This window comes from Hemibagrus wyckioides, linkage group LG11 (assembly GCF_019097595.1).
Source record: "Hemibagrus wyckioides isolate EC202008001 linkage group LG11, SWU_Hwy_1.0, whole genome shotgun sequence".
Classification (NCBI taxonomy): domain Eukaryota; kingdom Metazoa; phylum Chordata; class Actinopteri; order Siluriformes; family Bagridae; genus Hemibagrus; species Hemibagrus wyckioides.
Window position 1 is genome coordinate 26,867,545 of NC_080720.1, and position 72,089 is coordinate 26,939,633.

The 72,089-nt window shown below is 38.7% G+C and overlaps 4 protein-coding genes across 7 annotated transcripts; 3 read left to right on the forward strand and 1 right to left on the reverse strand.

The window, feature by feature from the left end:
• The first annotated feature begins 3,320 nt into the window (after positions 1-3,320).
• On the forward strand, positions 3,321-16,132 carry mylkb (myosin light chain kinase b). The gene is made up of 17 exons (XM_058403528.1): positions 3,321-4,265; positions 5,039-5,155; positions 5,327-5,392; positions 6,797-6,847; positions 7,036-7,163; positions 7,728-7,884; positions 8,839-9,144; positions 9,264-9,305; positions 9,487-9,577; positions 9,666-9,869; positions 11,158-11,375; positions 11,614-11,737; positions 11,971-12,123; positions 12,281-12,404; positions 12,508-12,598; positions 12,710-12,844; positions 14,635-16,132. Exons 1-17 carry the CDS (start codon positions 3,563-3,565, stop codon positions 14,904-14,906), a joined length of 2,982 nt encoding a protein of 993 aa, XP_058259511.1. The 5' UTR covers positions 3,321-3,562; the 3' UTR covers positions 14,907-16,132.
• Positions 16,133-24,050: 7,918 nt separating this feature from the next.
• fmnl2b (formin-like 2b) lies at positions 24,051-49,430 on the forward strand. Of its 4 annotated transcripts, XM_058404133.1 has the most exons (28): positions 24,052-24,706; positions 27,903-27,986; positions 31,536-31,616; positions 32,664-32,740; positions 34,477-34,560; positions 34,673-34,822; positions 34,904-35,012; positions 35,109-35,185; positions 36,917-37,010; positions 37,158-37,232; positions 37,316-37,426; positions 37,924-38,073; positions 38,697-38,798; positions 39,398-39,755; positions 39,978-40,163; positions 40,420-40,440; positions 40,607-40,731; positions 40,909-41,111; positions 41,412-41,646; positions 42,563-42,631; positions 42,712-42,792; positions 43,470-43,599; positions 43,890-44,053; positions 44,672-44,773; positions 45,040-45,141; positions 45,397-45,520; positions 47,627-47,741; positions 48,280-49,430. In XM_058404133.1, the coding sequence occupies exons 1-27, from the start codon at positions 24,590-24,592 to the stop codon at positions 47,716-47,718; spliced, it is 3,303 nt and encodes a 1,100-aa protein (XP_058260116.1). In that variant the 5' UTR covers positions 24,052-24,589; the 3' UTR covers positions 47,719-47,741; positions 48,280-49,430. The 4 variants fall into 4 exon arrangements, with proteins under 4 accessions (XP_058260115.1, XP_058260116.1, XP_058260119.1 ...); XM_058404132.1 differs by lacking the exon at positions 47,627-47,741 and having other exon boundaries at positions 24,051-24,706; XM_058404136.1 differs by lacking the exon at positions 40,420-40,440.
• Positions 49,431-54,219: 4,789 nt separating this feature from the next.
• Positions 54,220-62,223, forward strand: arl6ip6 (ADP-ribosylation factor-like 6 interacting protein 6). The gene is made up of 4 exons (XM_058404160.1): positions 54,220-54,719; positions 55,570-55,623; positions 56,177-56,309; positions 60,580-62,223. Exons 1-4 carry the CDS (start codon positions 54,449-54,451, stop codon positions 60,671-60,673), a joined length of 552 nt encoding a protein of 183 aa, XP_058260143.1. The 5' UTR covers positions 54,220-54,448; the 3' UTR covers positions 60,674-62,223.
• Positions 62,224-63,203: 980 nt separating this feature from the next.
• On the reverse strand, positions 63,204-67,088 carry rprmb (reprimo, TP53 dependent G2 arrest mediator candidate b). The gene has a single exon (XM_058402252.1). The coding sequence runs from the start codon at positions 66,325-66,327 to the stop codon at positions 66,016-66,018; it is 312 nt and encodes a 103-aa protein (XP_058258235.1). The 5' UTR covers positions 66,328-67,088; the 3' UTR covers positions 63,204-66,015.
• Positions 67,089-72,089: the final 5,001 nt, after the last annotated feature.

Sequence of the window (72,089 nt, forward strand, 5' to 3'; positions counted from 1 at the left end):
TAAGGAGATGAAGAGCATGGGTCAGGGATGAATGAACTGCAGCCTGTCACAGCCAAAGCTTTGCTTTTTATTTGAGACGTTTTATTATTTGAGTCTGTTTAAAATAGTGTTATATACTGAACACTGCATGGAAATAAAAGTGCGCTTGTGTGTGCTTAGATCACTGGCCAAGAGGGATGCGAACGGCAAAGTGGCTCCGCATAAAAGCGGAGGAAAAGGTGTATTGTCTGACAGAGAAAAATGAGACACACACTGTCTGTTTACTCCCTTATGTCTGGTTAATGTTCTGCACTACGGCACCAATATACTCTTCTAAAAGGAGACTCACTTGGAGAAATCTTTAACAATGGAAACTTTATGGATTCCCAGGTCCTGGGTAATTCAGGCCATGTTTTTATACTGTACGTACCTGATAATTTACGGTAACTAACAGTACACAACTGGCTAATAAACTCATTTTGTATATGCTTGAGATGCCATAAATTTGAAGACTGAAATGGCCTGGCGATGATGAATGTGGTTTCTATTAAAAAAATCAGGAATATAATATGAAACAGTAGCCAAAACCAGGGCCTATAAATCCTTTCTAACTTATACATAATGTTAATTGAAAGCAAAATCCATTTACACACACACACACACACACTTTAAATAGAACCAGTGCTTTTTTATTGAGGTAACAGAGCCATTTGTATTCCTGTGTTGTTTCCTTGGCTTGAACTTGAATTTTCCTGTTTATCATTTTAAGAATTACCTTTTTATAATTTTGAGAATTACTTTCTCTTTTTTTTTTTGTTCCAGTCCACAGCAAAGTGAAACCTGCCCTTGTGTCTGCCTGTCCATCTTAAATAGCAACTAAAACACAAAACCATTCACACACAGTCAGTGTTTTCAAATTTCATGTGACATATTAGGAAAATGTTGAACAGATTTGCTTCAAATTCTGGTACAAAACATATAGCAAATATACAAAAGAACACAAGTGTTAATTAGGTTTCTAAGTCTCTAGTTATACAGTGTCTTTTTTTGAATAGCAGGCAACGGTAAAAAGAAAGGCTACACTTGCTGTTACCCAGCGTGTTCTTCACACCAGATAGGAAATCTTAAAACTGCATTATACAAAGACAAAGACTTTCTAAACATCTGTGTGCTTCAAACTTTGTTGCAACAGTTTGGGGAAGCAGGGAAGAAGACAGGTGTCCACATGCTTTTGGCTATGTAATGTACCAGAGCAACTTACATTTTATACAACTGAGAAATTGAAGGGTTAAGGGCCTTGCTCAGAGGTCCTGACCTCAACCCGATAGAACACCTTTGGGATGAATTAGAGCGGAGACTGTGAGCCAGGCCAAAACTGGGACGTCTGCCGTTACATGCACATGAATGTAATATGGAGTTGGCCCACCCTTTGCAGCTATAACAGCTTCAACTCTTCTGGGAAGGTTTTCCACAAGTTTTAGGAGTGTGTTTATGGAAATTTTTGACCATTCCACTAAAAGAGCATTTGTGTGGTCAGGCACTGATGCTGGACGAGAAGACTTGGCTCTCAGTCTCCGCTCTAATTCATCCCAAATTTCTCCACACCAAACTCACTCATTCATGTCTATATGGAGCTTGCTTTGTGCACTGGTGTGCAGTCATGTTGGAACAGGAAGGGGTCATCCTCAAACTGTTCCCATAAAGTTGGGCGCATGAAATTGTCCAAAATGTCTTGGTATGCTGAAGCATTAAGAGTTCCTTTCACTGGAACTAAGGGGCCAAGTCCAACCCCTGAAAAACAACACTGATTTGGAGGGGTGTCCCAAAACATTTGGAAATATAGTGTATTAGATAGATAGATAGATAGATAGATAGATAGATAGATAGATAGATAGATAGATAGATAGATAGGTAGATAGATAGATAGATAGATAGATAGATAGATAGATAGATAGATAGATAGATAGATAGATAGATAGATAGATAGATAGATAGATAGATCATATCTAGATATATTCTTTATACCTCATTTGTTTAGATAGATAGATAAATGCCGAAATGCCCAAAATGGTATATGGCGTATTATTTGTGAGAAACTAAACAAAAAGTTTACAATCATTGCTGATCTTCTCTAAATCTGGGTACTTCTAACCAGACAACGAAAGAAATGAGATGAGATTATAGTGTATATAATAAAAATGATCTGCAGCTATAAAAGAGAGCTGTACTTGAGAGCTAGATGCTTTTAAATCCCTGACATTTACCGTGTGATTAATGAGGCATTCCTTTTCTTTTTTGCAATAGTGCAAATTTACTAACAGCTTGTCAAAGTAATAACACTGTTGACCCGAGACATTAACTCTCGCAAATGATCTTTTAGTGTCCTCCCTTAACCAGTCTTCGAGTACGCACACACACACTCAAACACTTAGGCACACACACTCGAGCGCGCACACACACTCAAGCGTGCGCACACACCAAGCAGTGTAACACAGATGTTTATGACCATATAAGGCAGCCGATGCAACATTTTAACATAAACTGTGGGAGACATGTGACGCAGTTCTGATTGGTGGAATGCCTCGCCGACTAGTCCAATAAGGCTCCCGTTTTTGGAGAGGTCAACAGGTTAGGCACATCCAAACAAATACCCATGGAAAATCCAGAACACTTCTCTTCTGGTTCCTGTCCAAGTTTAGAGAGAACAGGGAATCAAATCATTCTATCTTCCTTATCTCTTTCTTTCTCTTCATTGCCAATGAGATATTGTTTCAGTAACTCTCTCTCCAAACTATGTCTCCATATTTAACTATGTCTCAATTTTTCAACATTTTTTTTGCTGCGTTCCCAGTGCTCTAGCTTGCACAAGAATGTCCATATCAGTGTTCATATCTCAGTGCTGAAGGATTATGTTGATTCTCATCTCTCTCGTAAACATCAACCACACTTTCTTCTTGTGTCTCAGTGGTTCCTCAGGCTCCACCTTTAAATCCCCCCATCCAAGTTCACCCCTGATCTTTGGCCAGACAGAGAAACTTTACCCCTGACCCACATCACTTCCCATCACCTCAGAGATGCCGATCCTGAGTCAGTAGCTTATGCTCATTGTGGTGTTTATCTCCCATTGCTGTCCTGCTGTGTGGGTTTCTTTGCACTGGAAGTGTTTTCCTAATATGGCAAAAGAGGTCCCCACTGATGCCATCAAAAAAAAAAATGTCCCTGTCTCCAATTAACCTATTATAGAATGGAGACTAAGTCTTCAAACAATCTATTTCCCCCCCTCCAACACTCCTCCCTCTGTATATCCCCCTTGCTCAATATCCATCTCTCTCTTTTGTCCTCTCTCTCTCTCCTCCCTCACTCTATTCCAGGGCATTTGAGCCAGCAGTGGCTCGAACAGAGCAGCAGGGAGCCACGGACGGATCAGGACCTCCACACAGTTATTTAATAACAGGATCTCCCCAGAACCCATTGCAAAAGAGGATACGAGTGTGGACATTCCTGGAAACTCTAGCTCTAAAAAGCAAACATCCAGAAGTTCCTGAAGATACTTGCTTCAAAGAATAGTGGCTAAGGAGGACAGATGGACTTCAGGGCAGCCCTTAAGCCTCGTTCGGGGCCTAAGCTTGGGTCAGAGATCAAGACAAACACCCCAACCAAAGTAGACTTTAGGTCAGTGTTGGGGAAGAAAGAGGGAGCCTCACCAAAACCACCTCCACCAGAGCCGGATAACAGCAGTGCACCTGCAGACTTCAGGTCCGTCCTAAACAAGAAGAAGAACATAGAATCAGAGAAACCTAGTGAAAAAGACCCAGCTCCTACACCAGCAATCACTAAGGACAAACAAACAAGCATTAATGGTGTGAATGTAGCTACAGATAAAAGCAAAAAGGACAATTTAGTAGAAAAAGAAGAGACAGACAAAAAGAACGATGCAGGGACTACAAAAAAGGAGATCATTCCAAGCACAGAAAAGAAAACTGATGGTGCGATAGTGGAACCCAAGAACAAAAATGGGAGCATCAGTCAGAAGAAAGGTAACGACTTGAACAAGAGTTTAGCTGAAAAGAAGAGCGTGGTCAATTCAGTGGATGGAGAGGACGGGAAGAAGAAGGGCACGGGCAAAGCACCTGTGTTCACACAGCCTCTGAGTGATTTGACTGTTCTCGATGGAGAGCGGCTGAGGTTAGAGTGCACGGTGACCTCTGACCCTCAGGCTGTCATCACCTGGACACTTGATGGGAAGGTTGTGAAGCCGTCAAAGTTTATTATCTTATCCAATGAAGGTATGAGGCAACGAATCACGACTTCTTAATACATTGCTCTTTAATTGTATGGATTCAACTGTAATTAATTATACAGCATGTGTGTAATTTAGAAGCATTGGTTATGGGGCATGTCAGGAGACACACAAGTTCCTCTGGCTTTATGATGCTGATCTGGTGAGTTTGTGAATGAAGCTAGAAAAGCCCGGTGAAGCTTAAACTGTGTTTTCAGACACTCCTAACAGGCTGTAAATCCCTGGGCTCATAAATCAGGGATTGTGATTCACATGGGTGACTTCAAGTTAGTGCTGCTATTTCAGCTCCTTTAGCTCATCTCTATTGAGCCATCTGATATGGGGGCTCAAAAACGACTGACCCTCTGTACAAACACAAAGCAGCTAATGTTCTCAGCCACTCTGGCATAGTTAGAATGTTCAGAAATAGAAGTGCAGGATTCCCCAAGTCTGGGTCATGCCAAAAGATTAGCGATATCCTGCATTGTTTCTTTATCCAATAGCTAGGAAAGACCTTTGTTTTTACCCAACTCTATCTATAAATATTATGTCTATTTTTGGACTGTGTTTCTTCTGAACAAGCATCAACTTAGCAGGAAGATCCCAGTAAACATCTATTACCAGTTAAGACCAGCAAACTCATATTTGTCAGAGTTCTTCCGTCCAACTCACCAGAAAATGTTCTTAATAATGATTCATTTCCTTACCAGATTTGTAGATTATCTATATCATAAATCATGTTTAATTTATTTATTTATTTATTTATTTATTTTACATTAGGGGGCAAGTGTTCACTTACCATAGACAAAGCACTTCCTGAGGATGAAGGGCGCTATTTGTGCAAAGCGGAGAATGCCGAAGGAAAGGCTGAATGCTCCTGCATGGTTCACGTTGATGGTCAGTGTCTTAAAAATATTCCTATTTTTATTTTCATATTTGTTTTGGACAAATTAACCAATTAACCATTACCAAGTCTGATCGTATATAAAGTATTGCCATTAATTTTACAGCTTCTGCACTACCAATGGCAGATATATTAACTTCCTTTGATTGTACATCTTTTTATAGATCCATCAGATCCATCAGCAGAAAAGAAAAACAAGAAAAGCTCCTCATCAACACCTACAACAGAGAGTAGGTCAAAAACACTGTTGTTTTTATTGGTTTGTCTAATTTGTCAGTGTGGGAGTTTTCAGATGGCCATGACTATAACGCTTCATGGTCACATATCTAGAAAATTCCATATACACTTGATTTTCCTCCATTGTGGGACTTATCATGAAGCAGGAGGAACATAAATATAATAAAATGTACTTTTTTAATTCGTATACCATTGAAGCCAGAAAAGTGACAATGACATGGCAGGTCAACGTTGCTGGATGGTGGCATCGAAAGAGGGATTTTGTCTGTGTCATTTAACTGTTGGTAAATTTCAGGTTACTTGTCTAGAGGGGACGGCATTGGAAATCTGTCTGATTTATGTGACTTTTATCAGCTGTTTTCCTTCTGAGTTCATTGATGAGTTTCAGATTAAAGAAAAAGAAATAAAGCCAGGCCACATTTATCCAGCTACTCCTTCACACCCAGTGCTGATCTAATAATAACGATTAATAACAGGTATATCAGCGATGGTATTAAATCCATATAAATGTGGTTATAACCACAAGAGGAATCTCACTCTAGAAATATAAGAAGCATATGTTATTGGAAAGTTTGCCCATGAGTTATATAGTTTACAAGCCTTACAAGCATCTAGGATTTCACAAGCCCAGCAAGCACTGCCTGTCACAACACAGTAACCTTATTATATGGAAAATGATAATAGGGGAATGTGAGAAGTGCTTTAAACAAAGCAGAAAAGAATGCCCTAAAATGGATTAGAGCATTTTACTCTTTGCTCACGGACCCTTTAAATGCTTCCTCACACTGCGCCTAAGCATTAGTGAGGTTTATATGTTGCATTGTTTCTTGACGGCTATCAAAGCTAGAATAAATATTGGGGAGAGAGCCAGCACCATTTCCTGGATCCTGGGGCCCCTATTTTTAGCATGCCTATAAAAGGAGAATTCCAGCAGGCGGTATCCTTAAGGCAAGCCTTCTCTGTGGGATGCTAAACGGTCGAGGCAAGCCTTCCGCGGAACTCCCGCGAACTCTCCCAGGCACTCCAGAATAAATGCTGACTATACATATACAGCACGAGTATACATACTCCAAAACGACCTTCAGAATGGGAAGATTTTTCCATTAGCGCACATTGTTTAGAAGCAAGTTCTGCACAGAGGACACCCTTATAAAGAATGTTTTTATGTGATTTTTCCTGTTGATGTCTCCTTGATGGATGATTTTTTTCCTTTGCTTTTAAAACCAATTGACCGGCTGCATGCTGTGAGGTGATACACACACACAAACACACATATTTTATATATATGTATATATATATAATTTATAATATATTTATATTATATGTACATGTACATATAAAAAGTAATCATTTGTAGTACTTTGTCTGACCAACATGACACTGTGTGTATTATCCAGATGAAGCCAGGATAAAGAAGAAACCAGCGCCAAAGTCTCCCACCAAACAAGGTAAACACCTCATTAAATCCAACACATTTCTCTGAACAAGATTTACGCAAAATATAAAGCAGAACGTTACGATATACCAGATGCAGACTATATACACCTAGTGTAAGTGTATAAACAGGGTATGTAATATGCTCAGATCGGGAATGGTTGAATTTAATGGAACTCCACATTCCTCCCCACCCCTGCAGGTTCTCCTCCTCAGGTTCTTCAGTTCCCTGGGGATGTCAAGATCAGAGCAGGAGAGAAAGTGGAGCTACTGTGTAACTTTGGAGGCACCGCACCCATTACCTGCAACTGGCTGAAGTTCAAAAAGCCGGTGAGAAGAACTAGATGACGTTAAGGAGAAAAGTAGGAGTAAGGAATGAATAGGGCCAATGTAAAGTTGTGTTGGAAAAGCTCTGGGTAACTGATTGGCTGTTCAGGGGTTCGAGTCCCATCACCACCAAACGTCCACTGTTTGGTGCTTGAGCAAGGCCCTTAACCTTATTTGCTCGACGTGTGCTGTATCTAAGTCACAGTCACCCAACATCCTAAGCTGGGATATGTGAAAAACAGAATTAATGTATATGTGACAAATAAAGACTTCTTCTTCTTAAATGAGAGAAGATAAACATAAGAATGAGTGCTGTGGGGTCTATACTGGGACATTTCAACTAGACGAATTAGCTCTTTTTATCCAGTAGTCCTGATCTAACACAAAAGATCCATGAAATTACAATTTCCTATTAAATATTTAGAACTCCGGTTACAGTGGATCATCATTCACTTTAGTAACTTCCTACAGACTTTTGCATGATTAATAGTTGCACAGAGTAGTAGCTTAAAAATACTTAACACACTGTTGTTTCATCTCTCAATTCTGGCCACTTTTTTACTCTAGATACAAACAGGAAGTGGCGGCATCACTATAGAGACCTCTGAGAACAGCAGTCAGCTGACAATAGCAGCAAGCGACCAGGACCACTGTGGCTGCTACACGCTGGAGCTACAGAACAAATATGGCACCAAGCAAGCCTCGCTCAACCTTACTGTCGTAGGTATGACACTTAGATGTGTGTGAGGCCGGAGGAGGACTGAGAGCTGAGGAGCTGGATCAGATTCCCTATGCCCTACAGTCTGTAAACTAAAATAAAGTGATTTGGTATATACTCTGAATCATACTTTGTAGTAAATGTACTATATGTTAGCTATATAGCATATACTGTCACTATAGTGTAGGTGTAAATGAACTCCAAGATTTCCAGAATTTCCTCCTAAAATCAAGCCAATAAGAAGATTTGTCACTAGAACTATACACTTGGTGGGAATAAATATTCACTTCAAACCTGTTGTTCCCAAAATTCTTGGTCCTGGGTCCACTGTGACCTGGATCAGAATAATGATGATGAATGAACAGTGTTTAGAAACCTGGGTATAATTCTGATGCTCTCAAATTGTTAAGTTAATTTCAGAACATAACTGGTCATTATTAAGAATTGTCTCTGACATGTCACTGAATCAAGAGTAAGACAAACAGCCTTAAACCATTTTTAGACTTCTTTCTCAAGAGTCCTCTTGCAGTAATTTGGTCTATGTAACAGAAATAACCTTGATGTGCGCATGATGACGCACCTATTACGCACCAAACACTACATCCCTTAAAATCCTTAATTTAATTTATGATTTTTTTTCCCATCGTGCCGAATGTGCAAGAATGTTTTTTGCTAATGTCGCCCAGGGCAGTATTAGCAGAGTTCATCAAAGCAAAGCTGACAGTATTTGAGAGAGGACAAATAAGTAAGGGCATGTGTAAATTCTGAGATTAGAAAGCAGCGCAATATGTAAAGCAATAGATAGATAGATAGATAGATAGATAGATAGATAGATAGATAGATAGATAGATAGATAGATAGATAGATAGATAGATAGATAGATAGATAGATAGATAGACGCAGAGTCACATGATGTGTCATTTCTCTTTCACTACTCATTGTTCATAACCTCTGTGTTAGACAAGCCTGATCCACCAGCGGGTGTCCCGGCTGCTTCAGATGTCCGCCGTTCCTCACTCACCCTCTCCTGGTATGGACCCACGTATGATGGTGGCAGTATTGTCAAGTCATACAACTTGGAGATCTGGAACTCCCTGGACAACACATGGAGTGACCTCACTTCCTGCAACAGCACCTCTTACCATGTCCAGCAGCTGCTCCCTGACCGTCAGTACAAGTTCCGTGTGCGTGCTGTTAACATGTATGGCATTGGTGAACCCAGTGCCGAGTCAGAACCCGTCACTGTGGGAGAACCAGAGGTGCCAGGTGAGAGGGAGAGAGAGCTAACGTGTTTGTTTTAGTTTAATGCTGATATTAGAGCATTGAATTACAGATTACTAACAAGGGGAAATTGAATGTGCACTAAAGTTTATTTTTTTCCATAGAAAAAAAAGAAGAAGAAGCGGAGGCAGCTGCTTCCGATGATGGTATGTAATCCAGTCTTGCCAGCCCTTTTTCAGTAAACTTTTAACTCTTTCACTCACCCATCCATCTCTCCTTCCATATATTCTTCCTACCCATGAATTTGCTCAACTCTATAATTTATTGATCGCTCTCTTGCTCTCAAAAAGCAAATCTCAGCTGTTCCTTCTTCTCCCTATTGTTTAGATTCAGATAAAGAGCCTGAGTACAGGGATGTGGTCATAAAGAAAGACAGCACTGTTAAAGAATTCTATGATGTAGAGGATCGCTTGGGAACGTAAGACACTATTGTACTCATCTCCAATCTCTTATCATATATCCTCTGCACTTCTTTCAACCTTCTTTCTCTGCCTTGTCTCTACCAGTGGCAAATTTGGTCAGGTCTTCAAACTAGTGGAGAAGTCAACCAAAAAGGTTTGGGCTGGGAAGTTCATCAAAGCCTTCTCGCAGAAAGAGAAGGAGAACGTGCGACAGGAGATTGGCATCATGAACAGCCTCCACCATCCTAAACTTGTGCAGTGTGTGGATGCCTTTGAGGGCAAATCAGACATTGTGATGGTTTTGGAAATGTAAGTACACCAGTACAACTTTAAAACAGGGGTTGGGTTGTTTCTTTTTTTTGTTGTTGTTCTTGTTATTTACAGACATTCATGTAAAAGTAATAAGGCTTGTGGTAATAGAGACTAGCTGTGGTAGTAATCATGCTGCCCTCTTGCTCAATCTATGAGCATTTTTAGTGCAGGAGGAACATCAGATTGGGCACCAAGATCTTGATTTACAGCTTGAAAGTGAATTAAAACTAACACATTTCTGCAAACAAAGGCAAAGTGTAAATGCAGACAGTCTGTCTATGATGTACAGAAAGATTTGCATTGTAAGATAGCTTGCAAAGAGGTGTGTATTCTGGCTACATAACTGTAAATTGCCCATAGTATGTGTGTGTGTGTGTGTGTGTGTGTGTGTGTGTACGTACCCTGCTATGGGTTGGTATCCTTTTCAGGGTATTTCCTGCCTTGTGCCCCAAGTCCCCTGGGATAGACTACAGACTCCTCATGACGTTTTGTAGGAAGAGTGATACAAAAAATGGATGGATACATAGAAAGATGGATGGATGGATGATAGGAAAGATGCAAAGATTAGAAATAAGCATGTTCCATGGTGACCTTGTTGTGAATCCATTTTCCAATTCTCAGTTTTGGGCTAGTTTAGCTGTTGTTTGGCTTTTGATATATACTGAAGAATTTAATCAAACCTGACAAATTCACCTGCTCTACTGAACAAACTTAAACAAAGGTGCTAGACTGTATGCTGGAAGACTGTATGTGATGTCACCTCTCAGCTGTCTGTTATAGGATTACTCTCAAACATTATAGACCCTAGACATAATTTGTTTGCTCAGTCTTTATTAATGTTGTTCTGAGCCCCTCCTGGTTCTCATAGTGTTCTCATCTCAGACACTTCTGAAAGCACAAGCATGTCTGATAGCCTTATTCTCTCCCCAACACCTTTAAATCACCAGTTTGGCTTTTTATGGAGAGAGCAGCAGAGACAGTAGTGTGTGATTGGAGAAGTGCTTGTCACTTGTCCTTATATAGTGTTAATGTGCCTGAGTGAGGGAGGAGTGAAAGCGCAATATCCACAACCTTAGCTTGGCAGCCATGATGGAAAAAAGGCCCAGATTTGAATCTGGATTGAGTGTGGGATTTGTTTACGGTACCATAAGCAGAAATAAGTCTTGCTTGTTTAATGGAACGTGCCGATAAAGTGCATTAATGCTGATTAAGTCCTGCGCAGTCTCTTCCACTTTCAGTCATGTTGTTTGTGTTCTCTGATTGGTGATGTCCCTTTCCGTTGCAGGATCTCCGGTGGTGAGCTGTTTGAGCGAATCGTAGATGAAGATTTCGAGCTGTCCGAACGTGAGGTCATTAAGTATATGCTCCAGATTATCGACGGTGTTCAGTTCATTCACAAACAGGGCATTGTGCACCTTGATCTCAAGCCGGAGAACATCATGTGCGTCAACAAGACAGGCAGCAAGATAAAGCTCATCGACTTTGGCCTCGCACGAAGGCTAGGTATTCGTCTGCTTTCTAACCCAGTGGAAATGTGACATCTCTGATAATAAACAGACATAGCTTGGAATTTGCTCCGTGAGAATGCTGTTTCAATGCTTCAGTCAGTCTCAGACTGTGTGAAATGGCATAGGATTGATTCGTTAAACATCTATCAATCCATATGGTGTATAATTTTCAGGCAAACATCAACATTGTCATTTTAGACAAGCTGGTTATGGTTGTTTTCTTCTGTCCACAGTGGACTCCGGTTCCCTCAAGGTTCTTTTTGGAACCCCTGAGTTTGTAGCTCCTGAGGTTATTAACTACGAAGCGATTGGCTATGCAACAGATATGTGGAGCATCGGGGTGATCTGCTACATCCTGTATGTTATACAACCTTCTTCTGTCTTTTGAACTACATATATTTAATAGAAACTGTGTGCTGTGTACTGAATGGGAATAAGTGACAACAACAACAGCCTACTAGATATTCAGCCATCTAGAAGATTGTTTTTTGTTTGGTCCGATATCTCTGTTCACTATTTATTAAGTGGAAGGTTAAATTCTAAACTATGCTACATGTACTCAACTCTCTCTTTCTTCATTTTATCCTTAGCCTCAGTGGGCTCTCTCCGTTCATGGGGGACAACGATAATGAAACACTTGCAAATGTTACCTCAGCAACCTGGGACTTTGAGGATGAGGCTTTTGATGAGATCTCTGAGCAGGCCAAGGACTTCATCAGCAACCTACTGAAGAAAAATATGAAGTAAAATCAAAAAGCTAGGCTCTTTAGTTAAACATGCTGTAATGGTGGCAAGGTTTTCTTTTAATCATCTAGTTTCATAATGCTGAGATTAACGAAAAGCACTTTCGCGAGTGCAGAATATAAAAGCAGTCTGATCAAAATAGCTTTCATCCTGCAGAGCCAGACTGACCTGTGCACAGTGTCTGGAAAACCAATGGCTTAAACAGGACACCAAGAACATGGAAGCCAAGCAGCTCTCCAAAGAACGCATGAAGAAGTACATCCTGAGACGCCGATGGCAGGTTAGAAGTCTCAGTTCCCTCATGTTACTTTTGTATGGGTGAAACAGAGACAAGGTCAGAAAGTTGGTCAAGAAATACACACATTTGTACCTCTGTTCTACAGAAAACCGGAAACGCAGTGCGAGCCATCTCCAGATTCAGCTCCATGGGAATGTTAGGAGGAATCGGGCTTAAGAAAAGCTCGCCAACCGAAGGTAATGAACCGAGCTAGCATAACCTTCAATATTTATACTGTTTATACTGTGTAAGAACTATAAACAAATAACAAGGAGCATGCTACTATGTCTGTGCATGTGTGCTATCAGAAGCACCGCCTGCACCATTCCTAGAGACAACAGAAGAAGAAAACCACACCCCTGCTCCTCCCAGCTTCACCCTCATCATCCAGGATGTGGAGGTGGTGGAAGGTAGCGCCGCCCGCTTCGACTGCAAGATCGAGGGTAATTAAAACTCAGCCAATAATATTCTCCAAAGATCTGAGTCTACTAGGAATTGTTTCAATTTAATTACTTTCATGGGTGATTTCACAGTTGGGGTGCCATGTAGCTCTTAAAATCCTCTTTAGTTAAAGGGTTTATTCTTAAAATTTACTCTTAAAACTTACTTTAAATTGAATTTAACCATTTAGAAATCCATTCACAGATAACATCTCATTTCGTTCATTGCATCATTTAAGTGAGTTGCCAGATTGAGGCAATTTTTTAAAGCATTCGTAATTTAATTTAAGTAGTTAGGACATTTTATTTGAAGATTTATTTAAAATAGCATTTAAAGTATTTGTTTGATTTGTTTGATTTGGGAAACAGGATTTGTGACCTCATCAGTCAGTATCATAATATCATCAGTCAGTATCATAATATCACTGAAAAAGAAAGGATTTACAAAAGATATTTTCTTCTTCCTATGAGCTTCAGGATGTTTGGGTGATTTCTGCTTTCTGCTGAACATGTGACTGGGTTCATTGGAGTAAACATGTTTAGGTTGAGTGAATGATGTTGACCAATAAAATGTACATTTTTGTCACATAATCGATAATGGTAAAGTAATTTAATGATTAGATTTTAGTCTATAGTTAGAGTGGACTAAGACCCTAATGGTAAAGGCACCCCAAGGTCATGGAATCACTTTTTTTAATCATTTATTTGGGCCCAATACAAAACAAATCCACATTAAGGCTGCAACCTGTAGACGTCAAAGAAAAATCTATGTGTAGTATATTATTTATTTTTAGATTCTGTCCAGAATGGGTTTAGTTTTATTCTCACAGAAAATAATTAATGGATAATTCAGAACTTTCATATGCTCTGCGGAACGTGTTTCTTATTACAGAAATCTTCTGATAATCTTTAGGGAATATCAAAACAGAAAAAGTTTGGTAAATATAAAATACAAAAGAGATACGAGTGATCATAATACCTGTCACATGACTGCCACATATTTATCTTCACTCTGTCTAGTGAGCAGGATCCCCAAGAATGTAAGGATGTGTGCCCATGTGTCCATTTCGAAATATACTATATATATTTCTAGACATTCTAGACAATATAATAAATCATAATTATTATGATAACTGAATAATTAATATTTGACAATACTGTTTACTTCATTTTTTTTAAGTTGAGATACAAATGAAGGCCTTGCTCAGGAACTTATTTAATATATATATATATACTCATTTAATATATAACTGTGGCAAATTTTAACAACAAATTATTATTTTTTATTTTTTTTATTATTATTAAAATAAAACAGTATAATAATAATATTTTTTATTATTATTATTATTATTATTATTATTATTATTGTTATTATTATTATTATTGTCATTATTATTATTATTATTATTATTATTATTATTATACTGTTTTATTTTTACATCATTTAACACATACACTTATCCAGAGCAACTTACAAAAGTACTTTGTAGTTATAACTATTATAGTTACGGCCATGAAAAACACATCCTTATGCCAGTACAACTAGGTCCAACCTATTTATACTGGCATGAGGATATGTTTTTCATGGAAATAACTACAAGAGTAAGCTGAGTAAGCACAGCAACAAAAAAAAGCAAGGTCTTTTTCTCTTTATCTTTCCAGTGCTTGCATGTGTGATCAGGGACATAAAACCTCAACAACTTTGCCACCATTGTGAAAGCAAACGAACAAAAAAAAAACATGAGATTGCTTTAAAAGATGTTAAAAGAAAGTGCTATGTGTATTTCCATCAGGCTACCCGGATCCTGAGGTGGTATGGTACAAAGACGACCAGCCCATCAAGGAGACACGTCACTTCCAGATCGACTACGAAGAGGACGGCCACTGCAGCCTGGTAATATCCGAGGTGTGTCCTGACGACGACGCCAAATACACCTGCAAAGCGGTGAACAGCCTGGGAGAAGCCAGCTGCACGGCCGAACTGATGGTGGAGTTCATGCAGGAGGAAGAAGGAGATGGTGAGGAGGAGGAAGAAGAGGAGGAGGAGGAGGAGGAAGAGGAGTGATCAACACCATGGATGAGGAAATGCTGACCAGAAGGGATGAAAGGAAGAAGTTTGGGATAGTGTGGGAGCTTTGCATCTCTTAAAGCTTACATTCTTTTCTCTGCTGCTTTTGTTGTGAACACACACTGTCAAGTCTTATGCACCGAAGCAAACCTTCATGCACTTGTTGTCTTTACAGCGCAATGGGGGAAAAAAATGAGTACGGACGGTTTTGTTGGAGCGCTCAGCAAGATCAAAGACATTCCAATCCTGTGCTTGGTTTAGGAGAATCATCAGCCGCAGAGATCTGTTTGGCCAAAAATGGACAAGTGTCAGAACTGCATGCCTTGCTGAACAAACCTTTTCGGTGCCTCCATTTGGACTTCTAAACCACTCTTATCGTTCATTCTTTGTTCATTCTCCAGAACAGCAGCACTTATTTTAGAAGATGGGTCATGCTTCTTTGGCTTTCCCAGTCTATCAGTTGTTTTTTTTTTGTTGTTGTTTTTTTTTTTTTTTTGGTGCATGTTTCACGGTCCTGCTTACACTCTAGCGCACTCAAGTGGTGAAACAAAAGACATTTAATGTATTTAAACACTCATGATATTTGCATTCTAGACAATGGATACTGATACACTTTTGAAGACCTGTCTGTATAAACCTTATTTTTAATCAGACAATCAGACTCAGATGTTTGATACTGTAGACATAAGAAATAGCAAGAATTTTTACTTCTTTATTAGGCTGATCTAGGGTTCTTAATCGTAATGCTATTTAACAATTGCTCACTGTGCTGCGAAAGGCTTTAAATCTCTCCGCCAGACTTTAGGACAGCTTGCCTGTTCTGTTTCACTTCACACTATAATTTTAGTCACCTTGCATGACATAGCATCCTTGCATATTGAGGTGAATGTGATTTAGAAGGGCCCATTGCAGCTCTCATCCTTTATTTATGTCTTTGTACAGACTATTGCCACCATGCTGCGGGCTTCCTGAGTCATCTCAGAAAATGAATTTGTCCAAACTAATAGAACCTAAACCTGGCTCTGGCGAGTTTCACATCATTTGACAGAAATAGTCACTGAGTAGAATACATAACACAGAGAAGAATAATCAAATGCAAAGAAAAAAACATCATGAACCAGCTAAACAATTATTTAATATAAATGTGTTGGTTTGATCAGTGTCATTGGTTTGCATCCAAATTTGAGTGGCCACATAAATAAAAGTGTTTCCTTCTCGTAGTATGTGTGTTTTTCTGTGCAATTTTGAGATAAATAGTGGCCATGAAAGCATGGGTTAAAGTGTGATATACATACAAAATTTTTTAAAAAGCAGGCTCTTCACTAAGCTCCCCTAAGCCATGCATCTCAAACAATACATAAAGCAAACTTAAATATACATGTTTTATTAAAATGATTCAAGTTTATTTCTTTATTAATACTCATTTTTATAATTGTTATTAACCACTGTTATATTTGTTATTTTGTGATTTATATTGAGACCAATCCATTAGGTCTGCTGCAATAATAATTTAGTAGGGGAGAGTGTTTTTGCTGTAACATCAAGTCATGTTTTATATACACCGATCAGGCATAACATTATGACGACTGAGAGGTGAAGTGAATAATACTGATTATCTCCTCATCATGGCACCTGTTAGTGGGTGGGATGTATTAGGTAGCAAGTGAACATTTTGTCCTCAAAGTTGATGTGTTAGAAACAGGAAAAATGGACAAGCGTAAGGATTTGAGCGAGTTTGACAAGGGACAAATTGTGATGGCTATAGACGACTGGATCAGAGCATCTCCAAAACTGCAGCTCTTGTGGGGTGTTCCCGGTCTGCAGTGGTCAGTATCTACACTATATTGCCAAAAGTATTTGCTCACCTGCCTTGACTCGCATATGAACTTAAGTGACATCCCATTCCTAATCCATAGGGTTCAATATGACGTCGGTCCACCCTTTGCAGCTATAACAGCTTCAACTCTTCTGGGAAGGCTGTCCACAAGGTTTAGGAGTGTGTTTATGGGAATTTTTGACCATTCTTTCAGAAGCGCATTTGTGAGGTCACACACTGATGTTGGATGAGAAGGCCTGGCTCTCAGTCTCCGCTCTAATTCATCCCAAAGGTGTTCTATCGGGTTGAGGTCAGGACTCTGAGCAGGCCAGTCAAGTTCATCCACACCAGACTCTGTCATCCATGTCTTTATGGACCTTGCTTTGTGCACTGGTGCACAGTCATGTTGGAAGAGGAAGGGGCCAGCTCCAAACTGTTCCCACAAAGTTGGGAGCATGGAATTGTCCAAAATGTCTTGGTATGCTGAAGCATTCAGAGTTCCTTTCACTGGAACTAAGGGGCCAAGCCCAGCTCCTGAAAAACAACCCCACACCATAATCCCCCCTCCACCAAACTTTACACTTGGCACAATGCAGTCAGACAAGTACCGTTCTCCTGGCAACCGCCAAACCCAGACTCGTCCATCAGACTGCCAGATGGAGAAGCGCGATTCGTCACTCCAGAGAACGCGTTTCCACTGCTCTAGAGTCCAGTGGCGGCGTGCTTTACACCACTGCATCCGACGCTTTGCATTGCACTTGGTGATGTATGGCTTGGATGCAGCTGCTCGGCCATGGAAACCCATTCCATGAAGCTCTCTGCGCACTGTTCTTGAGCTAATCTGAAGGCCACATGAAGTTTGGAGGCCTGTAGCGATTGACTCTGCAGAAAGTTGGCGACCTCTTCAAACTATGCGCCTCAGCATCCGCTGACCCCGCTCCGTCAGTTTACGTGGCCTACCACTTCGTGGCTGAGTTGCTGTCGTTCCCAAACACTTCCACGTTCTTATAATACAGCTGACAGTTGACTGTGAAATATTCAGGAGCGAGGAAATTTCACGACTGGATTTGTTGCACAGGTGGCATCCTATCACAGTTCCACACTGGAATTCACTGAGCTCCTGAGAGCGACCCATTCTTTCACAAATGTTTGTAAAAACAGTCTGCATGCCTAGGTGCTTGATTTTATACACCTGTGGCCATGGAAGTGATTGGAACACCTGATTCTGATTATTTGGATGGGTGAGCGAATACTTTTGGCAATATAGTGTATCAAGAGTGGTCCAAGAAAGGAACAGTTGTGAACCGGTGACAGGGTCATGGGAAGCCAAGGCTCATGGATCCGAAGGCTGGCCTGATCCAACAGACAAGCTACTGTTGCTTAAACTGCTGAAGAAGTTAATGCTGGTTCTGAGTGTCAGAATGCATGACGGGTCAGGGATGTTTTGGCAGCAAAAGGGGGATCAACACAATATTAGGCAGGTGGTCATAAGGTTATGCCTGATCAGTGTTTTCTAATGCTCCAGTTTTTATGTTTTAGGGATTGTCTTTACAGTTGTCTGTCCCACCAATCCACACATCCTAGGTTCTTGTTAGCACATTATCTCGAGAATTTATGTTTAAAATTACATAGGATTTATATAAGAATTATAAGAACTAATGGATTTTGATGGAATTGCCTAAGACAGGGTTAAACTCATAGCAAGGTCAAATGTTTGGAATAGTTTTTCTTCTATAGCTTCCTTTTGCTTGAAGTTTTGTCAGGCATCACATGACCTTTATTCAATCATTCAGTCATATGAAGATGGATTATTCACCTGCTTCGAATGGATGATTTTCTTGCTGTGCCTTTGGGATTAAGAAGTAGAAACATCTAAGATATGATTTTTCAGTAGCATTTAGACCACCCCTTTTAAACATAAACACCTGCCCTAGAGCCGCAAAATAAATCCTGCTCCTCAGACAGGCTGATATTGCAATTAAGTCCAGTGTCAGAATCATGCATAAGCAATGCATGTTTCTGTGTTCTGTGAACTCAACTCTTCATACATAAAACTCCAAGTAACTTCTGAATAAGTCTGTAATTTGTGTGTAGTTTGAATACTAATGACACGTGAGGCTCAAATACATCCGTAAGCTGATGCATGTGACATTTACACCTTTGTCCTTGTGCCAAAGTTTTCTAGAAACGAAACCATTTTTGTGGAATATTATTCGTATTTTATTAAATAGTTTAGTACTTGTAAACACTATTAACACCTTATATACGGTAACACTAAAAGAACCTTTCTGAAATCTGGTACATGCTAGCTAATCAGCTTAGTATTGCCTATGCTAACATTGAACATCTATTGTATCTATTTCTAACCTATTTTGATTTCATACCAATGCATACAAAAACGAACACATAATTCAAAACGTTCTCCAGACAAGGAAAATTACTTTATACAAAAACTTTATACTTTTAGTGATAAATTATTTAGAGTGGCGATTGAACTGCTGGCAGAGATTGCTAATGAGCATGTGCAGAACAAGTGACACTGCTGTAGCTTGTTGCTGAATGGAGCAATTGGTAGTATTACAACTGAACCTACTCTCCCCTAATTATAATTGGGTTGGTAAGTTTCAACAGTCACAGTCCTGCTACCCTTGGACAAAATGCAATGCCATCCCAGTTACCCCAACTCTGACTTCATTTCTCAACTTTGAGAAGTGTATTACTTATGCAGTTCAAGTCTAAATGAATCAGTGTAATATAATATATAGATCACACACCAATGTAAACAATTCTGACACAAACTAATTGTGTTTGATGAGTTTTTTATATGCTCTTCTTCTGCTTTGTGTGGCAATCTGGACAACAGGCAACTCAATATAACAATTCTACTTGTCTCTACTAGTTTTTTTCTGGATTGAAATAGGCAAACCTCTTGTAAGAGAGCTAGAAATCTTGAGTATACACACGATCAGGCATAACATTATGAGCAGTGACTGGTGACGTGAGTAACACTGATGTGTAACACTGATCTCCTCATCATGGAACCTGTTAGTGGGTGGGATATATTAGGCAGCAAGTGAACATTTTGTCCTCAAAGTTGACGTGTTAGAAGCAGGAAAAATGGACAAAAGTAAGGATTTGAGCGAGTTTCACAAAGGCCAAATTGTGATGGCTAGACGACTGGATCAGAGCATCTCCAAAGCTGCAGCTCTTGTGGGGTGTTCCCGGGCTGCAGTGGTCAGTATCTATCAAAAGTTGTCCAAGGAAGGAACAGTGGTGAACCGGGAACAGGTTCCTGTGCAGCCAAGGCTCACTGACGCACATGAGGAGTAAATGCTTGCCTGTGTAGTCCGATCCAATAGACAAGCTACTGTTGCTCAAATTGCTAAAGTAGTTAATGCTGGTTCTGATAGAAAGGTGTCAGAATACAGAGTGCATGACGGGTCAGGGCTGTTTTGGCAGCAAAAGGGCAACCAACACAATATTAGGCAGGTGGTCATAACGTTATGCCTGGTCAGTGTATCTTAAGAAACTATCCTGTAAAATTTTTATCAGCATTGATCTTTACTGGTTAATAATTCACTGACAAAAAATTTTTAAGCTGTTCCATAAAGAACTGAACAGGAACCCATTAAAAATCCTGTGCATGTGGTCCTATTGCAATAAATGCAGGATGTACATTGTGTTCCTGGTGTATCATATACATTATGTACAGTGTGCATACTAAACAACAATGGGTCTGTAATGTGCATAAATCTTTGGAAGCTTGAACCAATGCTTAAAGCCATATGCATAATTTTAGAACCATTTGCGACATCTTTTGGATATGTAGGGAATTACAGCTAACCTCACAAATCATCACTCTAACCCTTTATGTAACACTTCAATTTATTCAGCTCCAATAACACTGCACCAAAACCTCTCTTATAATCAAACCTGTTTTTAGGTATAAATACTTATTGCTTTAAATAATTTTTCTCATCCCCTCCTTAAACAAATGAATAATTTATTATAAGCTGGTATTAATTGTTAGTAGTTACAGGCTGAATAAAAGGGCAAAAAATGATATAATGTGACTAGTCTATAGAATAGCGTGTTGTCTATGCCAAAATGATGTTGTTGCCATTGTTAGAACACCACATCATCTGACAAACAATGTGAGAATGTGTTTTTTCAAGAAAGATATCTTTGTCAACAATGATGGCTGGATAATGGGCTCATTTAAATTTCCAGGAGCCATTATCTTGGAATTACAATATGTGCTACATCAGTCCTCAGGTTTAGAAAGACCAATGTTGTGAAATCTGACAATATCTGTCCACTTACAGGTCTTTATGACCCTTGGATTCCTGGTAAACTGTTCTTCCAGAGATAATTACAGTGGATCCAAAAACATCCCCCTGTTAAGATAGAAGTTAAATGTGAAAAAAAAATTACAATTTCAGAAACAATTTCAAGTACAAAACAAATAGAAGTCATTTGTGTGTGTGGGGGGGGGGTATAAACTAATATATTATAATAAAAAAAAGATTTTTGCTTGTAATTCAGCACACAAACATTTTGGCTTTCTTGGTAAGTTTAGCACTTAAATTTCACTATTTTTAAACACTTCACAGCATCTGTGTCTTACTTAGCATATCACAGAAGCCTTAAACACTGCAGCAGTCCTCCAGGTGACAACAGCTATCGCCTCAGGCAACGGCTCTTACTCCATTCCCGAACCCACAAAGCATAGCGAAGAGACATTACTCATGCGTGTTCAGGTGTAGAGCACACCACAGACCTCCTTAAAATTCACTGGCAATGTCTGGATGCTATAAAAATGCTGAAAAATGTAACAGCATATTGAGTGAAACCCTCTGCTCATCTCCTCTAACCAACAAACCTGATGACTCAAAAACCCTTTTAAATTCTTTTCACATCACTGTATATTCCTGACACGGTATCTTTCATTTGTTTCATTTGTCAAGTCATAATGTAATGTGTCTTGTAACATATCATCTTTTAGCACATGGCCAAAAAATGAGATGCCGCTGGAGGCACATGGAGCACTGGAAATGCAGCTAGTGCTGGAATCCACAGTCTTCAGCAACCCCATCACCACACCAATCATCCTCTCAAAGAATATAAAACAGCACCTGTATAAGTCAATTCAATAACTGTAGGCTACAGTGTTTGTGTGGTTCTCATATCTTTGAATAATTAAGCCTCTTAGTCTGCTGTGTAGGCCTCACCAGTCAAATCAGAGTCTCCCTCCTTTTGTTTTGCCACACAAGAGGAATTGCCCAGTAATCAAAGCCATTCTTACATCAAATGGTCAGGGTGAAAGTGTAAGCCCCCCCCTACTGTTTACACCTAAACTCTGCAAAGAAAGTCACTTCTTTGTATTGATTTTTAGGTCAAGCCACTTGTCTTTATTATTTCTACAACTGTGAGGTTTGGGGCCTTAACATTATTAACTGCTGCAGCTACATGCTGCCATGCAATAAACTCGAGTTTGTTGGTGATGCCACTACTGAGACCACCAAATAACACGTTTTTTGTTTCACCTCAGTCTCCAAAATGAAAACTTCCACCTCCTAAAATTCCTCTTTTTTTTTTTACTTTTATCTGTGCCATTGATTTAGACACCCCACAGATAAATATGCATGAGGTCATTTGCATTGACCATTTATGGATATGATTTTATAATCCTATAATCCATGCAAGTTTTATAAAGCAAGGTCAAGTAAGCCCCTCAACCGTCAACTGCTCAGTTGTATATTGTCTCAAATGTAAGTTGCTTTGGATAAAAGCAACTAAAAAAAGTCTTTCTGTAATAAGAAGATGCTTTAAGAACATTTCCAACAATTGCTGTGTTTTTACATTGATAACTATAATGTTATTTTAATTCTTTGCTGATTATGTCATGTGGGGGCACAGTGGCATAATTGTTAGGACATTTGCCTCACACCTCTGGGGGTGTGGGTTCAATTCCTTCCTCTACCCCTCTGTACAGAGTTTGCATTTTCTCCCCTTTGGGGAGTTTCTTCGGGGGTTTCCTCTGGGTATGCCAGTATCCTCCCCTAGTCGAAGGACATGTTCAGTTGGCATTTTGGTGTCTCTAGATTGACTGTGGTGTGTGAATGTGTACATGATTGTGCCCTGCAGTGGGTTGGCACCATGCCCTGGATGGCCCCTGCCTGAGTTCCTGGGGAAAGGTTCCTGGTTTCACATGATCCTGTGTCGGATAAGTGGTACAGGAAATGGATGGATAGATTATTTTATGTTCTTCTTTTTGCCATATTTATAGAAACACATTGATGTACCACGTTTAAAAAAGATTTCTTGCTGATTTCTAATATTATCATTTGATTATTTTGTTTGCACTTAGTCTTTTATGCCACTTTGTAAAAAGTTCTGCTCGAATCATTTGTTTATGCAGTCTTTTCTGTGAAGTTGCTACTCAGTGAAGTTCTTGAAGTGAAGTATCACTGAGGTTCTCAGTCGTGATCAATGATTATGCCTTGTGTTGATGCCCCGTGGTCTGATATTATCTAGGGGCTCACAGACCCATAGGTCAGCCTTGTTCCATGTTGTCTGCACGAGCAGTAGGCAGGCTACTGGACTGTTTATAGGCAACTTGTTTACGCATTATGATCATTTTGAGGCGTGTCCGTATGCAAATTAGTGCAGAACCAAAGCAGTGCTGTGTGGTTATGTACTAATCATTACTCATTTTTACAAAATAATTCAGTCTGAAGAGTGATAAAAGGTTGTACAGTGTTAGTGTGATCTTTATGGTACACTCACACATACAATGACACAGAGTAACTGCAAATCATTCATTTTCTTCCGACATGAGCGATAGCAACTGTTGGCAATCAGAAGTGGGCGTGTCCAGTGAAGATGAGTGACTTCATGCAGCAATTAATAAATCTGCGGCACAGAGCACACACTGCTTATTCATCTCGGATATGATGCATATATACACTCGTGAATTTTATATGCAAACACTCTCTCTCCAAAATGCTTAATTTACCCGCAAAAAATTATTTGGTTAAGCTAATTGTGCGAATAGCATGATAGCAGCAAGCGATATTACTATGGCAACCAGTAGCAGGAACGCCCACTGGCGACTTCCTCGTTAATATGTGAGGACGCAGCTTTAGAGCTCTTGGATACTGTGTGTGTAGATGAGATTATTCACTGAAGCAAGGCTGAGATTTTGATTATAAACTGTAAGGTATTAATGTAGAGGATTCATTTTCATCCCGCGCTGATTCCCATTTGTGTAAACTACACCTCCCAGAATGCAACGGAACAAAACATTGCCACCCCTGCCCCCACCTCCACCCCCTCGACTCTCGTCACGCCTCAGCGGGGTTTCTCATGTTGAAAGGGTTCATTGTGTCGGGGGCTGAATTTTGCTCGGACTCCGTGTGTTATCGTCAGAGCCTCGGGATTAACGGGACAGCAACTTACATGGAGGCAGAGCCATGCACGCAGACGAGCCTTTAACGGAGAATGAGACATTAACGGCGCTTGATGCGGATAGCGATGTCCCGCTGAGACGGTGTGTCTGTGTCTATGAGTGATGCTTTAAAATGCAAGAAGAAGATGCGCTGCGAGGCCGAGCGCTGGATAAAGAATGTAAAACAGCACGGATTAACAATGTAGCGGATAAACAGCGCGTCTGATCCGTCGAGGGAAACGTGTAGTGACCTATGAGGGGGGAAAAAAATCTGGACCTGCGCATCTTCGAATATTGTATTGTTCTTCACCAGGATTCATTTTTCATTGAAAAAGAAACGGCAAGCAGTTTATCCTCTGGTGTATAAGCCTCATCCTCATCACCATCATCATCGTCAAACAGAGAAACAAAAACATGGGCAACGCAGAGAGCGTGGACGCGCAGCTCACAGACTTCAGGGCGAGGAACAAGCCGCCCAAACTGCCCATGCCTGACCCCGCGGAGCTCGAGGAGAGGTTCTCCATCGCTTTGGTAATGTCTGCCTGCACCATCCTGCAATTTGTGTAAAGAAACAGTAAAAGAAAACCTAACAGTAATGGCACAGTGGGATTTCTAGACGACAGACCCCCCCCCTCCCCTCTTGGCCGGATCGCTTGTGAAAGCAGTAGCACACACACACACTCACACACACACTCACACACACGCGTCTATTGTGTGGAGGTTGGCTGGATATGTGATGTTTGCGGCTGCACAATAGCCACACGCGATCGTCTACTTGTAACGAGTATTTTGGCTCCTGCTTAAATGTGTGTCTGGAGAAAACCTGTGCGGAATCCAGCCATCACTCACCTGTGCTCGTCTGTAGCAGTGGTTCTGCTGATAATAGTGTTTTTTATTAGAGTATTAGATATACACTTTTTACAGTACAGTACTAGAGGAAATGCTGTGGACACTTATTAGTGTTTCCTATTAGACCTCTAGCTCACATGCTCCAATACTGCGTAAATAGTATGTCAACACACCACTTTTAATGATTTAATATATATATGTTTTATTTGTATAGTGATTTTAAAAATAGACAACATACAATTTTGTCAGTGAATCATAATACACATGTACATCCATGTGTACAAAACTATTCTCCTAGAATTTATTTATAGTATAAATAGTACGGTGACACAATAATAACTTATAAAACAGCATTTCAGAATACGGTAACGCTATAGTTGAGAAGCAATACTATACAAAATCATGCAGATCTATATATCTTTATGTATATCGAGGGTGGAAAAAGCAAGTTTGCTAGTTTGGGATAGTGTATAAAAAAAGTTTGAGGTTTGACAAGATATGTTTTTGAAGCAAATCATGAGAATTAAATCTAAAGGGTTTCCTCAAGCAGTTGATGGCAAACAAAGGGAAAGTGTAAGTGACAGACGGTGGTGTATCTATGACATAAGCCATTTCTCTTTTAAGACAAATTGCAAAGAATCAAAACGATATGTTGTATTCCAAATTGTCGTAATTAGCAACGCTTAAAACACTTATGAAATATCTACATTGTAAATCACTGCATTAAGCAATACGTCAAAACAGCATGAAGTAATCAGTAGCAAATTTACAACGTTATTGTAAATTTATGACTAATAATTTATAATGTAACTTATACTCATTTAAGCTGCTTCCAAAATACAACAATCCAAAAATATTTTTGCTTTATTACTACTTCATAGACTAGTTTAGGGTGTGCCTAAATCAAAAAGGGTATAAATATTTCTTAAAATAATACGAATGTAATGAACGATATAAATAAACAGTAATTCACCACTGCTAAGCTGATACAGTACATCAAAACCACAAAACTACTTTTCACTCTGTGCTTGGCACTTTGTGCACTTCAGAACGATGATGAGAAATCCACTATAGATAACAAATAAGTGCACGGCCATGCCCTCTTGACAAGTTGAAAGAGTTCTTGGAGGTCTCCCGATCGATGTTATGGCACTGATGAATCTGATCTGATTAGCATAAAGAATTTCCCTTTGACAGGTTCAGAGCAGAGAAGATTAAATCAGATCTCCTAGGAAGTCAACTCAGACCTCCAATCCATAAATCCTTGCGTGTCGAAGTGTTATTTTGGAGGGTGTAGAGAGAGGAGACAAAATGGAGGGAATGCAAATCAACACCTCGATTCCTCTACTTTGCATCACAAATTCTACCCCACTAAGACTGACTGCAGTGTCTAATGCTCTTTGAATTCTCTGTTAAACAAGGAGCACAGTTGTTCTGTTTTCACCAATTAATCATTTAATCATCTGTGCGCCTGCCTCTTGTTCCCCAGAGAGTCGGTATGCATCTGTGCTTACATTCAGAACTGTCTATGCCTCCACTATGCTCAGTATGATGCTTGTAACGTCTACAGAACATACAGGAGGTGGATGTCAGCACGTTAGATTGCGTTTTCCATGTGTCCCGGGATAAAAGAGGACGACTCCTACACAACCTCTGACTTGCTAACACCATGTGCTGGTGCTTTATCACTTCTTAGTCATTTTAGTTGATGCGTTAGGTGAAGAACGAAACACGACAGGGCATGCTGTTTTGTAATTGATATGATACCGTAACCTCATATAACGTTTCTCTTGAAAACGTCCTTGTCTCAGAGAGCTTCAAGTTACTCTAACTATCACCAAATACTGACAACTGGAGACTCTAGAAATCTTTAACCATATCAACAATCACACAAAATAATTTTTTTTAATGTTTAGTAGTCACTGAAGTCAAGTCATTTTAGTTCAATGTTTTTCCAAAGAAATCCATGCAAATATGTAGACACCTTCCAACATTCCAAACTGTTTTGAATATGAGTAAATCCAGAGATCGGTTATAATCTTGGCTTTTATTTGTATAATGACTTTCTGACACCCAAGGGCAATTTACAAAAGAGGAAAAACCAAACAAAGTTTGCATCAACACATGCAATTCAGTACTCAGTAAGAATGTATGCTAGATTCAAATGCATGTCAAAAGAAACAACTAGTATTTTGTCCGATTTATAGCGATAGTTATAGAAATTAACCATATAAAAAACTATACAAAAAATGAATACATACTGTATGTTCATGCAGTGACTTACATGGTGAAGGTTTCTGTGATGAGACGTTAATGTAATCATTTTGGAAAGGAATTTTCACTGTCAGTGCTGTAGGGTTTTTTTGGTTATGGGTCTGCAGTCTTCAGGACGAACTGTTCTACATTGCTTGTTTATGTCTTTTTCACTTAAAGAAAGAAAAAAAGGATGCTTATAGCTGCAATAACATGATAACAGGAACTAACTTGTTTCATGAACACTAAATGTAAATGCAAATGGATAGTGTGTTTTTAAATAAATAAAAAATAGTCATGGCCACTTGCTGTGTTCCAAGAAGAATAAAACACTGGGATGTGCTGTTATTAAAAAAAAAAAATACAGCATTGTACCAGTAACTCTACTCATCATTAATTATTTTCCTGTAACAGTATTTTTTCTATTGGATTTATTCCTTACATATGGCCCTGCCATATGTTTATGAGATTAGCAGGTGCTTAGTCTCAATTATTCCAAATCTGGTCAATCCATCTGGACAAACTCAATAAGTGAGTGCGAGTCTTGGCATGTTCACAATGTCTAGTCAAAGCATGACTAAAACGGACGCTTGGATTGACGGATGATGGTCTCTGTATCTTGCAGAATTCTATGAACCTTCCACCGGACAAGGTGAGGCTTCTACGGCAGTACGATAACGAGAAGAAATGGGAGCTCATCTGCGATCAGGTGAGTGACGTGACCGATGCCCTTAGCCTGCTAAACATCACTGCACAGCATTTAACGCCTGCCCATCAAAATCGCTGGAAACGGTTTATTAAGTCACGGAAGAGCCTTGAAAATGTAAAAAAGTCTGAGACATAGCAACTCTGCAGTAGGTATGGAACAAAACTTTAATACACAATCATTTCCCAATCCCTGCACTAGAAAATTTCAAAATGTATTTCTTTTCACGGGACTGGAACAGGAATGCAGCTTTGACAGCAGTTCACTAGAGACTCTGCATAGATTATCTCTTCCAAGCACATTATGTGTGTGACATTTGCTTGCGTGCTGTTATTCCCCCACCTTTCCATCCAGGGTAAACGGAATAGTAGGAATGATACTGTAGCAGAAATAATATTGTGCATGACGAATATTGAGATGTAATTTAACTCATTGTCTTCTAGCCTGTTGTTGGGAATTGGGGTGTTTTATTGCATTTTTACTATAAAATCAGAGCTTAAGAGACATAGAAGTTTATGCTGAAAAGATGAAGGTTCGAGAAGTGAGCTGAGGATCTGTATCTTGAGATATGATCACTGGTTAATTTTCTAGCATGGTTTATGATGTAATGATATTATGTTTCAAATACTTGGATGACTACAGTTCGTATTACTATTATAATATTTAGTTGTAGCTGTTAACTTTTGAAACAGTTCTCTAAAGAATCAGATCCTTTAGGATTTTGCGATTGTTTTGCAGTTATTTTTCCGAATTAGTTCAGATTTTCCACAGATTTGAGACTAGATGTATCGAGTGACATCATCACAGCACACATTCAGTGCAAGCCTTCTTCTCTTCATGTGCATCGAACATGAGTGCAGCTATGAAAATTTACATAAAGAAATTACATATGTATCATCACTGGTAGTAGCTTAAATGAAGAATCATTCTTCTAATTTCGCCAATTCAAGTAGTATTCAATTTCCGCACAAATTAAGAAGAAAAAAAGCACAAAAAATCCTATGAATTGAAGCTGCATCCTTAAAATCACAATAAATAAATAAAAACTTTTTTCAGTTTATTACTATTTTCTAGACTGGTATAGGGTGTGGAACTGGTGTGACTGTATCTAAAAGGAGTAAATATATCGAAAATAATTTAATGTAAAAATAGAATTGAAAAGCTACTGCAAAATCAAGCCACAAGAAGGAAGGACTGTATATAAAGAATGTGCTGCTGCAGAAACTGCATGAGTGAATAACATACTATAGTCAGAATATACTGAATGCTATGGACAGTGAGTTTTAATTAGACCTCAGCTAATAAATACTGTTACACCAACAAAACATACTTATAAATAGCTCATAGGTCAAAGGCCTTGGCCAAGAATATGATCGCTTAGAGATTTGATTATGAGTGAGGGAACCTGGTGTTTGTTGATGCATTCTCCTGACCAACTAAATGTAAAATATTTGTTAGAAAACTTTATTGTAAAATATTGTACTGGTCACCAGTCAGCGAGCCGTCCAGGGTGTACCCCTGCCTTTCGCCCAATATGCGCTGGGATAGGCTCCAGCAGATCCCCGTGACCCTAATAATGAATAAATCGGGTATAGAAAATGGATGGATGGATGGGTTACCAGTGAGCAAAGCACCTAGTCATGTTTAAAATGCTTCACTGAAGCATGATGTCTAACCTGGATATATTTCTTTACTTATTCCAATCGTCAGAATAGAGAAGCAATCATGCAATAATAGGCCTAGGAAAGATAATATTGATATATTCTGCTTTAAACATGAATCTTTGTGTTTCTACTTCTCTCCAAATTCCCACACTTCCCCACACTGATTGTAACTGGCACTAGGCGCGAATACACACCCACTGCATTTGCATACGCATGCGATGTTGCCATGGTTACACTAATGTGAGCCAGCGAGAGCATGGTCGACTTTTTTTTTTCGAGGATGTGTTTGCTGAGACAACTGAACGAATGAGGTATTAATAATGCATGATCATATTTCTCTCATGAGACATGCAGGATGATGCCGGATGGAGGAAAATAAAATTGGTGGATATTGCCTGGGTAATATAGCGTATGGTTTTAAAAGTCCAGTACCAACATCAGACATTAACAGAATATAGATTTTAGTCCGATGATACCTACAGCATATGAATATATTTAGAACAGAAATAAAATGAAATGATTATGATTAAGTGAAATATCCTGTATTTATTAGTAGCTGTGTTTTTTTGTATTTTGGAATGTGGGATACTTGTAAAACCTTTTAGTACAAAATATATCCAAATATATATTTTGTAGACTGGTATAAGGCGTGGCTATATATATATACAAAATGTATAACTTTGTCTTAAATGATATGAATATAATAAACCATATAAATATATATGTATTTTTTATATATATATTTTTTATTATTTTTTAAATCATTCTTCATAGCTTCATATTATCATTATTGATTAGTGCCCCAGACACAGACGACATCTGTTTTTGAACTGATATACAGATATACACTGTTCATTCATCTTGTAACAAGCCATGTAGTCAGGTCTTTTTGTTTTGCACTGTACTGACATACAAACATCTTTCTGTATTTTTGGAAAAGTAAGGTCTGGAAATGAAAAATATTTCCGAGTTGATTAAATACATATCTTTAACAAAGTGTGTACAAAACAGGGGGCACCTAAGAATTTTGCACAGTATTGAATAGATAGATACTATATGTAATGTGTGCATAATGTCCCTCCAAAAGTATTGGAACAGCAAGGGTGATTCTTCTTTCTTTTTTCTTTTTTGGTTACGCATTTAAGACAATCAGAACATGAATATGAAACAACAGAAACAGAATTTCAGCTTTTCATTTCCTGATATTTACATGACCTAGTGTTCTAGATGCAAACGCGTGATTCTCTAAAAAAAAAAGTAATAATGCGATATTGTTATCTCTACTAAAAATAGAACAAACTTTTTTAATCTTCATTTTAAATTAAGGATATCAATCTTATTTCTGTAAGTTAATTAAATATATTAAATATCTGAATTTGGTCAAAAACGTCTTTTGTTTTATACTATATACTACACCAATCAGGCATAACATTATGAACACTGACAGGTGAAGTGAGTAACACTGATGATCTCATCATGGCACCTGTTAGTGTGTGGGATATATCAGGCAGCAAGTGAACATTTTGTCCTCAGAGTTGATGTGTTAGAAGCAGGAAAAATGGACAAGCCTAAGGATTTCAACGAGTTTGATAAAGGGACAAATTGTCTCCAAAACTGCAGCTCTTGTGGGGTGTTCCCAGTCTGCAGTGGTCAGTATCAAAATTGGTCCAAGGAAGGGCCACTCAAATTGCTGAAGAAGTTAATGCTGGTTCTGATAGAAAGGTGTCGGAATACACAGCGCGTGATGGGTCAGGGCTATTTTGGGGGTAAAATACAATATTAGGCAGGTGGTCATAATGTTATGCCTGTTTGGTATATATATATATATTCTTTTATAGAAGTGTTTTCTACTGTAAGTGTAATTAATCTGTATGCTTGTATGTAACAGGAACGATTCCAGGTGAAGAATCCTCCTCACACATATATCCAGAAGCTAAGAGGATTTCTGGACCCCGCTGTCACAAGAAAGGTAGGTTTTATCTAGATGATGATGTTACTCATTTGTCATGTTCATTACTAATGCCTTTTATACTGGCCGTACACAACACGCTGTACTTATGCAGTCACACACACACACAGTCAAATTACAGTCAATACAACAATCAACTTCTATACACAAGGAAGGTTCCTCTTATTCAGACACAAAATACACAGCTTATATAATAGCAATAGATCCAGCACATCATGAACACCTTTTATCTACGCACCCTCCTATAAAGAAAGCATGCAGATGAAGGATATGAAGGATAAGCTGATCAAGCTCTTATCAGCTACACATTCAACTCACTTAAAGTTGAATTCATAATTCAAGAATTCATAATTCTTGAGTACTTGAAATGCTTTTCGTTAATAATGTCATATTTATGGATTATATATTTGGCTTCAAGTGGCATTTTATAGGGGTTTTTAATATGTTTACAGCCCAAAACAATACATACGGTTTTGTCAAACGTTCAGTGAGCCTGGACTTCACAATGTTCCCTGCTTTAGCTGATATCATGCAAAAAAATGGGCCCAAGCCTGAGACACACCTTATTTTTTATGAAAAAAAAAAACTGAACCGAAATATATGCTACTAAGCAGAATTGTTGTGGTTTGCTGTGCTGTAACACTGTGTGTGTGTGTGTGTTAGTTTAACATTCCCATTTGAGGAAACCAAGGAACAATGAATTTATCATCATTATAGTCAGAAGTGTAAAGCGAGTCTGAACTCACTCATTTTCCATAATGACGAATGTTGTGACCTTTTATCTCTGAGACATATTTTATCATGTGTGCATGAGAGTTAGCCTGTACATTACATGTGTGTGTGTGTGTGTGTGTGTGTTTGTGTGTGTGTGTTTATAATATGCTTGCTCTGCTTGGTGCAGTGCTCCTAAATTATTCAGTTCATTTAGCACATGTAAGTAATGGAAGTGAGGCCTCCCATGTGAGCTCCTTGTTCAGCAAAGATGTGTTTATGTGATGCCTGGAATTGTTTGCATCAATTTACTGAAATTATAAACCTTTCCTGCAGAAATTCAGGAGGAGAGTTCAGGAATCCACCCAGGTGCTCCGTGAGCTGGAAATCTCACTTCGAACTAATCATATCGGGTGAGATAAATATTGACACACAATCTGACTTATGAGATCTTTTTAATTTAAAGACCGCAGAGGATTTCTGTGGTTTATTCTAAATTCTGTAACCATTTTAAACAGGGGTTTACAAAGTATGACCAATAATAAGGAATAAATCATTTATTATGTGTAGGCTAAGTATCTAAGTTGATTGTTTTCCAATAACAACACGTTCCAAAGTGTTTTATTCCTCAAACTGCATGACATGTCGTGTCATGTAATACTTTTCATCTGTTTATGTCTAATGTTGTAGAACATATGTGAAGCAACTTACACAGTAGCTGGCTGAACGTTTGCATACACCTGACCGTCACATCCATACGTTGTTTTTCTCCAAACTGTTAGAAGCATACTTTTTTTTCTAGAATGTCTGCAGCATTACAGTTTCTCTTTACAGGAACTAACAAGCCCAAACATGTTGCAGCATGACAATGCCCCTGTGCACAAAGCAATGTCCATGGTTTGACAAAGGTAGACAGTGACCCAGGCCTCCTTTGGTTAACATCAGTGCCTGATCTCATTAATACCTATGTGGATGAATAAGTAATGAGTAATCATCCACAGCCACGCCCCCAAATTCCAAGATAATGGAGGTTATTAGGTTATTATAACAAATACTAAATTATATGAGTGTGATGGTCAGGTGTACGCAAAACTTTCAGCCAACTAGTGTTTGTTATAGCAGCTGTATTCCATCGCCAGCTTCTCTTGAAATTAATACAACAAAAAATTCCGCTGTCCATGTCTTCAGAAAACCGTAAAGCCACCCAGCTGATGAAATACGCACAGTTACAGCTTTACCTCTGACTGTTACATATAGAGCTGACACTGGTGAATCCTTCCAAGAATGCAAAATAAACATCTACTTACAGAAAATGTCACCATAACCACAACTTATTTTACACAATTTGTCACATATTTTAATCATCTGGTAATGAGGAGCTTCACCTATAAAAGTCTGTGTGTTAGTTGCAGTGGTGGTTCAAGTGGTTAAGGCTCTGGGTTGTTGATTGGCGGATCAGGGTTTAAGCCCCAGCACCACCAAGCTCTACTATTGGGCAATTGAGCAAGGCCCTTAACCCTTCCTGCTCCAGGGGCGCTGTATCATAGCTGCCCCTGCATTCTGACCCCAACCTCCTCAGCTGGGATATGCGAAGAAAAGAATTTCACTGTGCTGTAATGTATGTGTGGGGATAATAAAGGCTTCCTGCCCTCAGTTCAGTTTCTCCTACTAAAAGAAAGAAATCAGTAAAGTACTATAAACAAAATAATACTGTATATTGGACAATTCATGCATTCACTGGTTTGCTTATATAATGGAAGAGGGGTGGGGCTAATAAGACTTGGGACAACAAGACATAAGACAACACTCTTGGGGACAAGACATCTCATAAATGTCTTTACATTAGCCCATGTTATGTGATTCAACATTTTCGCCGTTTTCTGCTAAAGCTAGTCACATTACTGCCATTTAACATCATTGCCAGTACCACTGACTGGGAAATGGTTTATACTTCCAATTAGTAAAAATGTTAGTGTTCCATTTGAGGCAATGCTACCCTTCTAAAATTCATATACTAGACAGTAGAGTACATAGGGGATAGTGTAAGAGCATAGTGTGCAGTATATCTTTTGGGACACAACTCTTTTTTTCCACTGAGCAAGATCTTTTCCTAAGATTGTGTCATAAAGTGTTCTTCCTGCACTCTCAGGTGGGTGAGAGAGTTTTTGAATGAAGAGAATCAAGGCCTGGATGTTCTGGTGGAGTACCTATCCTTCGCACAGTATGCCGTAACGTGAGTTTTTTTTCTGTCCACTTTTCTTGTATCACACTCTTCATCTATTATCCTGAGTGGATTCTGTATATAAGGGCTCATCTGTAATTTTTTACTTCACGGTTTCCTTTAGCTTTGATGGCGATGCAGCGGAAAGCACTAGTGGAGAGGCTTCTGTAGAGACCCCGTGGAGCAGATCTATAGAAGATCTACACGGCGATGCTAATCTACCTTCACCAGTCAGCAGCAGCAGTATTCAACGCTCCACGCGACACTCCTTACGGTAACCCAGCCACTGTAATCTTTTAATTTGTAAACATTTGAAATATTTTGGTCAGAAACTTAATCTTACATTGCTTTTCAGGTCCAACACTCTTCCCAGCCGTAGGACGCTCAAAAATTCACGTTTGGTTTGTAAAAAGGATGACGTGCACGTCTGTATCATGTGTCTCAGAGCCATTATGAACTACCAGGTATGTAGATTCGAAAAAACTTGTCAGTTTAACTCTATTGAACAAATAGGCAGATTTGGAATTGAATCCTTTCCCTCACACTTTCTTTGTATATAGTACGGCTTCAACATGGTCATGTCACATCCACATGCTGTAAATGAAATTGCTCTGAGCCTCAACAACAAAAATCCCAGGTAAGCCATGTTCACACAATAGGCCTAACAGAATGAATTACATATTAAAAATAATAATGAAGTATTATGTACATTTCTGTATTGAAAGCTTCAAAGACAAATATCACCCTTGTTTGTTGAAACATTTTTCTTAAACATTTCTGGTGGTAGGAGTAGAGGGTCAGATATGGGAATATATTGGATGCAGTATGTCTGGTGTGAATTGGGCGTTACAGTCATTCATTCAACTTTATTATCCGTATCAGCATGAAAGGGGTTTAAATTACACAATTCACAATATTAAATCTACTTGGGAAATATCGTGGGCTGTTACAAACAAAACTATTAAATGTAAGAGCAGGTCAGACTTTCTGCAGGTATGTGCATTGATTATAACTTCTGCTGGAGCAGGTATGATTGGTCAAGGTTTATTCTGTATGTGGCATGACTGGTCAAACTTTCTGTTGGAGTAGGCAGGATTAGTCAGTTTCTGTTAGAGTAGGAGAGATTGGTCAAACGTTCTGTTGGAGGGAGGGAGATTGGTCAGTGCTTCAGCTGAATCAGGTGGAATTGGTTGAACCTTCAGCTGAAGTTGGTGGGATTGCTGGGTCTGGTGTGAGTGGTCAAACTTTATGCTGGAATGGGCAGTATAGGTCAGACTTTCTGTGGGAGTGTGCAGGATTGGTCAAAACTTCAACTGAAGCTGGTGGGATTGAGTAAGGTTTATGTTGGGTCTGGCATGAGTGGTCAAAATTTTTGCTGGAGTGAGCAGTATAGGTCAGACTTTCTGTGGGAGTGTGCAGGATTGGTCAAAACTTCAACTGAAGCTGGTGGGATTGAGTAAGGTTTATGTTGGGTCTGGCATGAGTGGTCAAAATTTTTGCTGGAGTGAGCAGTATAGGTCAGACTTTCTGTGGGAGTGTGCAGGATTGGTGAAACTTTCTACAGGACTGGATGGGATTGCTCAAATTGTTTACTCTGGCAGGGTGAAGTTGCTATTTTCTGGCAACAGCAGGGTGAGATTGATCAATCTTTCTGTGGGGCTGGGTGGGATTGCTCAAAATCTGCTGGAGCAGGCAGTATTGGCCAACTTTTCTGCAGTTTCAGAGAGGGGTTGGTCAAACTTTCTACTGAAGTAGGCTGGATTGGTCAAACCTTCTGCTGTAACACGGAGAGATTGGTCAAACTTTCTATAGGAATGGGCAGGGTTGGTGTAAAACCTTCTGCTGTATAGGGAAGGATTAGTCAAGCCTATAGGATGGGATTGGTCAAACTTTCTGCTGTATAGGGTGGGATTGGTCAAACTTTCTGCTGTATAGGGTGGGATATGGTCAAACTTTCTAGGGAACAGGGCAAGTATAGTCAGACATTCTGTTGGAGCAAATGGAACTGATCAATCTCTCTCTGTTGATCGCCTCCTTGTCAAGTTCTGAGTAGCTGAATATTGTAAACATGCTGATTAATCAGAGTGATGACTCCTCATACAATGAATAAGCTCACAAAACCATTGAGGTGAAATACGCTTTATTGTTTTTCTTCACAAAACCATTATCAGTGGATCCCATTGCAGGCGTGACAGCAGTCATCTGAGCATAAACTTCTGGCATGCAGCTGACTGTTGCACAGCTGGTCGGTTGAGCACAGTTCACTGTGTTGTAGTTCATGCTGTGGTTTTTCGCCAGCATGATTCATGATACCCGATAGAGAGAGGAGCTAATTATTTCTGATTTGCTTGTGTCATGTACTGGATAGGACCAAAGCTTTGGTTCTGGAGCTGCTGGCTGCAGTTTGTCTCGTGAGAGGAGGGCATGAGATCATCCTGGCAGCCTTCGACCATTTCAAAGAGGTACTTGGGCTGCTGACATTAGTCATATCAGTTCAGATCCATTTTAACTCCACTTATTAATGTAGTGAGGTTTGTATGAGCTTTTGGGTTCACGATTAGCAGCTAATGAGGTTTTTGTTTGATCTAAACTCATTTTTGGTCTTCTAGGTCTGTTCAGAGTCCCAGCGGTTTGAGAAGCTAATGGAGGACTTTAAAAACGAAGACAACAATATTGATTTCATGGTGGGTTAATGTAAGAACGCTCTCATCCTAATGGCTTTCTGTGAGCATTTGCGCCACTAATGATTCGCACCACTGCTCCATAGGTGGCATGCATGCAGTTCATCAACATCGTTGTGCACTCTGTAGAAGACATGAATTTTCGAGTTCACCTTCAGTATGACTTCACCAAGCTTGCACTGGATGATTATCTGGAAGTAAGACACTATAAAGTCATTAACATATTTTTTTTTTTCATCTAACAAAGAAAAATGTACTAGGGCTCGCTATAATAAATTATTTTTACCAATTATAAAAATGGTGATTATTTACCACAGGAATTTAGATAAAGCAGGAGCAATGTTTTGTAAACCTTTAGAAACACAATTAAGGAACTTTTTTACACTTTTATCTCGTACATAAATGAGCGTCATTCTTAATTCCTGAGTGCTACATAGTGTATAAGCACAATTAGGCACTCAATCGGGCAAGAACCGATCAATTGATAGCTATGTGATTAATCGGTTAATAGGCATGTGATTACTGTGTCAGGTGAATTGTATTTCTGCCTCACAATTTAGCAGATAATGCAAGGTATTCATAACATAATGAGTCAATAAAACTAGTCTTTGGTTGAGGTTTTGAAAAAAATATATTCAGCTTTAAAATAAACTCATCCACACACTTATACTCTCATGTGTTTGCATGCATATAGAGACTGAAGCACACCGAGAGTGATAAGCTGCAGGTGCAGATCCAGGCGTACCTAGATAACCTGTTCGATGTGGGCACGCTGCTGGAGGATGCTGAGACCAAAAACGCAGCGCTGGAACGCGTGGAGGAGCTGGAGGAGAGTCTGTCACAAGTATGAAGACTTCATCTAATCTAAACACCTTCTTCACCACTGTTCAACACAATATATACAGTATGTGCAGTAAAATACGATATACAACACGTACATGCATCAGGACTATAACCGGTGAGAGGCTGCATGAATCTACGGACTGCGATAGATCAGCCCAAGCTTTTTTTCTTCATATCATTGTGTGCATTTTTCCCCAGATATTTAGCATTTTAACATTTATTTACAATAAATTACATTGTGATGTGGATGCCAGAATGAAACTTCATGACAGCTTTGAAAGGCAGGAAACCCATTTAGTGCATTTCTACCAGTGGATTATTCAATATAATCAATCAATACAATCCTAAAGTGCATAAAAATCTAAGCGCGATATATAATAAGTAGTCTCTTGCACATTAGCAAGCCTGTTATTCTCTGATTCTCTGATATTCAAATGCATTGCTTTAATAGACGCTATACTAATTGGATACGTGAGTGCATTAAATGGACATTCAACGTCAGATCAGCTTTATAATTTTAAAGGATTTTTTATCCTTGGATGAAATCTCACTTTTCCTTTGTAAAGGGCAGCTTTAAGAATAAATTAACCCTGTTGTTGCTGTCTGTGTTTTCTCTAATGTTAGATGACGGACAAGCTGCTGGACATGGAAAACGAGGCCATGTCTAAGATTGTGGAGCTGGAAAAGCAGCTGATGCAGAAGAACAAGGAGCTGGACTCCCTCCGGGTGAGGGTTTAAACCACATTCTCTCAAACCCATTTCAAACCAACTGAGTTAGAAACTTTATAATTCAGAAAATTCATTCAGCAATGGCGGACATTTATATATGTAGATACATATACTGTACATATGGATATCGCAAGGCAAATGACTACATATGAGTTATGGAAATCATGGTTATGTTTTTTTTTTTTTTTTTTTTTTTTTCTTTTCTGTTCAGGGCACTTTGTTTTATTATATGTAGAATGGGACCAGAAACAATAAAATTAATAAAAAATAAATCATATGAATTATATTTCAGACTTGAGCAGCAAGGTAAAATAAAAGTGCAAAAAGGACTGTTGTTCAGGAATATTTAAAAAAAAAAATCTAATTTTACTTATTGTTTCAGTATAAATTTTTTTAACATACATCCATTATCAGGGGAACGTGAAGTGTCCGAATATTTCCAAAACATAATAATTGAGAGAATAGGACAGTATTTTTGGAATCAGTTTTGTGAGAAAAAAAAGACCTCGTACCAGATGTTTAAAACTCATAAATCTTTTGTAGGATGAGCAACATTTTAGAGAATAAGTAAATAATGTGTGTTTACTTTGATGCAGGCTTTGTACAGGGACGCCAGCTCTCAGGTGCATTCGCTCCGGCGTATGGTGCGCGAGAAGGATGAAGCCATCCAGAAGCAGTCCAGGCTGGAGAAGAAGATTCACGAGCTTGAGCGGCGTGGTAGTCTGCAGATCCAGGTGAGGGGTGAGGGAGATGGTGAGGGAGAAACGTCCCCTCTGCCCTCTCCTCCTCAGCCCATGCCTCTCTCACCGTGCCCTGATGCCATGGTCCAAGCTGGAGCAGGTGCCAGCAGCTCGTATGCTTCTACGTCACAAACTGGAACCCTGAGGAAGATAGCCACTCCTCCTCCACCTCCACCACCGCCTCCTCCACCACCACCCATGCCTGACGACTCCTGTGAGTAAACCACAGTCAGCTAAATACGTTAAATTGCTTCTTTTTTTATATTTGTATAACAGTACAAATTTTACAGTATATTTAGTTTTTTTAATAGAACACTAACAAATATTATTGCATCACTGATCATAGCTTTAATGGTCCTTTCCATTTTTTATTAGATGTCAGAATATTTATATAATTTGTCTTTGTAAATAATATATTCTTTGCTTTGTCATGCAGTACCAAACGGACCATCAGCTGTCACGGCCCCTCCTCCTCCTCCTCCACCTCCGCCCCCTCCTCCACCACCTCCCCTTGGGCAGGCCATGGAGATGTCCACCCCACTACCCCCGCCTCCTCCCCCTGTAGCCCCTCCGCTCCCTGGTTGTGGCACGCCCACAGTCATATTTAATTCTGGCCTAACAGGTATGTACTGTAGGTGGACCTATCTGTATGTACTGTATACTTGCAGTTGATGTATCTGTGTGTTTGAGTCTGAAAATCTGGCCAAGCTACTGATTTCTGCTTTTGCTGAATTAATCCATCTATTCCTTAGCCAATTTATTTCCTTTACGTTTCACTGCAGGTTTCTGTTTTTGCTTGCTTGAATTTTTGCAGTTTGTTTTATTCTCTAAACTTTTCTGCTTTTATCTATTTTTTCTTTTTCTTCCTGCCCTCAAAGATGGACCAATCAAGCTCTTCTGTAGGTTTCCTCTGTTTTGGTGATCTCTGCTGTGTTTATTTTTTGTGGCCATGCATTATAATTTATGATATTGTGTGTGTGTGTGTGTGTTTGTGTGTGTGTGTGTGTGTCTGATGTGTGATGAAAACTGTCTGATGGTCACATCTGCATCTTTTCCCTGCTCCAGCGGTGAAGATTAAAAAGCCAATCAAGACTAAGTTCCGGATGCCGGTCTTTAACTGGGTGGCTCTGAAACCTAATCAGATCAATGGCACTGTCTTTAATGAGATTGACGATGAAAGGATTCTAGAGGTAATGAGTCATCTGGGACTTTTACCTTCCTCTCTCAACAGAAGTGCACAAAAGTGCTTAAAACTTATTATTACATGTCAGGTCATGCTTTGCCACATTAACCTAAATTGTTGCCACAGTACTGGACAAATGATAAATTCATTAGCTTGACCCCTAGAATTTCCCTGTAACTGGCAGGACCTGAACGTGGACGAGTTTGAGGAGATGTTTAAGACCAAAGCCCAGGGTCCTTCAGTGGATATGACCTTGAGCAAGCAGAAGGCTCCACAGAAGGGCCCCAGTAAAGTGTCACTCCTAGAGGCCAACAGGGCCAAGAATCTGGCCATCACTTTACGCAAAGCAGGAAAGAGCCCTGAGGAGATCTGCAAAGCAATTCAGTCGTGAGTATACACCTCTACACTGCAGCACACTTCTCCAAAGGGTATTAACTAAAGGATGCAAATGTGGAGCATTATGGATGTGGAACAGCAATAATAACCGAATAATAAACATTTAATTATTAATATAGCTTAACTTCCAAAGGTAAGTATTTGGATTTTTTGGTGATGAGATCAGCAACAAAGAATCATTAGAGGTCATTAGAAAATCTTTACATAATTTTATTATTTTTGCTGGGCTGATTTGATTTGGTCAGATTTTTCAGCACCTAACCTAACCACTTCCTGCTTACTCTCTTTCAGGTTCGACCTGCGCACCGTGCCTGTAGACTTCGCTGAGTGTCTGATGCGCTTCATGCCCACTGAAGCAGAGGTGAAGACGCTGCGGCAGTACGAGAGGGAGCGGCGACCCTTGGCGGAACTGACCGACGAGGATCGCTTCATGATGATGTTCAGCAAGATCGAACGGCTGCCTCAGAGGATGACCATCATGGCCTTCATGGGCAACTTTAGTGACAGCCTGCAGATGCTCACACCGGTGAGTGATAGAGGGAGAGATAGAGGGTGGTAAATATGTTGTTGATAGATGGAAAGGAGAGAAATAGGGATGGAGGGTGGGGCAGAGAATGATGTGTTAGATTAGAAACAGTAGAAATAATGACATAAACTATGAATGACTATGGATGTTATGATATGAAAATATGGGGAGATTGATGGATGGGGAGCTGGGGGGGGGGTTCAGCTGAAGGTTAAGTGGAGAGATACATGGAAAGAGAAATAAGTGCATGGTTGAGTCAGCAGATATATTAGGCTACTCCACTCAGCTTATGATTTTTCCAGAGTTTTGCATTTGGTTTTCTCTAGTTTCTTCCCACTGCCCAAAAACATGGGATGGCTACTCTAAATAGTCCTTAGTTGTAAATGTGTATGCATTCCTGGTGCCCTGAAATGAACTAGCATCCCGTCCACACAGTATATTTCCACATCGTGTGTTCCTGGGATAAGCTCAGGATCCACCGCAACCCTGGCCAGTAAAAAGCAGTTACTGAAGACGAACAAATGGGTAATAATGATAGATGAACAGTGAAGGGATGCATTGAAAAGATTGTGGATAGATTAGAAAAAGGCATTAATGGATCGCAAAACGCAAGCATTAAAAAAATAGATAGAAATTCAGTGGAACTGAATAAACACTACAGTGTACATTGTAACCCGATGGATAGAGGGCTGGATGGAGGACAGGATATAAGATGGGTTACACAGAGAGATAAGAAAAGAGAGAATAAGTGAGTAAGGGTATGAATGAAATCAAATAAGAAACAAATAGACAGAACGATTAATGGAACTCATGGAACAGAGGAAAAGAGTGGATGGGTAGATCATAAGAACATTATCTTGATGTAAAACCAGAGTGGACATGGTTGTTTATGCCTACATCCTTTTTTTTTTCCCAGCAACTTCATGCCATTATTGCCGCATCAGTGTCCATTAAATCCTCCCAGAAGTTGAAGAAGATCCTTGAAGTGAGTTGTACTCTTTATACAGAACCACACTACAGAGCGAATCATTATCTCAATTTCTCTCATATCTCTCACTTTATCAGATCATTCTAGCTCTGGGGAACTACATGAACAGCAGTAAGAGAGGAGCAGTGTATGGCTTCAAGCTTCAAAGTTTAGATTTGGTGAGTCTGCAATCATCTGCTATTTATATTTTTAGAGAGTTTTTACATATTTAGTGTTGAATCAACTTTGGTGTGTTTTCCTATTTGATACGGATAGTTCTGAACATCACACTTGAGTGTGGATCCAAACAATCTGGTCAAGAGTCTGAATCAAGTCAAATACAGGAAGTGAAATCTCCAAAGTAAATGGTGAAATCAAACCCTGAGATGCCATGAGAGCATTGAAAATTTGTTATCTTCAGCCAGTAAAAATTCTGTTTAAGGTTTTTCCAGCAGAGGTAAAAACATCTCACAGTGAAATCAGACTGTAAAAATCATTCATTTTTTTATACTGATTGGAAATATCTGATATGTTGACCACGGGTTTAGTGGTTAAAAAAAAGGGGTTAATGATATACAGTAATCATCTATTATTTTATTGGACACTGATTTTGTGTTTCTTGGGTGATTTTTGTGATTTCTCTCCACATTTGGCAAAATGTTGTTTACCTTTTTCCATCACTGTATTTCAGTTCCGGTACATTTTCTGAACTACACCTCTTAAGCCAATATTTGGGTTTTTGGTACAAACAAATCAATAGCGAATCATGCTCTGTGCAGCAATATTTCTCATCCCTTTTGTACTATTCACTTATTCTCTCATCCTCTGATCAAATCTGAATCTTTTTTAATCCCAGCTGCTGGAGACCAAGTCCACAGACAGGAAGCAAACCCTTCTGCACTACATCGGTAATGTGGTGAGGGAGAAATACGCCGTTGTGAGCATGTTCTACAATGAACTCCATTATGTAGAGAAAGCTGCTGCTGGTAAGTCTTTATTTAATATCACAGAAATGTATAATGAAAAGAGTGTGGAGAAAGTGCACTGTGTTGCAAATGCATCACTAATATAGATGGATCTGTATTTATATTTGGTTGTTTGATTTAGACAGTATTTAGTAGTTTTATGGTTTTGGGCCATTCATACATAATATAGGAAAAAATAAATGAAATTATATTGCAGCATTGAAATGAAGTTGTATCCAAACATCATGCTTGTAGCATATTGTATTCCTCTGTTTGATTGGTAAAGTTACAACACTGTGATTTTTGCTTAGTTTCTCTGGAGAATGTTCTGCTGGACGTGAGGGAGCTGCAGAGGGGGATGGATCTGACTCGCCGTGAATACAGCATGCATGGGCACAACTCGCTGCTCAAAGACTTTATCCAGCACAACGAGAGCAGGCTGAAAAAACTACAGGATGATGCAAGAATCTCACAGGTAGAAACAAAATTAAGCCTTTTGAACTTGTTAGGTACAGACTGATCTGGACAAGTCTCAGACACTTTGAACCTTGTGTTCTAGCCATAGCTATGCCTTAAGGGCATTTCACAGTTGCTTAACCCTGTGTTATCATTCTAAACCATGCTTTTAACCCCAGCTAGAGGAACATTTCAGACTTGTAATTTAGAAGCGGGGTTAGTTTTTGCTTGGTTATGAAACCCTGCTCTGATGCAGCATCAGCACCACAGGCAAATAAGAAATAGGGCATGTCACAGAGAACCTACAGCCTACTTCATCCTGAATACTGTATTGTGGTAGAAAACAGTTTTACCGCTTTGTCCAACAAAGCATTGGTTTTGGAGGCTTATACCTAAAATGTTAAATGAATGTCTCCTCACAGAAAATGTCACTATTTTAAAAATTAGGCCTGTATGTTGTTTGTTAAAAAGCAGAGCATTTGTTTGTCAGTATTAGACTTAGATTATGTGTAGCGTCCTCCATACGAGGCCCTATATATGAACTAGGATACTGCAATCAATCATCTGACCAATCAGATTTGAGAATTTAAAAAGCACGGTGGTATAACGGGACTCGATATCATGTTTGTTCATACAGGACGCTTATGACGAAGTTGTGAAGTATTTCGGCGAAAGCCCCAAAACCATGCCACCTTCTGTATTCTTCCCAGTCTTCGTGCGCTTCGTCAAGGCCTACAGGGTGAGTCTGGATTTTTTTTTTTTTCATTCTTATTTTGTCTCTTGAGATAAAATTCTCTCTTTGTCTCTTACATTTATGTTATTTTAAAATAATATTTTCAAATCAGCAGGTTGTCCTCCTTTTATAGGAATTTATATTCTATAGAAGAAATCAAGATGGATAAAAAATAGCTTCACATATAGACAATGTATATTTTAAATTGGGTTCCTCAAAGATTTCCAGTTCCACTCAAACCTGATCTCATCCGTTTATCTCTTCTTCCTCAGCAAGCAGATGATGAGAACGAGCAGAGGAAGAAGCAGGAGCAGCTGATGATGGAGAAGCTTATGGAACAGGAGGCCATGATGGAAGAGCAGGAGGATCAGCAGGTAAATATCAGCTGACATTCAGCCTCAAGTATCCAGTGATGCAGACGTGAGAGAAAAATACTGAACTAAACATATTGTTTTGCTCCTCATAAATCACTGACCTAGACAGAGTGATTTAAAAATCCTCATTTATTCATAAGTTTATTTGAAACGTCACCCTGTATATTAGTCTTCATTTAATACAGTATGAACATATATGGAAATATCTGCATAATTGGAATGTATTATTTCGTCTTTTTTTCCCCCACACGTTAGTCTCCATCTCATAAAGGCAAGAGGCAGCAGCAGGAGCTGATTGCCGAGCTGAGGAAGAGGCAAGGCAAGGACAGCCGCCTTGTCTACGAGGGCAAAGACGGCGCCATCGAAGACATAATTACAGGTGCGTCTCAGGCACAGATTAATGTGTGGAGTCAAAGGATGAGCAAATATGCTGTTGAAAGCATTGTACATATACATAGACCTCATATACAATCTTCATGCATCTTGTGTGATTGAATCCAAAGAGTGATAAAGTGTGCAAAAATGCAGGTGTAAACAAAAGTTTTGTTTTAAAGAAAAAAGTGTCATAAAAAGATGTAAATCCAATCCCAGGAAGTTCAGCCAGATTTTATACAAATGCACAAGAATGAGACTTGAACATGTTTTTTAGCATCGGGATTCAAGTCAGATCACAGAAAATAACTGATATTAATGCGTAATATATATTATATAATTCCACCTATTTTTCTTGATTGTCTGATAAAGGTATACAGTTATAAAAGATTTTTTTAAAATTTCATATTCATCTAAAATGTAGCGGTTAGCACATTTGCCTCGCAACTCCAGGGCTGGGGGTTCGATTCCTGCCTCGAGTTTGCATGTTCTTCCTGCACATCAGGAGTTTCCTCCATGGACTCCAGTTTGTTCCCTCATTCAAAAGTGTGTATGTGTGTGTTCAGGGTGTCTCCAGCTTTGTCTCCCAATTCCCCTGGGATAGATTTCAGATGCAGTACAGAAAATGCGAAGAATTCACTACTAGTGTAAATGCATGTGAATATAATGATGCAGGGTTAAAAGTGTGAACACTTTCTAGACTTAAAATCCCCAGAGCAATTATACATACAGCAGTTGATCAGAATAAGGCCACAGTGGGGCGACAACCGAAGGAAACCCTAAAATCAATACAGGAGTCAAATGAGTTCAGGAGTAAATTTTACAGGATGGGTTTAAGGTGAATGAACAAATCAGCAGAATGTAGAGAGATAAATCCAAGTTAGGAATAAACTCTGCTGGAGATGTAAATTCCATCAATTTCATTCACATGTTTCACATCACATCCTGTGTAATGGGACTTTTGTGGCATTTTTATATTGTAAAAAGCATCAAAAGCTTTGAGCTTACGGCTATCAGTAACCTGATTCTTTACCAGTTAGCAATAATTTCCAAAGCTGTAAGTGTAAAAGAGTCTAAATGTAATTCAACTTGATTGATAAGTAGTTTTTTGCAGTTTTGAAAACCCTTTTCGTCTTTGACTAAAGGGTTTCTTCAAGCCACATTTGACAACCAAAACCTCTCCCAGTACATTACATCACGTCTTCCATGACCTCCATGTCCACCTTACAGTGATCATGGAAATATATAATTGGCAGGTCACAGAGTTCACTCCAGTTTTTGAAACAGCTTGATACTCTGAAGCAGACCATCCAGACAAGGAAGTACGTGTTTATTCCCCTGATTCTAATTCAAAAGAGTTCTTCAGCTGAATGAACGAAATCTCAATACTTGAAATAATGATCTAATTGTTAATGGATAAGCATTGCAAAAGTAACTGTCGTGGCCATTTAGTCATATTAGTTTAGGAAAGCTGGGCCTTAATAAGCTACATGTTAAGGAAGCTGGAAAAATGATGAGTAAATATCCCTGTTGTGGGGATATTGTGAGTTCAGACTCAAAAGACGCTGCCAAGTCTTCATGGTCTAGACACAGGGAAGCAATATTAGGTGGGAGGGAAAGCAGACTTTCTCTCTCTCTCTCAGCTGTCAATCAGAGTGACACTAGCCAATCACACACTTCTGTGTATGTGAAAGAGGGCAGATAATGAGTTCTTCTCAAAGGCTTCATGTGAATGGTAGCTGATGTATGAGCATGGTTTGGGAGAAAATGGAAGGAAAATTGATTTCTTTTTAAGATTAACTGGGAACGTTCATGCCTTCATCTGAGTTTAGTGGGACATAAAACCGCAAAAATCTTCGTCACATTACAACGGGAAATAAACAGAAAGAAAATATTTACACACAATTTAATGACTAGAGTAAATGCATGTTGTTAACGTTGTGCAATTGCAAAGCAGCTTGGGTATATAGACATCGTGGAGTGGCAGATATACTGACTGTATGAAAATTTCCCATTTTTTATCAGTTAAATCACAATAAAAACAATTACATCTAGTTGTTGGGACACATCACGTCGTTTACCTGTGTTGTGATTGGATGTTGTTTTGCCACAGTGCTGAAGACCGTCCCCTTTACCGCACGATCAGCCAAGCGCGGCTCACGGTTCTTCTGTGACCCCACCCACTCCGAGGACTTCCATTACTAAATTAAATTCTCTCCCTCAGAAAGGTGGCTTTTCACTCTCTCTCTCTCTCTCTCTCTCTCTCTCTCTCTTGCACATCCGACTTTGTCCATCCTCCTTCATATCTGTCTCTTTTTTCTTTTTTCGTTTTTACTCATTCAGCATTATTTTGAGCATGACGTCTACGGGTTCCTTTTCCTGCATGAATCTTATCTTCCGTTCATGACGTTTCACCTGTTCATCATGACATGCATGCACGAAAGCACACTGTTGAATTTGTTACTACAAATGTGTTCCCTGGAGTCACGTCAAAAAATCTGAGTCGGTAACCAAGAGCTGTTTGAATGAATAAATGAATAAATACATAAATAAAATAAAATGATCAATTCACGTTTCGAATTCAGGTCCGAATACTTATTACTGAACTTGCTGAAGATCTGAATGAAGAACTGAATGAAATTTGATGCTCATCGATGAAATTTAAACAGATCTTGGTTATTCTTGATAACTCAGACTTTTAGACGTTGTGATTTAGTCCACGATGTAGATATTTTAAAACTAACTGTCACTGTGTTGCCCATCCAGACCTGCGCAGTCACCCTTTCCGCCGGGCCGATGCCGTCCGAAGGAGTGGGAGGAATAGCTTTGACAGACAGAGCCTTCATCTTCTCCGAGTGGCCACCATCTGCTGAGAAGGGCGTCCCGTCCAATTATTACAGAAAAAAAGAAAAAGAGGGGAGCACCGTGTTGCACCTTTCACTAGTTCCAAAGTTTAAGGTAGAAGCTGAAATAAGTTTCATGTTCTTTTTTTTCTTATTATTAATTGCACTTGGAACTGATTCACCTGCAATGCATAGAAGACGACTGGAAGCGAGCAGTCATAGGTCATATCTAGTGCATTCTGCAAGTGGAAGTGGCTCTACGAACAGAGACGGTGGCAGACAGAGGACGGAAGGAAAGTGTGTGGATGGTCCACACATGCTTGACTACTGTGGTGTTACGAACTATCCCGTTAGCAGTGTTTATGTCTGATTTGGGACACAACCGATGACGCACTTTGCTTTTATTTTTTGATATTCTGCTGTCGTAATGAACGTTCTTGCAAAGAGAACTGGATGGAGATTTAAGGATGAGCGGGAAGGCAGACAACTGGTGCTATGGAGGACAGTCTCCGTCACTGGTGCTATGGAGGACAGTCTCCTTCTTTACCAACGATTCACAAAATCTCAGTGTAATCCATGAAGCTCAGTGTTAAATGTATGTCAGCACACACTACTTCTCCTGCTTGGCTTCTCTCGTGATGTTCGTGAACTGTGGAAAGGACTTTTTACTTTTCTTCTTTTTAAAAGAAAAAAACATTGAGGGAAAAAAGGATCCTTTTTTAAATATACAGATATTTTGCTACGAAAAAGTGAACCCCTTATTTTTTACATTGACCATCCATTGTGATATTGTAAATATTGTCCAAACAATCCGCTTCCTCTGAGATCAGTTTAATGTTATGATGTCACAGTGTATCGCAGTATTATTTAGATCCGTGGTGAAACAAGTGGATCCGGTCAATTTGTGCTAAATATCTCTCTCATCACACGTAATGGTAATGGTAATGGTAATAGTCTGTGGTTGCACATTACACTCAAAAAGCTTGGGCGGATGTTAGGATGTTAGTGGCACATATAGCATTCCTTGGTTTACAACTGTTTAAACTGGAATCAATGGAAAATAAAGCAACAACACCTGAAATGTACTATTGTGTGCTCGTGTGTTTTCCTTTCTAATTTACCGTTTTACAATGAAACATTAAATTTTATTTCAGATGTTATTAGTCACGTACACAATCATACACCCTGCAGCCAAATGCTTTTTACATCTGTCTGTGTTATAAACAATATAAATATATTCAATTGAAATAAACATGGTATAGAAATAGAATAGTAAACACAGAATTAAAAAAGATAAATTAACTGTATCGAAAAGAGGAAAAATAAATAAATAAAACATTAAAAATACAATACAGCAAATGAATACAAAGAAATGTTTTTAAAAAAATAATCTTCTTTCGGCTTTTCTCTTTAGGGGAAAAATCTCTCTCCACCTATCCCTATCTTCTGCATCCTCAACACTTACACCCACTAGCTTCATATCCTCATTTATTACATCCATATACCTCCTCTTTGGTCTTCCTCTTTCCCTCCTGCCTGGCAGCTCCATGTCCAACATTCTCCTACCAATATACTCACTCTCCCTCCTCTGGACATGTCCAAACCATCTTAACCTGGCCTCTCTAACTTTGTCCCCCAAACGTCCAACATGAGCTGTCCCTCTGATGTACTCGTTCCTAATCCTGTCCAGCTCTGACTCCTGCCTCTTCCTCAGTGACACTGTCTCTAAACCATACAGCATGGCCAGTCTCACCACTGTCCTGTACACCTTCCCCTTGATTCTCGCTGATATTTTTCTATCACATAAAAAAAATAAAAATAAAATAATAATAATAATAATAATAATAATAATTTATAATAAATAAATAAATAAATAAATAAATAAATAAATACAGCAAAAGAATAAAAATATATTACAAATATATCATGAAATAAAATGCCAGCATTGAACTTTGAAAGGAGCTGAAAGTAATATGAAAATAGCTGTGTGTTTACTCCTGACATTGCATGCTCCTCTGCTGTGCCTGATCTCGTAATACTCCAACATCTGTGGAGTATTAAAACAAACACTTACAGATTTTCAGGCAGTTTTATTTAACTTCCTGTAACTGAGACAAGACCTCCTGTCTATCATGCTATCACTGAGGCACTAAGCAATTTCTTCTAAACTTTTTAGAATTTTATGGTGAACTGATTTCATACAAAATCTTCAACACCAGGCAGAGTGGAGAATGTTGAGCCTCCACCATCATCTGGAAATCTTACGCCTTTAAAATCTCATACATTGTGAAGACATTCCCATGTGATTTATTCAGAAGTTGTTAACCCGATATGAATCATTAGCAATGAGTGATAAGTCTACACATATTCTACACATTTTACAGAAGTTTTGCTAGAGATGCAAATGATTTGTATTTAACAAATGATTGTTCTGTGTCTATTTGAAGTTACATATTTGTGTATTTTACACTTCTGTTTCTTAGACTTAGACTTTTGACAATTTTTTATATCATGTTACTTTAAAAAAGAAAGAAAGAAAGAAAGAAAGAAAGAAAGAAAGAAAGAAAGAAAGAAAGAAAGAAAGAAAGAAAGACCCAACCTAATGCACTCCTTTTTGTTTGTTTGTTCGTTTGCATTTGAGTGCAGTACTTTGTACATGGATTTATTTTACAGTTGCATTTCATTTGTTAGAGTGAATGAATAGTGAAATAAATTAAAGGTATTATTTCTTCACTTCAAGATTTACAGCTTGTACACACGCTCCTATGGGACAAGAATATATTTAAAATATACATCGATCAGGCATAACATTATGACCACTGACAGGTGACATGAGTAACACTGATTATTTCCTCATCATGGCACCTGTTAGTGGGTGGGATATATTAGGCAGCAGGTGAACATTTTGTCCTCAAAGTTGATGTGTTAGAAGCAGGAAAAATGGACAAGAGTAAGGATTTGAGCGAGTTTGACAAGGGCCAAATTGTGATGGCTAGACCACTGGATCAGAGCATCTCTAAAACTACAGCTCTTGGGGGGTGTTCCCGGTCTGCAGTGGTCAGTATCTATCAAAAGTGGTCCAAGAAAGGAACAGTGGTGAACTGGTGACAGGGTCATGGGTGGCTAAGGCTCACTGACGCACGTGGGGAGTGAAGTGTGGCCCGTGTGATCCGATCCAACAGACGAGCTACTGTTGCTCAAATTGCTAAAGAAGTTAATGCTGGTTCTGATAGAAAGGTGTCAGAATACACAGTGCATGACGGGTCAGGGCTGTTTTGGCAGCAAAAGGGGAACCAACACAATATTAGGCAGGTGGTCATAATGTTATGCCTGATCAGTGTATGCTATATATTTACAATGAATTAAACTTATGGAAAGTCCTGAGTCTGAGTCTGAATGTAGCTGCAGCATGTCTGAGCAGAGGACAAGTTGGACAGTGAAGTGTGAGATAGTTGAAACGTTATAGTCTGTCTGGTAGATGTTTAAAAGATAATACACACTAGATAGTTGAATTCTATTTGAATTCTTTCAGAAGCAAATGGCTTTGTTTTAATGATCGACTTACTTCACCTAGTTAAAGCTGAAACAGAGAATTACAATGGATGTGAATTTAAATAGTTATCCTCATATGTAGCATGCTAAACTTTTTTTTTGTAACTTTAAGTTAATTACTGTAAAAGTAAAGTTATATTTTTGTGGGTAACGCTGTTGCATTTTGTGCTGTAGAACCTGTAGAAATATTAGCAGTAACCGGTTTTGGCCAGCAGGTGGCAGCAGTGTAATGACGGCTGAGAAATCATGAAAAAGAGCCTTGATAATGCATCAATTGTCTGCTTATTACCGATATTTACAATACGCCAGCTTGACCTAAGCTGAATAAAAGTTTTAAAGAGCAGTTTCTGTATTCCCTAGAAAAAAAACAATAAAGCTTATCTTTATTTATTATTATAAAGTCAACTGGGTGTTTGTTTGGACAAATGACTCAGTCAAAAAAACTAATTGAAATATATTTCTCTGCAAAATTTTTAATTTATACAATGGACATAAAAAGTCACATCTGTTAAAAATGGCAGGTTTTGGTGAAGGCAAAAAAATTAAACCAAGACACAGTATATTGCCAAATGTTTTGAGACACCCCTCCAGATCATTATATTCCGGTGTTGTTTTTCAGGGGTTGGGCTCGGCCCCTTAGTACCAGTGAAAGGAACTCTTAATGCTTCAGCATACCAAGACATTTTGGATAATTTCATGCTCCCAATTTTGTGGGAACAGTTTGGGGATGTCCCCTTCCTGTTCCAACTTGACTGCACACCAGTGCACAAAGCAAGGTCCATAAAGACATGGATGAGTGAGTTTGGTATGAAGGAACTTCACAGAGTCTTGACCTCAACCATTACATCTGCCTTTACATGCACACGAATGTAATATGGAGTTGCCACACCCTTCGCATCTATAACAGCTTCAACTCTTCTGGGAAGGCTTTCCGCAAGGTTTAGGAGTGTGTTAATGGGAATTTTTGACCATTCCTCTAGAAGCGCATTTGTGAGGTCAGGACAAGAAGGACTGATTCACAGTCTCCACAATAATTCATCCCAAAGGTGTTCTATTGGGTTGAGGTCAGGACTCTGTGCAGGCCAGTCAAGTTCCTCCACACCAAAATCACTCATCCATGTCTTTATAGACCTTACTTTGTGCACTGGTGTGCAGTCATGTTGGAACAGGAAGGGGTCATCCCCAAACTGTTCCCACAAAGTTGGGAGCATGAAATTGGCCAAAATGTCTTGGTAAGCTGAAGCATTAAGAGTTCCTTTCACTGAAACTAAGGGTCCAAGTCCAACCCCTGAAAAACAACATCTGAATATAATGATTTGGAGGGGTGTCCCAAAACTTTTGGCAATATAGTGTATCACGTCAGAATTTTTCTACCCTCAATGTGAAATAATTTTAAATTTTAGAAACATTTTAGCAAAAAGAGGGGGAAAACAACCTATGTGCATAAGTGTGCACATCCCTAAACTACTACTTTGTTGAAGCATGTTTGATTTTATTGCACAACTTTTTTTTGGGTGAGATTCTATCAGGAAAGCTTTTCTTTGCAAAAACCTTCTGTGCACATCCTGCTTCAGGTTCACCCCACAGATTTTTAGATATATTCAGGGCTGGGCTCTGGCTAGGTCATTTAAAAACAGTGATCTTTTGGTTAAGTAATTCCTTTGGATTTATGCTTTGGGTCATTCTCATGCTAAATTATGAAATTCTGATTTTTCTTCAGCTTACTACACAGACACCTAAAGGTTTTGCACTAAAATCAGTTGTAGCTAGACACGATTCCCTCCACCTTGACAAAAGCTCCATTTGTGGCTGAAGAAAATCAGCCCCAAAACACAATGCTGCCACCACCATCCTGTACTGTGGGTATTGTCACATGCTTTCGGGTAGTTAAGTCGAGCTACGATATTTACTGGGGGAAAGAGTTTCTGTCCCCATAGCCAAGATGTGACGAATATGATAGACTGTTGTCACATACAGAGAATAATTTATACTCAGTATATCATTATCATCTATTATTATATTATCACATAACCAGAAAGTGTTTGGCAGCCACAGTAATACTCCTTAGTCATTGCTCTAATCTAAAACCCAGCTGGATTAAAGAAAAGAAACAAAAAGTCTTCTATTAGGGATAATGCGCCTCCTTCACATGTTTCATGAAACAGGAACAAACATGTCAGTGCTCTTCTGCATTGTTTGCTCAATGAAACATTCCTGACTTGCACGGAAAGTTTTATACGCAAATTAGTTTGATTGACAGTCATTTTATCCAATCGTGCGATTCGGATTTGACAAATATGGGAGTGGGCGGGACTCATCGCGGACGCGGAAGTGTAAACCGCGATGTTTTGAAAGCAGAGAAAGTTTGGATTTTTAATAACAGTCAAATGGATTGTTCTCGCTATTGGGCTGATTTTAAACGGTTGTTTCAATAAGATTAACTTAGTAAGAAGTTGGCATAGTAAACGAGCTAGATAGAAGGCTAGTGGTGTGAAAAATCCGGAGCCGTAGTTTCCGAAACTTTTCTCCTGGAAGAGACCATGCGGATGCGTTTTCAGGGACCGGACGCGTTTTCAGGGGATGAAGATGATGATAATGATAATAACGATGCTATACATCGATCCGCATTGAATACGAGTTCACATGAAAGCAGGTTGAATCGAGTTCAATCTCGGTTTCAGCGTTTCAGGTCTCCGATGCAGAGGTACTGGAAAAGCCAGTGGCCAGCCCGTATCTGCTCCATGCTCTGCTGTCTGCTCGTTGTTTCATTTATTGCTATACTCTGTTCCTTCCTGTATGTCATTTTAAAAGGTAAGACCTCATCTAACATGTTGCTTTGGCTGCGTTCTTAATACATACCAAGTGCAACAGGTCGTTTACATTACAGTGTGTTGTAGGGCGTGGCAGTATATCGTCAGGACGATATTGATCTTTGCAATGCTGCAGGGACTGATCTCGATATCGAAGGATTCACCATCGTGTTAGATGCACTGCAGGACTGTATAATATAATGTATCAGAAATGTAGCATTTTTTTCTTTTATGGAACTGATGGTGAAGTATTATGTCCTTTGGTTGTTTGTTAATTCATTATTTGAAGCAGTTATGCCATGATCTATACTTTCTTGAATGATTTTATGTGTGAAACATATACCTGGCTAAAACTATTAAAGCTATCACTTATGTGTGAATTGATACAGTATACTTTAGAAAAAGCAAGAAACAGTGTACATATAAGAGAAATGATGTACAGCAGGGGTCCCCAACCCCTTTGGGCTGCAAAGAGAGAATTTTATGTTGTCTCTTTTATATATATATATATAAACACTTAAAATTATATGTATTTTGTTTGCCACTTCTGCCAGGGCCTCACTCCCGCATTTGACTTAGTCACGGGTTTTTCCATACATCAGTAAGTTCACAAGCTAACCCACCCTAAAATGACCCAAAAAACAAATGTCACTAGAGAGCTCCACTTATCAATACCACACCCAGAAGAAAAAAAAATTGTCCCTCAAACCTAGGGACAAAAAAGTATCCATGGTACAAAAAAGGTTGGGGAACCCTGATGTACAGTATTTGCAGCCAAGAGGGCATTACTGTAAACATTTTTGTATTGCATGTAATTGTATATATAATATGCACACATTTGTGTTCTCAAGATCTTCGGGCAGAGAGGGTTACCACTGAAGATGGGACAGAAGTAAGGCTTCTAGGTAGGTCCGAGTCACCAGCTTATGGTTGTTTTAGGTTTTGTTTGTGTGTTTGGTTTGGTTTGGTTTTTTTTGCAAGCTTGTTACCTTTACACTACATGCTCAGTTTCGTGGTTGAAGTGAACACATTTGCACTGGGAGAATTAAGTAGATTCCTTTGATTAAATAAAGTCTCTGCTTCTAGTGTTTTGTATATTTCCTACTTACTGAATGGCTCATATGGGGCAAACTTTTGAAAGAAAGAAAGAAAGAATAAAATGTTCAGATAAAACACAGCTTCACTAGTACTAAATGAATTCAGAGTAAATTAGCAGAAATTGACACAAGACTAAAAAAAAATATGTATTATGAACAACAGTCACATGGAGATACGAATTTATGTTGAAGCTTGAACAAGCTTTTCCACAACTTCCTTAACTACACTCATAAACAACAACAACAACAACAGGTTAATGCCTACCAACACTTCCAAATTAGATTAGGACACAGAACTTTTCATCTCAACGAAGTCGGTCTTCTTCTGTATGATTTAGTCCAATTTTGTATTTATTTCCAGGCTTTTGGAGTATGCTGGTTCTCTCCTCCTTGGCTGGAGTGTTGTGTTGCAGCTTCTCCTGGACTCTAACCTACTTTGACTCATTTGAGCCTGGGATGTATCCCCCCACACCACTTTCTCCAGCCAAATTCAGGTAAATTCATTTGATCAAGCACCTTAACCCAGATTAATTAAACCCATTAAATTTAATACTAGTTCTAGTTCCCATGAGTGCCTCATGAGATTATGTTGTAGCTGGTCTTGCCTTGAGCACGCTTACGCTGCATCATTCCGTCTGGTCATTAAGAAGTTTATTGAAATTAAGTTTGGACTAAGCAGTGAAATCACGTTTCATTGAGAAATGTAATATTTTTAGTTTTTTATTAAAACCTGCTGGCCATATACACATTCTTTCCATGTTGCCTTAGAGTAATAATAATAACTATATTAGTTCTTGAAATATATTAGATATATAACAGCTATTACAACAGTTCCAGTTAGTCATAGTGATCTTCGCTGAAATCATATTATTAAAAAGAAATTGTGGACACCCTGACAATTAATGGAGCAGTTTGGGGATGACCCCTTCCTGTTCCAACATGACTGCGCACCAGTGCACAAGCAAGGTCCATAAAGACATGGATGAGTGAGTTTGGTGTGGAGGAACTTCACAGAGTCCTGACCTCAACCTGATAGAACACCTTTGGGATGAATTAGAGTAGAGACTGCGAGCCAGACCTTCTCATCCAACGTCAGTGCCTGACCTCACAAATGCTTTTCTAGGGTAATGGTCAGAAATTCCATTAAACACACTCCTAAACCTTGTGGAAAGCCTTCCCAGAAGAGTTGAATCCGCAAAGGGTGGACTAACTCCATATTACATTCATGTGCATGTAAAGGCAGACGTCCCAAAACTTTTGGTAATATAGTGTATTTTCCAGCATTATGTCTCAGAATTTGTCTTCCATAGAAATCCCATCCAATCCAACAAGAAGACTTTGGTTCATGTTTTGATGTCCATTTTAATTGTTGAGTGTCAAGCTCAATCAGACACACGACTTACATGTTGTTGAGATTTCAGATGTAACGAAACTGCAAAGAACATACAACACATCCTGACACCTTCTACTCGATCTTTCAGATGACATCATGAAATCATGTAGCACTTCCAGTTAACGTTTAAACTGTGACCGAAGATTAGAGTTAATCACAATCAACTTCTTTAAATCCACTACCAGAAAGGATGCAGTAATTACGCTAGGCATGAATAGATTAGAGAGGAGTTGATCAAATCAGTATGCAGTGTTCTACAGTGTGAGTGTTTTTGTTTAAAGTTGAATTTAGAGCACAATGCACACCAGATTGTGTGTCCTGCAGCCAGACAGTCCGAGGTGATATTGTTTACTTGATAAACAAAGGTCTGCATTGATTAAGAAGCTCTTTTCTCAGCTGTTCTCTCACTTTCTCTCTCACTCTCTGCTTCACATTTTTGATTCCATAACAACCAGGTTTGTTTATGCCAAGTTCACAGATGCTGGATTGCTCATCTCGGGTGTGCATGCACATTGCTTTCTCCAGTCTGTATGGAGTTTTCCAACCCAGAGCATTTGTGTTACTTAAAAAATCTGATGTAAAATCCTGAATGTTTTTTTTAGTTTGGAGTAAGTTTGTTGATCAGTGAAGGTGAAAATTGTGATTCTGTTTTTCCTCAAATCAGGAGCTAAACTGGGAAGGCTATACTTTATTACAGAAGGTTGCTGTGGATTGCAGATTTAAGGATGGATGAGGTGCTGTTTTGTCTGCTTTAAGAGAATGGTGGCATATGACAGCCATGCTACATGGGAGAACAAATGCGTTTTTTACACCGCTTCACCCTAAACCCATGAGCCTGCCCTTGATTGGCCACTACACTATTAGAACATTGATCATGTCTGTGGAGATGATGAACTGCAGGGTCAATCAGATGCCATGTGAGCGAGTTATATAATCACACACCTCTGTCCCTCTTATGCCTGGCCCGAGCCAACCTACATGCACCAGTACAACAGCTTATTGACCAGCCTGTTGGATTGCTATTGATTGACCCAGACCATGGTTTCACACAATTGCAAATGCATACTCATGACCTCTTACATTTGTATACATCAGTCCACATTCAGTAGACCTGAAAACAAGCATAGGAACATTTAGCCAAGTGACCATTTGTTTCTTTCAGCCATGATAACTGGATAATAACTATTCCATCCAGGTCATGTGATGTTAATGAATGAATACAGTTAATGATTCGCTGAATACAGATCCCAGGTTCAAGAACCAATTCAGAACTCACAGGGCTGAAAACCAAGTGCCTTTCTTCTTCTGTTATTTATACAGTGCCTTGCAAAAGTATACATACCCCTTTTCCAAGTTTTGTCATGTTACAACCACAAACGTAAATGAATTTTATTGGGATTTAATGTGACAGACCAACACAAACTGGCACATAATTGTAAAGTGGAAGGAAATTGATAAATGGTTTATTTACTTTATTTAATGGTATTTTTTACAAATAAATATCTGAAAAGTGTGGTGTCAATACTTCGTAGAATCACCTTTTGCTGCAATTACAACTGCAAGTCTTTTGAGGTATGTCTCTTGCACATTTAGAGAGTGAATTTTTTTGCCCATTCTTCTTTGCAAAATAGCTCAAGCTCAGTCAGATTGGATGGGGAGTGTCTGTGAACAGCAATTTTCAATTCTTGCCACACATTCTCTATTGGATTTAGGTCTGGACTTTGACTGGGCCATTCTAACACATGGATTTGCTTTGATCAAATCCATTAAATTGTAGCTCTGGCTGTATGTTTAGGGTCGTTGTCCTGCTGGAAGGTGAACCTTCGCCCCAGTCTCAAGTTTTTCGCAGACTCTGACAGATTTTTCTTCTAAGATTGCCCTGTATTTGGCTCCATCCTTCTTCCCATCGACTCTGACCAGCTTCCCTGTCCCTGCTGAAGAAAAGCGTCCCCACGACAATTGTGTGCCACTTTGTGTTGGTCTATCACTTAAAATCCCAATAAAATACATTTCCGTTTGTGGTTGTAACGTGACAAAATGTGGAAAAGCTCAAGGGGTGTGAATACTTTTGCAATACTTGGGTCACCACAGTGCCTCATCCGATGCACTTATTTTGATTTAGCACAGGTTTTATGCCGGATGCCCTTCCTGACGCGATCAATCCCCCAGTGGTTCCCTGTCCGGAAATCGAACCTGGGCCACAGCGGTGAGAGCACAGGATCCTGCTGTAAAAACTACAAAAGACAAAGTCATGTCTACAAAAAGACATCACTGACTTAAAAAAGTTACAAGGGTAAAAGTCTCTAAGGCACATGTCGCCTAAAACAAATTGCCATCCATTTCCTGACCATGTGGAGAAATTCATTTGGTGATGAATGAATTTGGTTTATTCGAGCCTCACAGTATGTAAATGCAGTGGTATCTCAGACGTCAGGGCTCTGGTTTAATGACCAGAAGGTTCATTGCCGTGAGGACCACCGCTCAGCTCTTATTTAAATAACGAGCTTAATATTTGAATAATTGAATAGTTGAGTTCATAGAATAAATGCGTCCCGACATGGTCCGTGAAATTTATTTTACAGTTAAAGTTGTGGTTTGATTCCGTATTGTCGTCGTGTTTCTTTCTGAAACCGGAAGCCAGATTGACGTGTTGAAGTGCTTGACTGACTTATACAGCAGCTCATATTGGATGAAAGAAACCACACCTTTGCCGAAACTGGAAACCTGATGGAGTTATGAAAAGTGATTTAGCAAGAAGATGATGACGTATTGCAATCGGAATCTGAGGAAGCAAAATATTATAGCACGGAAGAGTCCATATAGTCCACATGACCTTGTACAGAGTCTACCTTCATCAGTATAAGGAGACGGTTTTATAGTTTTCCCTCAACGGAAGAACTGTAAAATAAAATGAGAATAACTCCAACTTATTCCTGCACTTGGGCTACTACAAAACACACAAACCGATTTACAAGAATTGGGAATTGTAGTCAGCTCAATTAGATGAAATCAATGGCCATTAGAAAAGCATTTGCAGATAGCACTGGTGTATGAACTCAGTATGTTTTTAAGATCTAATAGAGCACCAGTCAAATCCTGCTCCTCTAAAAGCATTAGATAAATTGCCCATTATCAAAACAGAGAGTGCAATCACAATATGCCACAATATTTAGTAATGGCGTTTTTATAGGTTTGTGGGTTTATAGATGTCTGACCACACCTTCTTACATGTCCATTGTAGGAATGCATCATGCCATTTCCCAGTATGATTTTTTCCCCCACATCCATAATGTACACAGGGCCCCCGTTCTATGCAGACTTATTGAGTGTCGAAGATTAAAGTGTTGTGTCTGTGTGTGTCTGGTTTGCAGGCAAATGACTGGCCACTCCTTTCATATGGGCTACAGCATGGCTATACTCAATGGCATTGTGGCTGGACTCACTTTCTTCTGGTGTCTTATTTGAGACCTTCCCACTCAAGCCATCGCCTAGAACACTGTCCTCACTTCATCACCATGATCGCCAGGCATATATGGGTAATAGAAAAAGATGTACAGTGCAAATTATAGCCATGGTTATTTTTTGTTACTTTTTTTATTATTGTTTTAACTTTCTTCTTTGTAATTGACTTAAAGTGTTAAAAGATTCATTCTCTCTATTTTTTTTATAAAGCACATTGTATCTGCAGCAGACTTCAGTTCTAAACAGCAACTGAGAAATTACACTTTTTTTTGTATTGTGTACGCTCCTGTTATTTATTGGAATTTGGCTTTGAATAGTAAAATAACTTTAATTCTAATAGGATCGCTGCATACACAATGGTCAAAGCGTACAAAACCTGCTTATTTACCACACATTCGGAATAACTGGAAAGTCGCTCTGGAGAGGTTATAAAACACATTCCATACTCTAACGCTTTTATGTAAATGAGTCAGGAAAAATAGGTTTGTTCTTGGGTCATCGTTAGTGCAAATGATGCTTTCTCATTTAATTGTTTTTTTGTTGTTGTTTGTTTGTTTTTTTGAAAAAGAACGGCACAGCAGTAATGTTTTATTCATCACATCTGTAATCTATTAGTGTCGACTTTTATTTATTATTATTTTTAAATCAATAAATGGTCCAGGATATCTTTTAACTGTCAGTGAATTAATAGCAAAATTTATATTATATATTATTTATTTATTAATAGCAAATAGCAAAACAATATGACTACAAATAATCGATCAATGAATATTCAATTTTTTATTCTCAATTCATGCTCAGTTCCTCCTACTTTTGCATGGTTGAAATAATCACATATTTACCTTAGCTTCATTTAAAATAGAAAACATTTTTCAGGTTATCTCTTTGTTAAACTTTTTCCTGGTTTGTGACAGTAAACATCAACACAAATCAGCTTCACCTAGTCACACTGCAACGCAAGCCGAGAACAATTCCCAGAACGTGTGTATAATCTCTGCATTAATAACAATACATTGTAGACATGCTGAGGATGTATTCGGAGTAAACAATGACATCTAATATGGTGTGTAGTATGTACAGTGTATCAGATTAAATTGTTATAGTTTATACTAACTAATAATTCCAGAGAGTCCTTTTGTACTCTTCATTCATGTAATGAAATAAATAGTTAATAACACTGCTGTGGAGAGAGATGGCAATTTAACATGTTTTTGAAATGATTCAATTTCAGAGAGAGTTTTCTGTCTGAAACGAAATTAGCTAATGCACTGCTTCTGTTGACACAGACTCTTAGTAACATTTATTTTTTCGAAACATTAATGTCTCATTTTGTTTAGTTTGTTTTTCGGTTTGAATTTTTGCATCTTCCCAGAAAAGACATCATGAACCTCTTCTGATGAATAGGAATGATCAAAACCGCAGGCTTCTGAACTGTTGTCTCGTAATCTAAGGAATTTTCATGTGGGATTTTATTCGGTGTGATCTGATTCCAAACACCTCGAGCTCCTCTCTCCCACGCTGTGAGGCTGAACACCCGAAAGGTATCCAAGTCATAGCAATGGAGAAGACGTGGGATAAACCTGCTAAACCTTTTACATATGAGTGCCTATTCCTGCTTTAGATGTATTTATTGTTAAGTCTTGGATGATCCTTCAGTGAGTTAGTTCTGTACATTTAGGGAACTTATGGCCTTTCTCTAGAACATTTTTATCCTGTTCTGTGATTATTTTTATTGTTATCCTAATATGTTACATTTATACACTAGTTCTCCTATTCAACAGTTCCTCAAACTCTCACAGACTACACTAGATCCTCTTCTGTCTAATATCTTCATCTGTTTTATTTTTTTGTTGGTGTTATTTCTGTGGACCATTCAGGGATACGAAAAATTACTGATTCAGTCCTCAGGTTGGTCGTCATTTATCCTTCTCATTTAATTCATGTATAAAAGAATGAATGTCAATAAACTCACATCACACACCCAGTCATGGAATTGTCACCTTTTTAAAGAATGTATGACATCTATTTGTATGGAATTCCACAAGAAAAACAGCAGTCTAATAATAGAATTTGGTGTGTTTTTTTTCTTGGTTATTATGGAGATTGTAATCAGGGACAGCGTGACATGCTATTGAGAGATAAGTCGATATAAAACATTTGGTTGGCGCCGTTTTATTGACCACACCCCAAGGCAGATTTTACAAAAATGGAAGTTGTGTAATGTTTCAAGCTTTGGCTAGTTGTGTGATGTTGCCTGTCTTGGCAAATTTACGAACAAAACAAAACTAATGTACATTTGATCTCTCATATTAACACACATGACAGAAATTGATAAATGAACAGAAACAAAATAAAACATTTCTGAATGAAATTAAAGTAATAAGTCAAACAATTAGTCACACTTGATACTTTAAAGAATAATTGTGAAATTTTATTGTAACTGACTATTGTGTTCAGTTGCTCTTAAATTTACAGCACTTTTTGTTAAATTTTATTTATTAATGAACAGTATAGAATATCCAAACATGAAGAAGTGGGGCGTATGTGAGTGCATTTCTGAATACTAAACTAACCATCTCCTGACCGAAAAGCTCATCCGTTTATGTGACATGTCCATTATGGAGGACTAAAATCATCCTGTGTGCAGGCTGAAACCCCATGCTGATGAGGGAGACCAGAGGAGAATGGTGAGACTGGTCTGAGCTGACAGAAAGTCTGTAGTAAATCAAGTAAGCACTCTTTACAATTGTGAGCAGAAACTCATCTCAGAATGCAAAACATATTAAACCTGGAGGTGGATGAGCCACAACAGCAGAAGAGCTTCCACTCCTGTCAGCCAGAATAATAATCTAAAGCTATCATGGTCACAGACTCACCGGTTCTGGACAGCTGAAAGTCAAAAACTTGGGATGGTCTGATCAACATGGCTGCTTTCAACATCAGCAATAACCAAAATACCACTTCTTATCTTTAAATGAGGTTATTATGGAAATATGCTGTATATTTGCTTAAGCTCAATCAACATACAATCAATCAGTAGTGAGCTGGCTAGTGTGTTGTTAAAAGAAGATGAACCAAACAAAGCATTCATTTATCCATTTATCCCAACAAAGGTCAAAAGTGACAGAATTCCGAGTTCCAGCTTTCCTTCTTGAAATAAGTTGAATGCAGCATTTATCAGTGTGTTCCGAACAAGTATCCCTTCTACTGCTGAAATCCGGAGTCACACACACAGAGAACATAAGTGAAGGCAATTACTCTTTTTTCCTTCACAGGTTGAATTAGTCATAAATGCATCGTTAAATATTTTAGTAATATATGCCTAAATTATCCCCCTGTTTCAGTGTCATTTCAACGGCCTAACTAGATTCCTGTAATGACTTGTTCTTGGCCAATGAAAGCATTTCTGATATCTCTGTACAGCATCAAAGTGATGTGCTGTGTATTTACTTAATCATGTAATGTAAAGTAATGGACCAGCTCAGTATGAACAAACCAGAATGGCTCGCTTCCCCCCTACACACCCTTATTTTCCATTAAGTAGTACAGATGGATTCTCATAGACCACATCTAGGCCTTGTTTTAACTATAAGAGCACAGATGCATTATTTCAAATTGTTGGGATGTATGCTAGACATCAAAAAATGTACAGATAGTCATGGCCTTTTTGAGATTTGTTGTTAACGTTTATACATCCCAGTTCTTGGCTGAGGCTGTAAACAGATCGTTTCAGTGCAGAGCTGTTTGCATTTGTACAATCTCAGCTGCTGCTCCCAGATGACCCTGTGCATTGACGCATTTTTACGATCTTCACTCAGCTGTGTTTAGGCTACCAGAGACAAGTGCCACTAGATTCAAAAGTGGCTCACGTATTCGGAAATATGGAGTAGCGTGACCTGCGATTGCGGTGTCTGAACTATTTATCATGTATGGACTACGGTATGTACAGTCTGCAATCTGGAAAGTTTCCTTGTATTCCTTATCACCTTTATATCGTCATCAACACCACCTGTAAATGTATAGGTGCTCTCTAAATCAATTATTATTAACACGTGCACAGTTACAACCAAACACAGTTTTGTTTCATTCTGAGCTATAATCTGTTATGAGACAAGGTTCATTTCAGATAATTCCAGACACATAATTGTATTTGGCCAGTTGCTGTGGCCACTAATTTTATTTCAACTCCAAGTTAATTTCCCTTCATTCTGCGACCTCATTAACTGCAACGATGACAAAGAAATCGCAGTGAATTAATGGTGAATCACTGTAATCACAACCGCAAAGGCAAGGAGAGAGCACAATAATTACATATATGGAAATGAATGACCCAAGTTTGCAGCTTTAAGAATTTACACAACAATCTGCCAATCTTATAGAGTACACATGCATTCGGTTATTTCTTTATGACTGTAAAGATGAGTTCATATAAGTGAAGCGTTACAGCAGAACGAAAAACAGTCAACAATGCTGTAGGGAAAACAATCTGATTACTTATTAGATGGTTGGTTACTTGTGGAGTAAAGACTACTCTGAAAAAGTAGATTTCTTTTAAATACTCGTGTTTTTTTCAATTAGGAGTATAATGTGCTATGAGAAGTTAAATAACAGTTACATAACATCTAGCCTATGGGATGCAAAATTCTATGATGGGGGGAAAAATATAACTTGTCTTTTGTATTGTGATAATTCGGAGGAGATCAAAAAGTTTAAAGTGCAATCAATCAGTAAAAAATAATGCAGTTAAATACAACAGGGGTGAATTACTCTACACTGTCAGAAAACAAGGGTACAGCAGAGGTACAATTTTTCTCCTAGGGGAACAAAAAATATAATGGTACCTTAATAATGGTACACAACAGGTCCTTAGGGTACAATTATGTTCCTAAAACGAGTTATAAAGGTATGACTAGAAGTACAAAATTGTACCCTTCAGGGTACCACACCAGCGACGGCCACTTGTACCATAAAAGGTACAGTTTTGTACCTTTCTTACTGAAAGTGTATTCTAGATCATATACATTTTTTTAAGAAGTACAAAATGTTTCGAAATCAAATTGACTCCGTGTGAAGAATATACTACAAGGGCTGTATTATCAGTTGCAGATATTTTCAGTCCAGGCTGCATTAAAATAAAGTAGTCATTTATCAGTTCTTAATAAATAAGCTAAGGGAGAATAGTTAACTCCAATGAACGTCGTGTCATTTTCTCAATATAGATTATTCTTTCAGCTGAGGGCGTTCTTTCTTTTCTGTGCACCAACATGCAAGTCCAAGCAGTGTTCATAAGATTTTAAAGAAGCATCATATGCGTCCATAAGAGATCTCATGTACAAATCTCTCCACTACGAGCTCACTATAACCGCCTCGACGTCCTTGGAATATCTTCTATCCGCGACGAGGAAGTTGATCATTCCCACGGATTTGATCAGCAGGTTACAGCCCAAGAAGAAGATGCCGAAGATCACGGTGAGCCCGAGCACGCACATCACGGCGACCTGCACCACATTCGGGGCGAAGGAGCCGCGCTCGTGCGCGCCGTTACGCACGAAGCCGGAGTCCGTGACACCCGAGGACGAAATGCAGCACGCGGAGAAAGTCTCCGTGCTACCGGCGTGGAAACCTCCATCCGTGTCGTTGAACGCCGTCCAATTCATTCTGGAGTTTCTTACTTAAATAAATCCTTCGTTTTTTTTTCTCCTTAGAAACGTATCGAGGCTTAGGAGGATTTAATCCTGCAGAGTCCGCGCAAGAAACCAGCAGTGGTGAAGTGTGTGTCCATTCTGGGTGACAACAAATCTGCGGGACTTGTCTAAATCCGAGCACGTGTTAGTGGTCCGACAGAGAGCGTCTCTGCACAGATGTGCAATTATCGCCCCCTATGGCAAAAATCTAACAGCCACCTTTTACATTCTCCATCCATCTACATTATACATTATCCGTCTACATTATACACTATATTGCTAAAAGTTTTGGGACACCCCTCCAAATCGTTGAATTCAGGTGTTGCTTTTCAGGGGTTGACCTTGGCCTCTTAGTTCCAGTGAAAGGAACTCTTAATGCTTCAGCATACGGAGACATTTTGGACAATTTCACGCTCCCAACTTTGTGAGAACAGTTTGGGGATGACCCCTTCCTGTTCCAACATGACCAGTGCACAAAGCAAGCTCCATATAGACATGGAAGACATGTCTTCACAGGGTTGTGGGGAACTTGGAGCCCACAGGGGACTCGGGGCACAAGGTGGGGACACCCTGGATGTGGGTGCCAAACTATCACAGGGCATAATTGCACAAACCACCTCAATACATGTTTTGCATAAGGCTTTTTAAACATTAAACATGTAGACACCACATTAAACATATAGAGCCCCATCCTTTCCGTGAACTTCATCTTCAACTTTTTTTCAATGTTTCATCTTTTTATTATTAGGAAAAGCAATTACATTTAATATAATGAAAGCATTTTACCTGTTCTACCAGTCGACAAATGCACATATCTAATAAATATCAGGATACTACAGCTATCCCTAATACAATCATCAATACAACCAAGAGAAAAGAACTACCCCCTTCAATTCTAGTCAATGAGAGAAACATCTGTTATCCAGAGAGAAAGAGAAATAGACACACTTCAGTTTTCCTGTAGATGGCAATCAAGCACTTCACCTAGTTTATAAAAGATAGCTCTTAGGACAGACCTGGAAGTGCTTGATAATATTCCTTGAAATTGTCCGGTTTCTATCAAGAAGTTTTAATCGATGCCAAACAATGTTTCTTACATTTATATTGCTTGAAGTCAGTCAGCTAATGACTAAAGGGTGTAAAAGTAACACTCAAGTTGAGATTCATTGCTACACTTTCAGAAAAATGGGGTACTACACAGAACCTTTCTTTATACCTGGGATTGTACCCTTAATGATCCTCAATCTTTTGTACCTTTAATATGTAGTATTAGCCTGCACAGAGCCCTGATTTCAACCCCACTGAACACCTTTGAGACAAACTGGAATGATGACTAGGCCAGGCCTCCTCACCCAACCTCACTAATGCTCTTGTGGGTGGATGAAATGAAACTCCCACATCCACATTCCAAAATCTAGAAGAAAGCCTTCCCAGAAGAGCAGAGGTTATCATCATAATAGCAAAGAAGGGACTAGCTCTTGAATGGGATGTTCAAAAAGCTCAATCAGGTGTGATGGTCCGGTGTCCACATACTTTTGGCCATATAACGTATATTGCAATATGAGGTATAGATGGGATTGTTTATTTTAGCAGCACTTATTTTCGAGCTTTAAACATGGCATGCAAGCATAGAAATTAAAGACATAAGCCAAGGGTCCCAAAATATCAAATATATATATATATAATCCAGTGAGTCTTTTTCCTTCTCATGTAAATTTTAAACACCTTGAGGATTCAGAAATGTACCATGTGTTGGGGGATTTGTTTTTATCAATGGCAAGAAAGCTAAGACAAGTCTGAAAAACAGTTTATTTTTAGTTTACTCCTTTATTTTCATCCTTCTTTGTCCTTCTTGAAATCAATATATTTTAATAATACATCAACATTTCCAGGTGAAAGGTACAAACAATTGGAGTACCAGCTCAACCATAAGGAAAGGTATAGTTTAGTTTAGTACTCTTTTTTTCTGAGAGTGTATGGTTAGCTATCTGTGGCCACACCCCCTGATAACCAGGCAATGTGCTCAGATTTTTTCAGATTTTTCACTTGTATAGCATTAAAAACGTATTACTATTTGGGCCTATTAATTTAAAAATTTGATTAAAGAATCAAAAACAAAAGCTGAATATGCAGGCAGGTTGGAATGGGTGGAGAAAGGTGTTGGGAGTTATGTGATATCAGCAAGAATCAAGGGGAAGGTGTACAGGACAGTGGTGAGACCGGCCATGCTGTATGGTTTAGAGACAGTATCACTGAGACAGAGACAGGAGTCAGAGCTGGAGGTAGCAGAGATGAAGATGTTGAGGTTCTATTGGGAGTGAGACGGTTGGACAGGATTAGGAACGAGTACATCAGAGGGACAGCTCATGTTGGACGTTTGGGGGACAAAGTTAGAGAGGCCAGGTTAAGATGGTTTGGACATGTCCAGAGGAGGGAGAGTGAGTATATTGGTAGGAGAATGTTGGACATGGAGCTGACAGGAAGGAGGAAAAGAGGAAGGCCAAAGAGGAGGTATATGGATGTAATAAATGAGGATATGAAGCTAGTGGGTGTAAGTGTTGAGGATGCAGAAGATAGGGATAGGTGGAGAGAGATGATTCGCTGTGGAGACCCCTGATGGGAAAAGCCGAAAGAAGATTATTATTATTATTATTATTATTATTATTATTATTATTATTATTATGCAAAATAATATATGTAAATTTCGACAAGGAAAAACTGATTTTACAGCCAAGATGTATTTAAGCATACCTTTTCCCCTTAGTTGCTGTTTGAGTTGCTATTGATTAGAAAAAAATCTACTCCATTCTTTAACTGTCCAGATTTTTCTGTGACTGTCCATGATAGGTCCTGTACTTGGCTGACTGGAACCTGACGTGGCCTTCCTCTAGGTTTAGTTGTGCATCCTGAGATGCATTTCTGTTCACCACAGTTGTAAAGAGCACTTATTTGTATTACTCTAACCTTCCTTGTAGCTCAGATCAGTCTGGCCATTATCCTCTGATCTCTTTAATCAACACTAGAGCCTGATGTGTGTGAATTACCAGGAGATCAACAGATTCTGACATACTCAAACCAGCCCATCTGGGACCATCATCTATGCCACAGTTATAGTCACAGAGACCATACTTTATCTTCATTCTGAAGTTTGATGTGAACATTAACTGAAGTACTTCATCACTGTGTATTGTGCAGCTGCACATGTGTTTCTAATAAACTGGATGATGGGTGTAAATAAATTGTAGATAGGAGTTATAGCAACATGAATGCATGAATGGTTTTGGTGCTGGGAATGACTTCTAATCTTGATTGAAATATACTAATAAATAAGCTGATCATTGAACACTGGAGAATGATTTCATTTTCCAGAGCTTTTTTAATAATAATAATAATAATAATAATAATAATAATAATAATAATAATGATAATAATAATAATAAAGCAACATTCTATATTTAGCAGTCTAACTCATTCCCCTGCTTTTCTAAACACCACTGAATACATGGAAAATCCATTAATGCATCATGTGACTATATTGCGGGATTTTTTGTGTATTCATTAAATCCCTGCACTTTTCCTCTCTCCAGAATATTTTTTTAATGATTGAAAATGAATAAAATGTAAACATACAGTATGTACATGAACCTTACAACGGTAGCACATTTTATGCACATATATACAAGTAACTGGAATATATAGTCATGATAATATGAAGAAAAAAACTAATCATAGCATGTGTACTTCCTGTTAGATGCTGAAAAAACCCTGCACATAATGTCACATCAGTTAAATCATATTTTTAGTGCTATTGCAAAGTGTAAGTTTCAGTGTTCAGAAAATTGAGGGTAAAAAGAAAAGTGAGGGTATGCTGAACACTCTCAATTTACACGATTTTACAATATACACAGATGCTCTTTACGATATAAAATGAAAGTTCTTCTCATTTTCTTCTCTTGAAAACAAAAAGAAATTCTGCGTTGGAGAATCTTCCCCCCTGGCAGTGATAATAGCAGTACCAGAGGTGTAACAACAGAGGGTGGTGTTGATCTCCCTAAATGTAAGTGAGGCTATTTTCACACTCAGCCACCAGAGAGTATTTACCTTACATAATCCTATGCAAAGCATTCAGCAGGCCTGTCAGATTTTGAAAGCTCTGCCACCAGCATTCTTTTCTCCAGAGCCGTAATGTTGAAAAGTTGCAAAGGTTAAACATTTCAGAAAATCCCATAGTAATGTCAATTACCGTTTATCATCTGACTAATCAGGTCACAGCCGAACAAGAGGGATAATTTGTCCCTTTAGTCTGAAGAACTTCACAGTGCTTTTCCTTAGTGGCCACTTTATTAAAATTATTTAATCAGCTAATGCATAGAGGCGTAGAAAACCTTTCAGTCTCAGATTTCTTTCTTGCACAGCAGACACTAGAATTTATTCAGAATGGTGTTAAAACAAATAACATTCAGTTTACGAGAGGCACAAATGGCTTTAATGATAGAGGGCAGAGGATTCAATTCAATTTTATTTGTATAGTGCTTTCAATAATGGACATTGTCTCAAAGCGGCTTTACGGAAATATAAAAATTCAGAATAAAAATTACGAAGTTTAAAAAGTTATTTCAATCATATTTTATCCCTGACAAGGCAAGGCAACAGTGGCAAGGAAAACAACCTGAGACCACATGAAGAAGAACCAGACTCAAAAGGCAACCCATCCTCATCTGGGTGACACCGGAGACTGAGATTATAAATCATTTCCATTCTACAGCCTTATATAATCAAGTGTAATTGTCTAACCAGAGACACAACACATTGAACTGTAGGGTGGACAGGTTACGACAACAAAGTCCACTGAAAACTGGTAAAAGACCAGGTGATATTTTGTGCATGTACACTGACAGGGGTGAATCGCTATTTAATTTTTTTTTTCTCTAGCTGCTAATACCAGCTATGTTTGCTTGATCGAGTGAAGTTCCCTAAGACAGCCAATACAGGTTAATTAAAACAAGAGCATTTACCTAGAAATGTATTTAGCCAGGAATCTTCAAACCTAGCTAAAACAGATGTGAAACATCAACATCGCTATCAGTTACAGACTAATGAGCACATGAGACTAAAAGTGTTTATAAACTGGAACTAAACTGTACATTAGATATACTGAAGGTGGTAACTAATTAATTCAAAATCACATAATGATAGTTTAGTTCCCAAGTTTGATCTCTTATGCTCTAAAAATCTGAAAAATTTCAGCTTGATTCCAAAACGTTTCAGTAACAAAGCTGATACTGGAGACTCCTTCTTTTAATGTTCATATCCTAAAAAAAAAAGCTGTACCCTATCAACGATTATATGTTTTATTTTGCTAAATAAAATCAGGTTTTTTTTTTAATATGTTTATAATTAGTCTTAGAGGAGATCCCAGCTGAGCAACATCTGTTATACCAGTCTCTGTGAATGAGTTGTTACTATAGAAACCATAATGTGATTTTTATATATATAAATATATATATATATATATATATATATATATATATATATATATATATAAAACAAGAGCGTTTATATAATCCTGCATTACAGCTATTACTACTAGGTAGTGCTATTGTAGAAAATGATTATTATAGAAAACACCTTCTCTGGTATAAATAATTTCACCTTGATAACAATGCGTTAATTCCTGGCGCATTAAATCCATCATTTTTGCATGTTACTAGATTCAGGTTTATTGTATCTAATGC

What these genes read in the sequence shown, in the direction of transcription:
- arl6ip6 (XM_058404160.1), top strand. Translation starts at nt 54,449, where the DNA reads ATGCGGATGCGTTTTCAGGGACCGGACGCGTTTTCAGGGGATGAAGAT. An exon ending in GACAGAAGTAAGGCTTCTAG is followed by an intron (nt 55,624 to 56,176) that starts GTAGGTCCGAGT and finishes ATTTATTTCCAG; the next exon opens with GCTTTTGGAGTATGCTGGTT. An exon ending in CTTTCTCCAGCCAAATTCAG is followed by an intron (nt 56,310 to 60,579) that starts GTAAATTCATTT and finishes TCTGGTTTGCAG; the next exon opens with GCAAATGACTGGCCACTCCT.
- rprmb (XM_058402252.1), bottom strand. Translation starts at nt 66,327, where the DNA reads ATGAATTGGACGGCGTTCAACGACACGGATGGAGGTTTCCACGCCGGT.
- fmnl2b (XM_058404132.1), top strand. Translation starts at nt 24,590, where the DNA reads ATGGGCAACGCAGAGAGCGTGGACGCGCAGCTCACAGACTTCAGGGCG. An exon ending in CACTGGATGATTATCTGGAA is followed by an intron (nt 37,427 to 37,923) that starts GTAAGACACTAT and finishes GCATGCATATAG; the next exon opens with AGACTGAAGCACACCGAGAG. An exon ending in ATTTAATTCTGGCCTAACAG is followed by an intron (nt 40,164 to 40,419) that starts GTATGTACTGTA and finishes CTGCCCTCAAAG; the next exon opens with ATGGACCAATCAAGCTCTTC.
- mylkb (XM_058403528.1), top strand. Translation starts at nt 3,563, where the DNA reads ATGGACTTCAGGGCAGCCCTTAAGCCTCGTTCGGGGCCTAAGCTTGGG. An exon ending in TATTATCTTATCCAATGAAG is followed by an intron (nt 4,266 to 5,038) that starts GTATGAGGCAAC and finishes ATTTTACATTAG; the next exon opens with GGGGCAAGTGTTCACTTACC. An exon ending in GGCAGCTGCTTCCGATGATG is followed by an intron (nt 9,306 to 9,486) that starts GTATGTAATCCA and finishes CCTATTGTTTAG; the next exon opens with ATTCAGATAAAGAGCCTGAG.